At 54.4% G+C, this 53,983-nt stretch overlaps 1 protein-coding gene across 4 annotated transcripts; it reads right to left on the bottom strand.

Moving 5' to 3' along the window:
- Positions 1-25,853: 25,853 nt before the first annotated feature.
- Sema4a (semaphorin 4A) lies at positions 25,854-53,047 on the bottom strand. Of its 4 annotated transcripts, none has more exons than XM_048356535.1 (15): positions 53,005-53,047; positions 46,490-46,657; positions 44,747-44,907; positions 43,105-43,167; positions 42,763-42,861; positions 42,444-42,549; positions 41,527-41,643; positions 41,102-41,226; positions 40,778-40,950; positions 39,182-39,332; positions 32,553-32,733; positions 28,396-28,514; positions 28,094-28,251; positions 27,428-27,528; positions 25,854-27,181 (listed from the first exon to the last, which is right to left on the bottom strand). In XM_048356535.1, the coding sequence occupies exons 2-15, from the start codon at positions 46,626-46,628 to the stop codon at positions 26,592-26,594; spliced, it is 2,283 nt and encodes a 760-aa protein (XP_048212492.1). In that variant the 5' UTR covers positions 46,629-46,657; positions 53,005-53,047; the 3' UTR covers positions 25,854-26,591. The 4 variants fall into 4 exon arrangements, with proteins under 4 accessions (XP_048212492.1, XP_048212490.1, XP_048212491.1 ...); XM_048356533.1 differs by lacking the exon at positions 53,005-53,047 and adding an exon at positions 51,046-51,147; XM_048356534.1 differs by lacking the exon at positions 53,005-53,047 and adding an exon at positions 50,930-51,008.
- Between the last annotated feature and the right edge of the window lie 936 nt (positions 53,048-53,983).

Raw genomic sequence — 53,983 nt, forward strand, 5'->3', positions numbered from 1 at the left:
CTGTGCGTGGCACCAATGGAATGACGCTCCCACAAAGAAGTTATGGGTTCAGAGGGGGACAGCTACACCTAGTCTAGCTGACTCCTGCAAGCAACCATCACATTGGGCTTGTGGGAAGTGACAGTTCCCGGGGGCTCAGGACCCGTAGGTAGCCTGGGGTCGGACAGGTTGGAAAGCACGGGACCTTGTCCTGCCTAGTCTCCTCAGCTATTCCACAGGAGAAGGAATCAGGGTGTGCACAGGGAAGGCTTTTAGGGGTGTGTGTGTGTCTGTGGACACAGCAGGCCAGGGCCCGAGAGCCCACTTCAGCTCTTGTCCTTCCCACGGCCCCACTCTAGGTAGAGGCCCTTGATCTCATGGTCTTCGGGGAGCCAGTGGCTGGCCAGGAGGAAGCAGCGCTCCTCGGTGAAGCCTGGGCCACTGGGTGAAATGGGCATTGGCTGTGCCGGGGTGGGGGCTGACAGCAAGAGAGGAAACAAGCATCTCCCATGGAAAGGACCAGAGCAAAGAGACACAGAAAGGCACAGCCCTAGAGTGGAGACGGTGTGGGTGGGAGAGATATTTGCACGGCTACTGTCACACTGCGGCATTATTCCTCGGCCCTGCTCACCCCACACGCGCCCACTGCCATCTCCTATTTCTTTCCATCTTCGTGGCATCGTTTTCCATCAACTTGGGGGAATTCTGTCCCATAGGCGGGGAATGAAAAGGCTCCGGTCTGTGTTTCTCGGCGTTGGGGAGGCTAGTTGAGGGCCGTGTGTACAGTGGGGTGAGTTTCAGGACAGCAGACACCCTGTCCAGCTTGGTGGGGCTCTGCTAATGGGAGAAAAGGCCCGAAGAGCCAACGAACCTCCTGAGGTTTCCCTAGGGAGGACTCTCTTCGACAGCGTGGGGCTTCAACGCCCACGGATGCCTGAAGGGCCTCACCAGTCGCCCTCACAGCACAGGAGCCTGAGATGTGAGCACTGTGGATGGAAGCCAGCAGCCCCAGAAGAAGAGATTCGGGACGGAAAGGCTCCACGCTCCACTCAGTAGCAAAAGCCAGACTGGAGATACGGCTCACGTGGTAGAGCAGAGGGCCAGCAAGAGCTCCAGAGGCCCAAGTTGCGGTCCTGGCACAGGCACGGGGGACAGAAGAACACACAAGCAAAGCCCCAGCACGGCAAGGGCAGAGCCTCGCGTGCGTGCGCGCGCTTGGGATGTGCCCTGGTGCAGGCCCCTCAGCAGTCCCACACTGTAACATCAGAGAGCGGCTGGCTCGGTCCTGGGGCCCCAGGCCCGGCTTCCCTCTCCTGCGCCCCTCTCCTAGCAGCTCCTGTCCCCTGACTTCCCGGCCCTCAGGTCGGCTGCACCCTCCTGACAGGTTTGCGTGTGGCCGCTGCCCGAGTGTACCCTCCGATCTTTCCCTAGATCCGTGGAAGTGCTGGCGAGGAAGGATAGGTTCGCGAGTGGCTCTTCCCGTGCCCAGAACCTGCACGGATTCTGGGTGTGGGAAGAATCCTGTTGTCTGTCCAGATCAGTCTGACCCACCTCCTGTCACGTCACCTAGTTCACTTGCTGACAGCTCTGCTCTTTGCAGTGGAGCAGGCTAAAGTGCTTGCGTCAGTGTGGTTTCCTCGTTTTTTCCCCATGCAGGACTGTGCCAACACCAATGGCCTTATTCGCCACGCACGCGTGTCCAGGGGCTTCCCGTGTGGAGGAGCTGGCACCTGGGCTCGGGTGCCTCGGGTGAGCCACACCCTTCCTCTTGGGACCGTCGGGGCCCACTCCCTGGCTGGCCTTTCTTCTCAGGGCCCTTGGATGGCAAGCCTCCACCAGCAATGCAGAAGGCACGCAGGGCTTCTAGAGCAACGGCTCCCTGTCCGCTTCACATGCCGGACCTTTTGGTTCTTTGGCTTTTGTTTGCTCAACCAGGGATTCCCAAGGGAATGACTAGGATTACAAACATGGTTGTGCCCCGGCTTCGTGGCGCTGTGTATCACAACAGCCAAGGGGTGAAAACCCCCAAAACCTCTCGTGAGACATGAAACATGGCTGATGACTGGATGGTTTGCTGGATGACTGGAGAGATGAATGGATGGAAGGAAGGATGAATGGATGGATGGAGGGATAGAAAGATGGAGGATGGATGGAAGGAAGGATGGACGGATGGATGGAAAGCCAGCAGGATTGAGGGCTGGTTAGACAGCTGGCTGACTAGAGAATGGCTGCAGCAAGGGAGATTGGTTGGGGGGGGGGGGAACCAGGCAGGACAGAGTGATTGACGGGTAGGACGATGGATGGACTTGTGGACGAATGATGGGCGGCAGGAGGTGGGTGGCCACGCCAGGCTAGCCACATGGGACAAAGGCACAGGGAGAGTCCCTTATGAGGGCTGGGGACGAGTAGGGCTGGGTGCCGGAGTTGTCTGGGAAGGCAGGGGGCAAGTGGGTTGCATGAGTGGGTGCGGTGAGGGAATTGCCATTGTGGGGGGGGGGGTCACCTCGGTCTGGAAGAGAAAGGTTTGGAAATCTAGTGGCAGTGTCACCTCCTCCAGCCAGGGAGGTCAAGGGTTCCTCTGAAATGGCACGAGGAGCTCAGCTCCCCAGGCCCAGTAGATTGACCTGGCACAGGTAGGCTGGAACCCTCAGCCAATGCCTGCGGAGGGGGCTGGAGCCTGACAGGTGGACTGGCGACCCTGTGCCCTGAGGCAACAGCTGGAGCTGGGATGCGGCCCCTGAGCCCTCTGGCAAGAGTCGAGGAGAGGCGGCCAAGAGCGGACCAAGGCCCGGTGGCAGGGACGGGGAGAAGTTGGGAAGGGGCAGCGGAGCTCTTCCTCCAAAGCAGCCCCGTGGGCCACTCTGGAAGTCGCGTTCGTCTCCGTGGCACACGCGGCAAGCGCTGTCCGTCGAGGGGCATTTGGCCCTTTCCCCGCAGGGCTTGCTTTCAGGAGCCGGCTGGCAGGGAATGCGTGCTCGGGAAGCCAAATCCGGAGCGTCGGTTGGTTTGGTGCACAAGTCTCTGTTGAGGCCCCGTGCGCGGTGGGTCGAGGCGGGGCGGACGAAGGAGGCGAAGGTGAGGCAGGCGTGCGGCGGCCAGGGGGCTTGGTGGCCGTCCCCGGCCGGCCCAGGGCGCCCTGGCTGGCAAGTCAGGGAGGTGAGGACGGCAAATGGCGAGCCGGCCCGGCGGGGATGGGGACGGGGTGGAGGTGGAAGTGGAGGTGGAGGTGGTGGGTTGGAGGATGGAGGGCGGCTGTCCCCGAGCTTGGTTGGGCCCGGGAGCCCGGGGGTCCGGGAGCTGCGCACGGCCGGGCCGGGGTGCAGGGCAGGGCAGGGCAGGGCAGAGGACGCGGGAGCCAGGAGGCGGCAGGCGGCGGCGGGCAGCAGGTCGGCGCGGTGCGCGGGCTGTGCCGAGAGGGGGCGGTGCTGCGCCGGCCGTGCTTGCCGAGCGCTGGGGAGGGCGCCCCGCTGGCCGGGCGTCCCGGAGGCCGGCAGGTCCCTTGAGGCGGCGGGCGGTCGGGCGGCGTTCGGTGGTGCGGCAGGCGGCTGTGTGTTTGCGTGTGAGCGTGTGTGGTGAGGGAGAGTGCGTGTGTGTCGCTGGGTGCGGTGGCGTGTGTGTGCGGGGCGGGGCGTGTGCGGAGGCCGGGGCGTCGGAGGGGTGTCGGGTGTCGCGTGCGAGTGTGGTGTGAGCGTGTGGCGCCTCCTGGCGGCGTCGTTCGGCTGGGCGCGTGCGTGGCGCAGGCGCAGTGGGAGGCGCAGGCGGGGCGGGGGAGGGAGGGCAGGCGGACGTCAGGCGGGCCTAGTGCGCGTCAGCAGCCTCAAAGATGCGTTTGGCGGCCGCGGCTGTCGCCGGCCGTGGTGGCGCACGCCGGTAATCAACGAGGAGGATGAGGCAGGAGGATCATGAGTTCGAGACCAGCCTGGGCTACACCTTTTGACAACGCGCACCCTCACACCCCTTGCTTCCCCTTTGCTCTCCCTGGCTCCTCCTCTTACAACTCCCCCACTTCCTTCACCACAAACACAAATCACAACTCACAACACACACACACATACACACACAAACACACACACACCACCGCGCCCGCTCACACCCATTGCTTACCCTTTGCTCTCCCTACGTCCTCCTCTTACAACTCCCCTACCTCCTTCACCACAAACACAAATCACAACTCACAACACACACACACAGCATCGCAATCATTAACTCCCTCTCTTTCTCATTTGCTGCACATTACACTTTACCATCACCATTCATTACTCCAGGCAAAACACAAGTCCACACCACCAGCCTGGGGACACTTACACACCACACTTTTCCTCTGCATTTGCACTCACACAACTCTGCTTACACTGCTCTTGCTCTGGCCTGCTGCTACTCTCAACTACGCCCCTACACACATTATTTCTGTCTGTCTGTCTGTCTGTCTGTCTGTCTGTCTGTCTCTCTGTCTGCCTGCTGCCTGCTGCCTGCCTGCCTGCCTGCCTTTGGATCCAGCTTGGACTTTGATAGTTCATTCTTCTCTTGGTAGGTTAGTTTTCCTTCAGGTCGAGGCAGTGTCCCTCTGGTGCCCAGCCTGCCCGAGTCTGCCATGTGCCCTGGATTTGGGGTACTCCCTTGTCCACTCCAGATCCCATGGCGGCTGGTTGTCCTGGTTTCCCAATCGGCCAGTGGCCCCCCGCCTTGTTCAGAGCAGACACCAGGACTCCTGGGAAGGCCTGCGCCACCCTCTGGGGCAAACCTAGGCTCACCCCAAAGGCGTAACACGCCGCTGCATTGGTGTGGCTCTTGGAAGTCGTCCGTCGGGGGGGCTGGCCAGCACTTGTGCCTTGGCTGCTGTGGACTCTGCAGGCATCCCGAGGGCTCGGCCCATCCGGGATGCCACTTGGGCCTCGTTGGCCTTGGCACGCTTCAAACCTCGCCTCCCCTTACCACTGACGCCTAGCCCCGAATCCTCTCCCAATTTCCGGCCATCTTTCCTCAGCTCCCTTGCCTGCCACCCCCTGGCTCCCCCCACCTCCGGATCCCCATGGCCGGTGGGTGACCCTCTCACTTTCCCCACCTGGTCCTCAAGAGACAGACAGCATCACAGCCCATTCGCCTCCACGCCCTCCCTTAGCTGCCTTGGCTTCTAGGGTCAGGCGGCCCCCAGAATCCCGGCTGGCACAAAGAACTCTGGGACATCCATGGGCTCAGGCCCTCAGATCACAGGCCAGAAATGCAAGTGGGGGGCTTTGCTTCCAACTGTTTGTCTCGCCTCATCGGAATCGGCTGCCAGCCTCTTGGTGATTGACTGGTGCTCAGGGACACGGAACGTAACCCGGCTGCTGGCATTCAGCTGGGGTGCACCGCGCCTACAGGCTAAGGAGCCGCCCAATCCAGGAGGAGGCACTCAGCACAGGTGCCACTGAATCCAAGGCGATTTGGTTTGAGGTGCTAGTATCTGCCCGTCTGTCCTGTCTGTCTGTCTGTCTGTCTGTCTGTCTTCCCATGAGAATGTATGCTCCCTACACGTGAGAGGGCATCAATTTTCATTCACTGTGGTGGATGTGTCCTCGGTACCTAGCAGGCCCCCGGGAGGAGCTCAGCAAATGTCTGTTGAGTGGATGAATGGCTTTCCCCGTGGAGAGAGGGGCTGCCATCCTCCAGGCACAAGAAGTCGGTGACCGGGCCACAAGGGTCACACCGGGTGACAAGGGTGACACGGACCTCTTCCCAGGCTGCTAGGTGTGCCTGGGTCCTCGCACAAGGAGCCACACAGAGCAGGATTTGCCACGTCCATGGGAACCTCGGGGTTAAGGCCCGGGCCAATCTCTGGTAGCGACCCGGTGGACTAGTTGGTGGCGTGTGTGTGAGCACACGCGCGTGTGTTCGTGGCACCAATGGAATGACGCTCCCACAAAGAAGTTATGGGTTCAGAGGGGGACAGCTACACCTAGTCTAGCTGACTCCTGCAAGCAACCATCACATTGGGCTTGTGGGAAGTGACAGTTCCCGGGGGCTCAGGACCCGTAGGTAGCCTGGGGTCGGACAGGTTGGAAAGCACGGGACCTTGTCCTGCCTAGTCTCCTCAGCTATTCCACAGGAGAAGGAATCAGGGTGTGCACAGGGAAGGCTTTTAGGGGTGTGTGTGTGTGTGTGGACACAGCAGGCCAGGGCCCGAGAGCCCACTTCAGCTCTTGTCCTTCCCACGGCCCCACTCTAGGTAGAGGCCCTTGATCTCATGGTCTTCGGGGAGCCAGTGGCTGGCCAGGAGGAAGCAGCGCTCCTCGGTGAAGCCTGGGCCACTGGGTGAAATGGGCATTGGCTGTGCCGGGGTGGGGGCTGACAGCAAGAGAGGAAACAAGCATCTCCCATGGAAAGGACCAGAGCAAAGAGACACAGAAAGGCACAGCCCTAGAGTGGAGACGGTGTGGGTGGGAGAGATATTTGCACGGCTACTGTCACACTGCGGCATTATTCCTCGGCCCTGCTCACCCCACACGCGCCCACTGCCATCTCCTATTTCTTTCCATCTTCGTGGCATCGTTTTCCATCAACTTGGGGGAATTCTGTCCCATAGGCGGGGAATGAAAAGGCTCCGGTCTGTGTTTCTCGGCGTTGGGGAGGCTAGTTGAGGGCCGTGTGTACAGTGGGGTGAGTTTCAGGACAGCAGACACCCTGTCCAGCTTGGTGGGGCTCTGCTAATGGGAGAAAAGGCCCGAAGAGCCAACGAACCTCCTGAGGTTTCCCTAGGGAGGACTCTCTTCGACAGCGTGGGGCTTCAACGCCCACGGATGCCTGAAGGGCCTCACCAGTCGCCCTCACAGCACAGGAGCCTGAGATGTGAGCACTGTGGATGGAAGCCAGCAGCCCCAGAAGAAGAGATTCGGGACGGAAAGGCTCCACGCTCCACTCAGTAGCAAAAGCCAGACTGGAGATACGGCTCACGTGGTAGAGCAGAGGGCCAGCAAGAGCTCCAGAGGCCCAAGTTGCGGTCCTGGCACAGGCACGGGGGACAGAAGAACACACAAGCAAAGCCCCAGCACGGCAAGGGCAGAGCCTCGCGTGCGTGCGCGCGCTTGGGATGTGCCCTGGTGCAGGCCCCTCAGCAGTCCCACACTGTAACATCAGAGAGCGGCTGGCTCGGTCCTGGGGCCCCAGGCCCGGCTTCCCTCTCCTGCGCCCCTCTCCTAGCAGCTCCTGTCCCCTGACTTCCCGGCCCTCAGGTCGGCTGCACCCTCCTGACAGGTTTGCGTGTGGCCGCTGCCCGAGTGTACCCTCCGATCTTTCCCTAGATCCGTGGAAGTGCTGGCGAGGAAGGATAGGTTCGCGAGTGGCTCTTCCCGTGCCCAGAACCTGCACGGATTCTGGGTGTGGGAAGAATCCTGTTGTCTGTCCAGATCAGTCTGACCCACCTCCTGTCACGTCACCTAGTTCACTTGCTGACAGCTCTGCTCTTTGCAGTGGAGCAGGCTAAAGTGCTTGCGTCAGTGTGGTTTCCTCGTTTTTTCCCCATGCAGGACTGTGCCAACACCAATGGCCTTATTCGCCACGCACGCGTGTCCAGGGGCTTCCCGTGTGGAGGAGCTGGCACCTGGGCTCGGGTGCCTCGGGTGAGCCACACCCTTCCTCTTGGGACCGTCGGGGCCCACTCCCTGGCTGGCCTTTCTTCTCAGGGCCCTTGGATGGCAAGCCTCCACCAGCAATGCAGAAGGCACGCAGGGCTTCTAGAGCAACGGCTCCCTGTCCGCTTCACATGCCGGACCTTTTGGTTCTTTGGCTTTTGTTTGCTCAACCAGGGATTCCCAAGGGAATGACTAGGATTACAAACATGGTTGTGCCCCGGCTTCGTGGCGCTGTGTATCACAACAGCCAAGGGGTGAAAACCCCCAAAACCTCTCGTGAGACATGAAACATGGCTGATGACTGGATGGTTTGCTGGATGACTGGAGAGATGAATGGATGGAAGGAAGGATGAATGGATGGATGGAGGGATAGAAAGATGGAGGATGGATGGAAGGAAGGATGGACGGATGGATGGAAAGCCAGCAGGATTGAGGGCTGGTTAGACAGCTGGCTGACTAGAGAATGGCTGCAGCAAGGGAGATTGGTTGGGGGGGGGGGAACCAGGCAGGACAGAGTGATTGACGGGTAGGACGATGGATGGACTTGTGGACGAATGATGGGCGGCAGGAGGTGGGTGGCCACGCCAGGCTAGCCACATGGGACAAAGGCACAGGGAGAGTCCCTTATGAGGGCTGGGGACGAGTAGGGCTGGGTGCCGGAGTTGTCTGGGAAGGCAGGGGGCAAGTGGGTTGCATGAGTGGGTGCGGTGAGGGAATTGCCATTGTGGGGGGGGGGGTCACCTCGGTCTGGAAGAGAAAGGTTTGGAAATCTAGTGGCAGTGTCACCTCCTCCAGCCAGGGAGGTCAAGGGTTCCTCTGAAATGGCACGAGGAGCTCAGCTCCCCAGGCCCAGTAGATTGACCTGGCACAGGTAGGCTGGAACCCTCAGCCAATGCCTGCGGAGGGGGCTGGAGCCTGACAGGTGGACTGGCGACCCTGTGCCCTGAGGCAACAGCTGGAGCTGGGATGCGGCCCCTGAGCCCTCTGGCAAGAGTCGAGGAGAGGCGGCCAAGAGCGGACCAAGGCCCGGTGGCAGGGACGGGGAGAAGTTGGGAAGGGGCAGCGGAGCTCTTCCTCCAAAGCAGCCCCGTGGGCCACTCTGGAAGTCGCGTTCGTCTCCGTGGCACACGCGGCAAGCGCTGTCCGTCGAGGGGCATTTGGCCCTTTCCCCGCAGGGCTTGCTTTCAGGAGCCGGCTGGCAGGGAATGCGTGCTCGGGAAGCCAAATCCGGAGCGTCGGTTGGTTTGGTGCACAAGTCTCTGTTGAGGCCCCGTGCGCGGTGGGTCGAGGCGGGGCGGACGAAGGAGGCGAAGGTGAGGCAGGCGTGCGGCGGCCAGGGGGCTTGGTGGCCGTCCCCGGCCGGCCCAGGGCGCCCTGGCTGGCAAGTCAGGGAGGTGAGGACGGCAAATGGCGAGCCGGCCCGGCGGGGATGGGGACGGGGTGGAGGTGGAAGTGGAGGTGGAGGTGGTGGGTTGGAGGATGGAGGGCGGCTGTCCCCGAGCTTGGTTGGGCCCGGGAGCCCGGGGGTCCGGGAGCTGCGCACGGCCGGGCCGGGGTGCAGGGCAGGGCAGGGCAGGGCAGGGCAGAGGACGCGGGAGCCAGGAGGCGGCAGGCGGCGGCGGGCAGCAGGTCGGCGCGGTGCGCGGGCTGTGCCGAGAGGGGGCGGTGCTGCGCCGGCCGTGCTTGCCGAGCGCTGGGGAGGGCGCCCCGCTGGCCGGGCGTCCCGGAGGCCGGCAGGTCCCTTGAGGCGGCGGGCGGTCGGGCGGCGTTCGGTGGTGCGGCAGGCGGCTGTGTGTTTGCGTGTGAGCGTGTGTGGTGAGGGAGAGTGCGTGTGTGTCGCTGGGTGCGGTGGCGTGTGTGTCGCTGGGTGCGGTGGCGTGTGTGTGCGGAGGCCGGGGCGTCGGAGGGGTGTCGGGTGTCGCGTGCGAGTGTGGTGTGAGCGTGTGGCGCCTCCTGGCGGCGTCGTTCGGCTGGGCGCGTGCGTGGCGCAGGCGCAGTGGGAGGCGCAGGCGGGGCTGGGGGAGGGAGGGCAGGCGGACGTCAGGCGGGCCTAGTGCGCGTCAGCAGCCTCAAAGATGCGTTTGGCGGCCGCGGCTGTCGCCGGCCGTGGTGGCGCACGCCGGTAATCAACGAGGAGGATGAGGCAGGAGGATCATGAGTTCGAGACCAGCCTGGGCTACACCTTTTGACAACGCGCACCCTCACACCCCTTGCTTCCCCTTTGCTCTCCCTGGCTCCTCCTCTTACAACTCCCCCACTTCCTTCACCACAAACACAAATCACAACTCACAACACACACACACATACACACACAAACACACACACACCACCGCGCCCGCTCACACCCATTGCTTACCCTTTGCTCTCCCTACGTCCTCCTCTTACAACTCCCCTACCTCCTTCACCACAAACACAAATCACAACTCACAACACACACACACAGCATCGCAATCATTAACTCCCTCTCTTTCTCATTTGCTGCACATTACACTTTACCATCACCATTCATTACTCCAGGCAAAACACAAGTCCACACCACCAGCCTGGGGACACTTACACGCCACACTTTTCCTCTGCATTTGCACTCACACAACTCTGCTTACACTGCTCTTGCTCTGGCCTGCTGCTACTCTCAACTACGCCCCTACACACATTATTTCTGTCTGTCTGTCTGTCTGTCTGTCTGTCTGTCTCTCTCTGTCTGCCTGCTGCCTGCTGCCTGCCTGCCTGCCTGCCTTTGGATCCAGCTTGGACTTTGATAGTTCATTCTTCTCTTGGTAGGTTAGTTTTCCTTCAGGTCGAGGCAGTGTCCCTCTGGTGCCCAGCCTGCCCGAGTCTGCCATGTGCCCTGGATTTGGGGTACTCCCTTGTCCACTCCAGATCCCATGGCGGCTGGTTGTCCTGGTTTCCCAATCGGCCAGTGGCCCCCCGCCTTGTTCAGAGCAGACACCAGGACTCCTGGGAAGGCCTGCGCCACCCTCTGGGGCAAACCTAGGCTCACCCCAAAGGCGTAACACGCCGCTGCATTGGTGTGGCTCTTGGAAGTCGTCCGTCGGGGGGGCTGGCCAGCACTTGTGCCTTGGCTGCTGTGGACTCTGCAGGCATCCCGAGGGCTCGGCCCATCCGGGATGCCACTTGGGCCTCGTTGGCCTTGGCACGCTTCAAACCTCGCCTCCCCTTACCACTGACGCCTAGCCCCGAATCCTCTCCCAATTTCCGGCCATCTTTCCTCAGCTCCCTTGCCTGCCACCCCCTGGCTCCCCCCACCTCCGGATCCCCATGGCCGGTGGGTGACCCTCTCACTTTCCCCACCTGGTCCTCAAGAGACAGACAGCATCACAGCCCATTCGCCTCCACGCCCTCCCTTAGCTGCCTTGGCTTCTAGGGTCAGGCGGCCCCCAGAATCCCGGCTGGCACAAAGAACTCTGGGACATCCATGGGCTCAGGCCCTCAGATCACAGGCCAGAAATGCAAGTGGGGGGCTTTGCTTCCAACTGTTTGTCTCGCCTCATCGGAATCGGCTGCCAGCCTCTTGGTGATTGACTGGTGCTCAGGGACACGGAACGTAACCCGGCTGCTGGCATTCAGCTGGGGTGCACCGCGCCTACAGGCTAAGGAGCCGCCCAATCCAGGAGGAGGCACTCAGCACAGGTGCCACTGAATCCAAGGCGATTTGGTTTGAGGTGCTAGTATCTGCCCGTCTGTCCTGTCTGTCTGTCTGTCTGTCTGTCCTTCCCATGAGAATGTATGCTCCCTACACGTGAGAGGGCATCAATTTTCATTCACTGTGGTGGATGTGTCCTCGGTACCTAGCAGGCCCCCGGGAGGAGCTCAGCAAATGTCTGTTGAGTGGATGAATGGCTTTCCCCGTGGAGAGAGGGGCTGCCATCCTCCAGGCACAAGAAGTCGGTGACCGGGCCACAAGGGTCACACCGGGTGACAAGGGTGACACGGACCTCTTCCCAGGCTGCTAGGTGTGCCTGGGTCCTCGCACAAGGAGCCACACAGAGCAGGATTTGCCACGTCCATGGGAACCTCGGGGTTAAGGCCCGGGCCAATCTCTGGTAGCGACCCGGTGGACTAGTTGGTGGCGTGTGTGTGAGCACACGCGCGTGTGTTCGTGGCACCAATGGAATGACGCTCCCACAAAGAAGTTATGGGTTCAGAGGGGGACAGCTACACCTAGTCTAGCTGACTCCTGCAAGCAACCATCACATTGGGCTTGTGGGAAGTGACAGTTCCCGGGGGCTCAGGACCCGTAGGTAGCCTGGGGTCGGACAGGTTGGAAAGCACGGGACCTTGTCCTGCCTAGTCTCCTCAGCTATTCCACAGGAGAAGGAATCAGGGTGTGCACAGGGAAGGCTTTTAGGGGTGTGTGTGTGTGTGTGTGACACAGCAGGCCAGGGCCCGAGAGCCCACTTCAGCTCTTGTCCTTCCCACGGCCCCACTCTAGGTAGAGGCCCTTGATCTCATGGTCTTCGGGGAGCCAGTGGCTGGCCAGGAGGAAGCAGCGCTCCTCGGTGAAGCCTGGGCCACTGGGTGAAATGGGCATTGGCTGTGCCGGGGTGGGGGCTGACAGCAAGAGAGGAAACAAGCATCTCCCATGGAAAGGACCAGAGCAAAGAGACACAGAAAGGCACAGCCCTAGAGTGGAGAGGGTGTGGGTGGGAGAGATATTTGCACGGCTACTGTCACACTGCGGCATTATTCCTCGGCCCTGCTCACCCCACACGCGCCCACTGCCATCTCCTATTTCTTTCCATCTTCGTGGCATCGTTTTCCATCAACTTGGGGGATTCTGTCCCATAGGCGGGGAATGAAAAGGCTCCGGTCTGTGTTTCTCGGCGTTGGGGAGGCTAGTTGAGGGCCGTGTGTACAGTGGGGTGAGTTTCAGGACAGCAGACACCCTGTCCAGCTTGGTGGGGCTCTGCTAATGGGAGAAAAGGCCCGAAGAGCCAACGAACCTCCTGAGGTTTCCCTAGGGAGGACTCTCTTCGACAGCGTGGGGCTTCAACGCCCACGGATGCCTGAAGGGCCTCACCAGTCGCCCTCACAGCACAGGAGCCTGAGATGTGAGCACTGTGGATGGAAGCCAGCAGCCCCAGAAGAAGAGATTCGGGACGGAAAGGCTCCACGCTCCACTCAGTAGCAAAAGCCAGACTGGAGATACGGCTCACGTGGTAGAGCAGAGGGCCAGCAAGAGCTCCAGAGGCCCAAGTTGCGGTCCTGGCACAGGCACGGGGGACAGAAGAACACACAAGCAAAGCCCCAGCACGGCAAGGGCAGAGCCTCGCGTGCGTGCGCGCGCTTGGGATGTGCCCTGGTGCAGGCCCCTCAGCAGTCCCACACTGTAACATCAGAGAGCGGCTGGCTCGGTCCTGGGGCCCCAGGCCCGGCTTCCCTCTCCTGCGCCCCTCTCCTAGCAGCTCCTGTCCCCTGACTTCCCGGCCCTCAGGTCGGCTGCACCCTCCTGACAGGTTTGCGTGTGGCCGCTGCCCGAGTGTACCCTCCGATCTTTCCCTAGATCCGTGGAAGTGCTGGCGAGGAAGGATAGGTTCGCGAGTGGCTCTTCCCGTGCCCAGAACCTGCACGGATTCTGGGTGTGGGAAGAATCCTGTTGTCTGTCCAGATCAGTCTGACCCACCTCCTGTCACGTCACCTAGTTCACTTGCTGACAGCTCTGCTCTTTGCAGTGGAGCAGGCTAAAGTGCTTGCGTCAGTGTGGTTTCCTCGTTTTTTCCCCATGCAGGACTGTGCCAACACCAATGGCCTTATTCGCCACGCACGCGTGTCCAGGGGCTTCCCGTGTGGAGGAGCTGGCACCTGGGCTCGGGTGCCTGGGTGAGCCACACCCTTCCTCTTGGGACCGTCGGGGCCCACTCCCTGGCTGGCCTTTCTTCTCAGGGCCCTTGGATGGCAAGCCTCCACCAGCAATGCAGAAGGCACGCAGGGCTTCTAGAGCAACGGCTCCCTGTCCGCTTCACATGCCGGACCTTTTGGTTCTTTGGCTTTTGTTTGCTCAACCAGGGATTCCCAAGGGAATGACTAGGATTACAAACATGGTTGTGCCCCGGCTTCGTGGCGCTGTGTATCACAACAGCCAAGGGGTGAAAACCCCCAAAACCTCTCGTGAGACATGAAACATGGCTGATGACTGGATGGTTTGCTGGATGACTGGAGAGATGAATGGATGGAAGGAAGGATGAATGGATGGATGGAGGGATAGAAAGATGGAGGATGGATGGAAGGAAGGATGGACGGATGGATGGAAAGCCAGCAGGATTGAGGGCTGGTTAGACAGCTGGCTGACTAGAGAATGGCTGCAGCAAGGGAGATTGGTTGGGGGGGGGGAACCAGGCAGGACAGAGTGATTGACGGGTAGGACGATGGATGGACTTGTGGACGAATGATGGGCGGCAGGAGGTGGGTGGCCACGCCAGGCTAGCCACATGGGACAAAGGCACAGGGAGAGTCCCTTATGAGGGCTGGGGACGAGTAGGGCTGGGTGCCGGAGTTGTCTGGGAAGGCAGGGGGCAAGTGGGTTGCATGAGTGGGTGCGGTGAGGGAATTGCCATTGTGGGGGGGGGGGTCACCTCGGTCTGGAAGAGAAAGGTTTGGAAATCTAGTGGCAGTGTCACCTCCTCCAGCCAGGGAGGTCAAGGGTTCCTCTGAAATGGCACGAGGAGCTCAGCTCCCCAGGCCCAGTAGATTGACCTGGCACAGGTAGGCTGGAACCCTCAGCCAATGCCTGCGGAGGGGGCTGGAGCCTGACAGGTGGACTGGCGACCCTGTGCCCTGAGGCAACAGCTGGAGCTGGGATGCGGCCCCTGAGCCCTCTGGCAAGAGTCGAGGAGAGGCGGCCAAGAGCGGACCAAGGCCCGGTGGCAGGGACGGGGAGAAGTTGGGAAGGGGCAGCGGAGCTCTTCCTCCAAAGCAGCCCCGTGGGCCACTCTGGAAGTCGCGTTCGTCTCCGTGGCACACGCGGCAAGCGCTGTCCGTCGAGGGGCATTTGGCCCTTTCCCCGCAGGGCTTGCTTTCAGGAGAATGCGTGCTCGGGAAGCCAAATCCGGAGCGTCGGTTGGTTTGGTGCACAAGTCTCTGTTGAGGCCCCGTGCGCGGTGGGTCGAGGCGGGGCGGACGAAGGAGGCGAAGGTGAGGCAGGCGTGCGGCGGCCAGGGGGCTTGGTGGCCGTCCCCGGCCGGCCCAGGGCGCCCTGGCTGGCAAGTCAGGGAGGTGAGGACGGCAAATGGCGAGCCGGCCCGGCGGGGATGGGGACGGGGTGGAGGTGGAAGTGGAGGTGGAGGTGGTGGGTTGGAGGATGGAGGGCGGCTGTCCCCGAGCTTGGTTGGGCCCGGGAGCCCGGGGGTCCGGGAGCTGCGCACGGCCGGGCCGGGGTGCAGGGCAGGGCAGGGCAGGGCAGGGCAGAGGACGCGGGAGCCAGGAGGCGGCAGGCGGCGGCGGGCAGCAGGTCGGCGCGGTGCGCGGGCTGTGCCGAGAGGGGGCGGTGCTGCGCCGGCCGTGCTTGCCGAGCGCTGGGGAGGGCGCCCCGCTGGCCGGGCGTCCCGGAGGCCGGCAGGTCCCTTGAGGCGGCGGGCGGTCGGGCGGCGTTCGGTGGTGCGGCAGGCGGCTGTGTGTTTGCGTGTGAGCGTGTGTGGTGAGGGAGAGTGCGTGTGTGTCGCTGGGTGCGGTGGCGTGTGTGTGCGGGGCGGGGCGTGTGCGGAGGCCGGGGCGTCGGAGGGGTGTCGGGTGTCGCGTGCGAGTGTGGTGTGAGCGTGTGGCGCCTCCTGGCGGCGTCGTTCGGCTGGGCGCGTGCGTGGCGCAGGCGCAGTGGGAGGCGCAGGCGGGGCTGGGGGAGGGAGGGCAGGCGGACGTCAGGCGGGCCTAGTGCGCGTCAGCAGCCTCAAAGATGCGTTTGGCGGCCGCGGCTGTCGCCGGCCGTGGTGGCGCACGCCGGTAATCAACGAGGAGGATGAGGCAGGAGGATCATGAGTTCGAGACCAGCCTGGGCTACACCTTTTGACAACGCGCACCCTCACACCCCTTGCTTCCCCTTTGCTCTCCCTGGCTCCTCCTCTTACAACTCCCCCACTTCCTTCACCACAAACACAAATCACAACTCACAACACACACACACATACACACACAAACACACACACACCACCGCGCCCGCTCACACCCATTGCTTACCCTTTGCTCTCCCTACGTCCTCCTCTTACAACTCCCCTACCTCCTTCACCACAAACACAAATCACAACTCACAACACACACACACAGCATCGCAATCATTAACTCCCTCTCTTTCTCATTTGCTGCACATTACACTTTACCATCACCATTCATTACTCCAGGCAAAACACAAGTCCACACCACCAGCCTGGGGACACTTACACGCCACACTTTTCCTCTGCATTTGCACTCACACAACTCTGCTTACACTGCTCTTGCTCTGGCCTGCTGCTACTCTCAACTACGCCCCTACACACATTATTTCTGTCTGTCTGTCTGTCTGTCTGTCTGTCTCTCTCTGTCTGCCTGCTGCCTGCTGCCTGCCTGCCTGCCTGCCTTTGGATCCAGCTTGGACTTTGATAGTTCATTCTTCTCTTGGTAGGTTAGTTTTCCTTCAGGTCGAGGCAGTGTCCCTCTGGTGCCCAGCCTGCCCGAGTCTGCCATGTGCCCTGGATTTGGGGTACTCCCTTGTCCACTCCAGATCCCATGGCGGCTGGTTGTCCTGGTTTCCCAATCGGCCAGTGGCCCCCCGCCTTGTTCAGAGCAGACACCAGGACTCCTGGGAAGGCCTGCGCCACCCTCTGGGGCAAACCTAGGCTCACCCCAACGGCGTAACACACCGCTGCATTGGTGTGGCTCTTGGAAGTCGTCCGTCGGGGGGGCTGGCCAGCACTTGTGCCTTGGCTGCTGTGGACTCTGCAGGCATCCCGAGGGCTCGGCCCATCCGGGATGCCACTTGGGCCTCGTTGGCCTTGGCACGCTTCAAACCTCGCCTCCCCTTACCACTGACGCCTAGCCCTGAATCCTCTCCCAATTTCCGGCCATCTTTCCTCAGCTCCCTTGCCTGCCACCCCCTGGCTCCCCCCACCTCCGGATCCCCATGGCCGGTGGGTGACCCTCTCACTTTCCCCACCTGGTCCTCAAGAGACAGACAGCATCACAGCCCATTCGCCTCCACGCCCTCCCTTAGCTGCCTTGGCTTCTAGGGTCAGGCGGCCCCCAGAATCCCGGCTGGCACAAAGAACTCTGGGACATCCATGGGCTCAGGCCCTCAGATCACAGGCCAGAAATGCAAGTGGGGGGCTTTGCTTCCAACTGTTTGTCTCGCCTCATCGGAATCGGCTGCCAGCCTCTTGGTGATTGACTGGTGCTCAGGGACACGGAACGTAACCCGGCTGCTGGCATTCAGCTGGGGTGCACCGCGCCTACAGGCTAAGGAGCCGCCCAATCCAGGAGGAGGCACTCAGCACAGGTGCCACTGAATCCAAGGCGATTTGGTTTGAGGTGCTAGTATCTGCCCGTCTGTCTGTCTGACCGTCTGTCTGTCTGTCTGTCTGTCTGTGTGTCCTTCCCATGAGAATGTATGCTCCCTACACGTGAGAGGGCATCAATTTTCATTCACTGTGGTGGATGTGTCCTCGGTACCTAGCAGGCCCCCGGGAGGAGCTCAGCAAATGTCTGTTGAGTGGATGAATGGCTTTCCCCGTGGAGAGAGGGGCTGCCATCCTCCAGGCACAAGAAGTCGGTGACCGGGCCACAAGGGTCACACCGGGTGACAAGGGTGACACGGACCTCTTCCCAGGCTGCTAGGTGTGCCTGGGTCCTCGCACAAGGAGCCACACAGAGCAGGATTTGCCACGTCCATGGGAACCTCGGGGTTAAGGCCCGGGCCAATCTCTGGTAGCGACCCGGTGGACTAGTTGGTGGCGTGTGTGTGAGCACACGCGCGTGTGTTCGTGGCACCAATGGAATGACGCTCCCACAAAGAAGTTATGGGTTCAGAGGGGGACAGCTACACCTAGTCTAGCTGACTCCTGCAAGCAACCATCACATTGGGCTTGTGGGAAGTGACAGTTCCCGGGGGCTCAGGACCCGTAGGTAGCCTGGGGTCGGACAGGTTGGAAAGCACGGGACCTTGTCCTGCCTAGTCTCCTCAGCTATTCCACAGGAGAAGGAATCAGGGTGTGCACAGGGAAGGCTTTTAGGGGTGTGTGTGTGTGTGTGTGTGGACACAGCAGGCCAGGGCCCGAGAGCCCACTTCAGCTCTTGTCCTTCCCACGGCCCCACTCTAGGTAGAGGCCCTTGATCTCATGGTCTTCGGGGAGCCAGTGGCTGGCCAGGAGGAAGCAGCGCTCCTCGGTGAAGCCTGGGCCACTGGGTGAAATGGGCATTGGCTGTGCCGGGGTGGGGGCTGACAGCAAGAGAGGAAACAAGCATCTCCCATGGAAAGGACCAGAGCAAAGAGACACAGAAAGGCACAGCCCTAGAGTGGAGACGGTGTGGGTGGGAGAGATATTTGCACGGCTACTGTCACACTGCGGCATTATTCCTCGGCCCTGCTCACCCCACACGCGCCCACTGCCATCTCCTATTTCTTTCCATCTTCGTGGCATCGTTTTCCATCAACTTGGGGGAATTCTGTCCCATAGGCGGGGAATGAAAAGGCTCCGGTCTGTGTTTCTCGGCGTTGGGGAGGCTAGTTGAGGGCCGTGTGTACAGTGGGGTGAGTTTCAGGACAGCAGACTACCTGTCCAGCTTGGTGGGGCTCTGCTAATGGGAGAAAAGGCCCGAAGAGCCAACGAACCTCCTGAGGTTTCCCTAGGGAGGACTCTCTTCGACAGCGTGGGGCTTCAACGCCCACGGATGCCTGAAGGGCCTCACCAGTCGCCCTCACAGCACAGGAGCCTGAGATGTGAGCACTGTGGATGGAAGCCAGCAGCCCCAGAAGAAGAGATTCGGGACGGAAAGGCTCCACGCTCCACTCAGTAGCAAAAGCCAGACTGGAGATACGGCTCACGTGGTAGAGCAGAGGGCCAGCAAGAGCTCCAGAGCCCAAGTTGCGGTCCTGGCACAGGCACGGGGGACAGAAGAACACACAAGCAAAGCCCCAGCACGGCAAGGGCAGAGCCTCGCGTGCGTGCGCGCGCTGGGGATGTGCCCTGGTGCAGGCCCCTCAGCAGTCCCACACTGTAACATCAGAGAGCGGCTGGCTCGGTCCTGGGGCCCCAGGCCCGGCTTCCCTCTCCTGCGCCCCTCTCCTAGCAGCTCCTGTCCCCTGACTTCCCGGCCCTCAGGTCGGCTGCACCCTCCTGACAGGTTTGCGTGTGGCCGCTGCCCGAGTGTACCCTCCGATCTTTCCCTAGATCCGTGGAAGTGCTGGCGAGGAAGGATAGGTTCGCGAGTGGCTCTTCCCGTGCCCAGAACCTGCACGGATTCTGGGTGTGGGAAGAATCCTGTTGTCTGTCCAGATCAGTCTGACCCACCTCCTGTCACGTCACCTAGTTCACTTGCTGACAGCTCTGCTCTTTGCAGTGGAGCAGGCTAAAGTGCTTGCGTCAGTGTGGGTTCCTCGTTTTTTCCCCATGCAGGACTGTGCCAACACCAATGGCCTTATTCGCCACGCACGCGTGTCCAGGGGCTTCCCGTGTGGAGGAGCTGGCACCTGGGCTCGGGTGCCTCGGTGAGCCACACCCTTCCTCTTGGGACCGTCGGGGCCCACTCCCTGGCTGGCCTTTCTTCTCAGGGCCCTTGGATGGCAAGCCTCCACCAGCAATGCAGAAGGCACGCAGGGCTTCTAGAGCAACGGCTCCCTGTCCGCTTCACATGCCGGACCTTTTGCTTCTTTGGCTTTTGTTTGCTCAACCAGGGATTCCCAAGGGAATGACTAGGATTACAAACATGGTTGTGCCCCGGCTTCGTGGCGCTGTGTATCACAACAGCCAAGGGGTGAAAACCCCCAAAACCTCTCGTGAGACATGAAACATGGCTGATGACTGGATGGTTTGCTGGATGACTGGAGAGATGAATGGATGGAAGGAAGGATGAATGGATGGATGGAGGGATAGAAAGATGGAGGATGGATGGAAGGAAGGATGGACGGATGGATGGAAAGCCAGCAGGATTGAGGGCTGGTTAGACAGCTGGCTGACTAGAGAATGGCTGCAGCAAGGGAGATTGGTGGTGGGCGGGGGGGGGGGGGGGAACCAGGCAGGACAGAGTGATTGACGGGTAGGACGATGGATGGACTTGTGGAGGAATGATGGGCGGCAGGAGGTGGGTGGCCACGCCAGGCTAGCCACATGGGACAAAGGCACAGGGAGAGCCCTTATGAGGGCTGGGGACGAGTAGGGCTGGGTGCCGGAGTTGTCTGGGAAGGCAGGGGGCAAGTGGGTTGCATGAGTGGGTGCGGTGAGGGAATTGCCATTGTGGGGGGGGGTCACCTCGGTCTGGAAGAGAAAGGTTTGGAAATCTAGTGGCAGTGTCACCTCCTCCAGCCAGGGAGGTCAAGGGTTCCTCTGAAATGGCACGAGGAGCTCAGCTCCCCAGGCCCAGTAGATTGACCTGGCACAGGTAGGCTGGAACCCTCAGCCAATGCCTGCGGAGGGGGCTGGAGCCTGACAGGTGGACTGGCGGCCCTGTGCCCTGAGGCAACAGCTGGAGCTGGGATGCGGCCCCTGAGCCCTCTGGCAAGAGTCGAGGAGAGGCGGCCAAGAGCGGACCAAGGCCCGGTGGCAGGGACGGGGAGAAGTTGGGAAGGGGCAGCGGAGCTCTTCCTCCAAAGCAGCCCCGTGGGCCACTCTGGAAGTCGCGTTCGTCTCCGTGGCACACGCGGCAAGCGCTGTCCGTCGAGGGGCATTTGGCCCTTTCCCCGCAGGGCTTGCTTTCAGGGAATGCGTGCTCGGGAAGCCAAATCCGGAGCGTCGGTTGGTTTGGTGCACAAGTCTCTGTTGAGGCCCCGTGCGCGGTGGGTCGAGGCGGGGCGGACGAAGGAGGCGAAGGTGAGGCAGGCGTGCGGCGGCCAGGGGGCTTGGTGGCCGTCCCCGGCCGGCCCAGGGCGCCCTGGCTGGCAAGTCAGGGAGGTGAGGACGGCAAATGGCGAGCCGGCCCGGCGGGGATGGGGACGGGGTGGAGGTGGAAGTGGAGGTGGAGGTGGTGGGTTGGAGGATGGAGGGCGGCTGTCCCCGAGCTTGGTTGGGCCCGGGAGCCCGGGGGTCCGGGAGCTGCGCACGGCCGGGCCGGGGTGCAGGGCAGGGCAGGGCAGGGCAGGGCAGAGGACGCGGGAGCCAGGAGGCGGCAGGCGGCGGCGGGCAGCAGGTCGGCGCGGTGCGCGGGCTGTGCCGAGAGGGGGCGGTGCTGCGCCGGCCGTGCTTGCCGAGCGCTGGGGAGGGCGCCCCGCTGGCCGGGCGTCCCGGAGGCCGGCAGGTCCCTTGAGGCGGCGGGCGGTCGGGCGGCGTTCGGTGGTGCGGCAGGCGGCTGTGTGTTTGCGTGTGAGCGTGTGTGGTGAGGGAGAGTGCGTGTGTGTCGCTGGGTGCGGTGGCGTGTGTGTGCGGGGCGGGGCGTGTGCGGAGGCCGGGGCGTCGGAGGGGTGTCGGGTGTCGCGTGCGAGTGTGGTGTGAGCGTGTGGCGCCTCCTGGCGGCGTCGTTCGGCTGGGCGCGTGCGTGGCGCAGGCGCAGTGGGAGGCGCAGGCGGGGCTGGGGGAGGGAGGGCAGGCGGACGTCAGGCGGGCCTAGTGCGCGTCAGCAGCCTCAAAGATGCGTTTGGCGGCCGCGGCTGTCGCCGGCCGTGGTGGCGCACGCCGGTAATCAACGAGGAGGATGAGGCAGGAGGATCATGAGTTCGAGACCAGCCTGGGCTACACCTTTTGACAACGCGCACCCTCACACCCCTTGCTTCCCCTTTGCTCTCCCTGCCTCCTCCTCTTACAACTCCCCCACTTCCTTCACCACAAACACAAATCACAACTCACAACACACACACACATACACACACAAACACACACACACCACCGCGCACGCTCACACCCATTGCTTACCCTTTGCTCTCCCTACGTCCTCCTCTTACAACTCCCCTACCTTCTTCACCACAAACACAAATCACAACTCACAACACACACACACAGCATCGCAATCATTAACTCCCTCTCTTTCTCATTTGCTGCACATTACACTTTACCATCACCATTCATTACTCCAGGCAAAACACAAGTCCACACCACCAGCCTGGGGACACTTACACACCACACTTTTCCTCTGCATTTGCACTCACACAACTCTGCTTACACTGCTCTTGCTCTGGCCTGCTGCTACTCTCAACTACGCCCCTACACACATTATTTCTGTCTGTCTGTCTGTCTGTCTGTCTGTCTCTGTCTGCCTGCTGCCTGCCTGCCTGCCTGCCTTTGGATCCAGCTTGGACTTTGATAGTTCATTCTTCTCTTGGTAGGTTAGTTTTCCTTCAGGTCGAGGCAGTGTCCCTCTGGTGCCCAGCCTGCCCGAGTCTGCCATGTGCCCTGGATTTGGGGTACTCCCTTGTCCACTCCAGATCCCATGGCGGCTGGTTGTCCTGGTTTCCCAATCGGCCAGTGGCCCCCCGCCTTGTTCAGAGCAGACACCAGGACTCCTGGGAAGGCCTGCGCCACCCTCTGGGGCAAACCTAGGCTCACCCCAACGGCGTAACACGCCGCTGCATTGGTGTGGCTCTTGGAAGTCGTCCGTCGGGAGGGCTGGCCAGCACTTGTGCCTTGGCTGCTGTGGACTCTGCAGGCATCCCGAGGGCTCGGCCCATCCGGGATGCCACTTGGGCCTCGTTGGCCTTGGCACGCTTCAAACCTCGCCTCCCCTTACCACTGACGCCTAGCCCCGAATCCTCTCCCAATTTCCGGCCATCTTTCCTCAGCTCCCTTGCCTGCCACCCCCTGGCTCCCCCCACCTCCGGATCCCCATGGCCGGTGGGTGACCCTCTCACTTTCCCCACCTGGTCCTCAAGAGACAGACAGCATCACAGCCCATTCGCCTCCACGCCCTCCCTTAGCTGCCTTGGCTTCTAGGGTCAGGCGGCCCCCAGAATCCCGGCTGGCACAAAGAACTCTGGGACATCCATGGGCTCAGGCCCTCAGATCACAGGCCAGAAATGCAAGTGGGGGGCTTTGCTTCCAACTGTTTGTCTCGCCTCATCGGAATCGGCTGCCAGCCTCTTGGTGATTGACTGGTGCTCAGGGACACGGAACGTAACCCGGCTGCTGGCATTCAGCTGGGGTGCACCGCGCCTACAGGCTAAGGAGCCGCCCAATCCAGGAGGAGGCACTCAACACAGGTGCCACTGAATCCAAGGTGATTTGGTTTGAGGTGCTAGTATCTGCCCGTCTGCCTGTCTGACTGTCTGTGTGTCCTTCCCATGAGAATGTATGCTCCCTACACGTGAGAGGGCATCAATTTTCATTCACTGTGGTGGATGTGTCCTCGGTACCTAGCAGGCCCCCGGGAGAAGCTCAGCAAATGTCTGTTGAGTGGATGAATGGCTTTCCCCGTGGAGAGAGGGGCTGCCATCCTCCAGGCACAAGAAGTCGGTGACCGGGCCACAAGGGTCACACCGGGTGACAAGGGTGACACGGACCTCTTCCCAGGCTGCTAGGTGTGCCTGGGTCCTCGCACAAGGAGCCACAGAGAGCAGGATTTGCCATGTCCATGGGATCCTTGGGGTTAGGGACTGGGCCAGTCTCTCGTAGGGAACCCGTGGACCAGTTTACAGTGGGGGGTGCGTGGGAAGTGTGTGTACCTGGGACGGATGGACTGACCCTCCCTTCCGACGGTATGGCTTAGCGAGTTCAGAGGTGGACAGCTTCACCTAGTCTAGCTGACTCCTGCAAGCAAACATCACAATGGGCTTGTGGGAAGTGACAGTTCCCGGGGGCTCAGGACCCATAGGTAGCCTGGGGTCGGACAGGTTGGAAAGCACGGGACCTTGTCCTGCCTAGTCTCCTCAGCTATTCCACCGGAGAAAGAATCGGGACATGCACAGTGAGTGCCCTTGATGTGCTTGTGTGTGTGTGTGTGTGTGTGTGTGTGTGTATAGGAGTAGCACACCAGTGCCCCAAGAGCCCCACTCCACCTCCAGTGGCCTTCCAGTGGCCCCACTCTAGATAGAGGCCCTTGATCTAATTAATGGCCATCAGGGAGCCACTGACAAGTCAGGAGGAAGCAGAGTGCTTTGGTAAAGACTGGGTTCTGGGTGAAAAGTACATTTGCTGGACTGAGATCAGGGCAGACAGTGAGGAGACAAGCAGGGAAACCTAGCAACTCCCATAATATTCAATGTAACTACCATTATATTCAATGTAATAAAATTTGAGAATCCAAGTTCACAGATACATGTTACTCTATGTTAGCAATCAGGAGTTATTCCCCAGGTGTACTATAATGCTACAATTAACCACAATTTCTACCTTTAAACATTAAAGGATTTTAGCTAAGTGGATATATCTAATTTTTGCTACTCAAGAGGCTGAGATCTGAATGTAATGCTGTCAATAATCTCCCAGTTTTGAAAACTCTTATTTAAAAAAGAACTTAATGAGAGTGAATGTTGGGAATACATTACAGACCTATATTCATTGCAGTATTATTCACTACCAAGCTATAAGCAACCCAAGTACCCATGTATAATGGTGGGCTAAGCCTTTTTTATTTAGCTAGGTGTTTTGATTTGTTTATGTAATGTTATCACTCTGTATGTAGAGATAAGGGCATCTCAATTTTCAGGACCATGAAAGCTACTTGTTGATGGTATTTCATAAACCATATATAAATACAACAGAGTATTTGAGTGAGAGATTTCAAGAGAAAGATTGAGAGACCCAAAAAAGACTAAGAGACAGAAAGAAAAAGAAGAAATGCATTAAGATACATAACGTGTGGAATAACATTCAACTTTTTTTAAAAAGCAATTGTGTCAAGTGCTAAAGGCTCACATCTGTAATCCTAGCTACTCAGAAGGCTGAAATCTGAGGATCTAGGTTCAAAGCTATCCTGGGCCAAAAAGTTCCTGAGACTTTTATCACCATTTAACCACCAGAAAACTGGAAGTAGCACTGTGGTTCATAGAGCACTAGCCTTGAGCAAAAGAGCTCAAGGACAGTGTTCAGGTCCTGAGTTCAAGCCTCACAACTGACCAGGAAAAAAACAAAAGCAGTTTTCTGGGGGATGGCTCAAGTGGTAGAGGGCTTGCTTAGAAAGATCAAGGGCCCTGATTTCCATCTCCAACAACGTAAAAACTCAAACCCTATGAAGATCTTGTTCCATGATATAACCTGGATGTATCTGGAGGACATATTGCTAAGTGACAGTGTGTCAAAAAAGACCAAATATGGGGCTGGGAATGTGGCTTGCCTGCCTAGCATGCATGAGGCTTTGGGTTGGATTCTATGGTATCAAATAAATAAAAGACCGAATCACCTGATTCTATCTGTATGAGATTTCTACTCACAAAAGTAAGTAAAAAGGTAGTTGTGAAGGATTGGAGAGGAGGATGAGACCTTAATTGAGTACAGAATTTAGTTTTGCATGATGAGAACATTCTAGAAAGGGCTGGCCAGCATCACAAGTTTGAGCTAACCCTCCCCCCTAGCCAGGCTTGTTTTATTTTTTTGGTACAGGGCACACATGTAGGTGGAATGTAGGATGTGGGGGCCATGCCGGCTCAGATAACTTACAGAACACATTCCTAACATGGTAGGGAAGGTCCTCCTAGGATGGAGGATGACCAAATGACTTCCTGATGTGACAGAGAGTGGAGAGGTGGTGTGGAGGTGTGGACAGTCTTGTTTGTCAGAATACAGAGAGGGATATGGCCAGGATGGGGGTGGCTGCACAGTCTTCCTATAAATTTGTCTACCGAGTGTTAAAGCCAACTGCTGTGGGTGGGGGGCTGAGACGGAGTCACGAGAAGTGTGGGAGAGTTAGGGACAGCCACAGTAGCAGCTGTGGCCAGGGAGTCACTGGCAGATGAGGTGTAGCCTGTCTGGCAGACACAGAAGCGTGTGGTCCATATGGCTGTAGGGCTGGTGCAGGGGCAGAGTTGGCGGTGATCCCCAGCTTTCCTCGGAGCCCAGGGAAGGGCTCTGGGGTGAGGCTGGCAGGGTAGCTGAGGTAGGAAGGAGTTGGCCACATCCCCACCCCAGAGACCTGGTCCTCCTCCCAGCTCCATGCACATGCTGACTACCATGTCCAAGAACAGCTCTTCCAACAAAAACTGCACGCGTTATAAGCTTTATCTTTTTAATAAAAAATAAATTGTCTGTGACAAGCTGTTTTTCTGAATCCCAAAACAAAGGGAAGGGGAAATGAAAGAGTTCCAGGGGCCTGCCAGGGTAAAGGAGTGAACAAGGCTCAGATTACCCCTGCTGCTGGGGGCAGGGCAGAAAGAGTAACAATCTACTCAAACCGGAATGAGAAGGAAGGCGGTCAGACTTCAGGAAAGACTTCCTTAGTGTCACCGGCACATGGTTGACAAGAGGAACATGAGGGAGCAGCTTCCTTCAGGACGCTAGGGGCCCCCAGGAGCAGGGTGAGTTGGCATCCAAGGCTGCTTTCCGAGCGCAGTCTTCAGGAGTGATGTCTTAGCTTATGGTGTTGGGATGTTTTATGTCCGATACCATAAGGCTCTGGAACTGTGTGTTTCCAATAGGGTCTCAGTGATGGCCAGAAGATCCTCTCCAGCTCCTCCTGTCATAATTCAGGGTCAGGTGTAGGGCAGCTGGGGTTACAGAACCTCCCATGTGCTTGGCACAAGGAAAACTGACACGGGGAATGCAGGCTGCCATGAATAGCCCTCCTGGACATTATCAGTGGCACAGAGTGGCAGAAATGGCTTCTGCCATGGGAGGAAGGTGGTCTCTGTGCCATTCCCACCTTTGTCTGGGCAGTGTTGCTCAAGGTGCCTCTCCCGGAGCCAGCATGGCCAGGTGCCTTGCCCTCCTCAGTAGCCTAGCCTATGTCCAGAATTTAGGCCACTTCAGTGCCTAGGTGGTTGTTGTCAACGTCCACGTCACTAGCAGAGGTCCTGTGCTCTTTGGGAGGCTGTTGGTGCTGCTCCCTGCTCAATGGGGCCTTTTCCCCAGGGGGCAGACTCCCACAGCCCTGGACCTTGCCTCGGGCCCGGAGGGCTCCTAGTGGAGAGGCTAGGAGGATGATGAGGGCTCCAGAAAGCACTAAGGCAAGGAGGACGGTGACGACAAGAAAGTGAGGCCAGTAGGATCGCTGGGCAGCTATGGCAGCCCCACCAACTCTGGTTAATGGGACCTCCACACGTTCTCGGGGAATGCCAGCCAGTTCAGGATCCATGGCCAGGGGCTGGTCCTGGCTGTCCACCCAGTAGGAAACCACAGGGTATGAAAAGCCGTTCTCAGTGGCCACACACTGGTAGAGGCCTCCAACTCCATCATGAGGCAACAGCAACAGGGAGCCATTGTAGACGGCAGAGGAGGTTTCCGGGATCGCCGCCTTGCCGTGACTCCAGCGGTAAGAGGCCAGCGCTGACATGTGGGGGCAGGGGAGTTCCAAGATGGAGTTGGGGACAACCAAGACTTCTTTAACTGGAAGACCAGGAAAGGGGAAAATAGTTAAGAGAAGAAGAGAAAAGGAAGACTCCAACCTCAGTGCTCGCTCTTCCTAACTAACCTCTAGTCCTTTTACCTCCAACTCTTCCACGTTAAGCCAAATACCAGCATGAAGTGGCCCTGGCTCAGAACTAAGACCCAGATCTATTCTGGGTAGACAGGTGCATGAGCAGACCATACACACTTCTAGAGCCTTTGTGCCTCCCCTGGTCCCACACTTACTGAGTTGAGGGCGGCTCTGAGGCCGGTGGCTCCTACCCATGGGGCCAGGCGCACAGGCCCACTCCGGATTCCCTCGCTCCATGTCCTGCTTCCAGATCCTCCTGAGAAAGCAAGGCAAGCAAAGGTCAAAGGTCCTTCCTTCAAACAAGCACGGGAAGAACAAGAGAAAGGGAGGGAAGTAAAGAGGGAAAGTTGGGAGGCGGGGGAAAGACAAGATAGAAAAAGAGAAGAGGGACTGGAAACTCAGAAAGGCTGGAGAAGCTTCAAAACTGCCTAGTAAGGGCTGGGGATATGGCCTAGTGGCAAGAGTGCCTGCCTCATATACATAAGGCCCTGGGTTCGATTCCCCAGCACCATATATACAGAAAATGGCCAGAAGTGGCACTGTGGCTCAAGTGGCAGAGTGCTAGCCTTGAGCAAAAAGAAGCCAGGGACAGTGCTCAGGCCCTGAGTCCAAGCCTCAGAACTGGCCAAAAAAAAAAAAAAAAAACACCAAAAAACAAAACTGCCTAGTAAAACTCCATCTCAGGAGGAACCCACCACTGGAGAGTGGACCCTTGGCGAGAATGTGCTAGAGTTTGCTGGAGAGGGAAGAACGGTGACAGGAACTGAGTAAGAAGGATCATGGTGGGCCATGTTCAGCCACCATCCAGAACTGGTACTCACAGGTTAGGGTTAGACAAAAGGCGGCAGGTTCTTGACTCAAGGTCCCAGGCACAGTGCGGGTCTCGGGCAAGGACACAGTCCACACAGCTTTCATAGACACTACAGTTGGCTCGGGGAACCTTCCAGACCCCTCCTGAGAAACCTGCAAATATTGCACCCTGGAAGAGAAATGCAGAGTGGTAGGAAGCCCCAGACATACCTCATAAAGTCTTAGCACCCAGCACAGGCCCTGGAGCCAGCCCAACCCAGCCTTCAAGGCCCGGCCCATCAAAAGGTCATTTCATGCTCAGGTCCCTTCTCACCTGGGCGGGAGCCAACTGCAGGTTGTGAACAGGTTCAGGGTCAGGGAATATCTGGATTTCTTCCACCAGATAAGCACTGCGGGATCCACTCATCACAGCTTTGTGCAAGGAGCCGGTGGCTGAAGAGAGACAGAGAGACCTGAGATCTTGCCCCTCACTCTCCAACCCTTCTCTGCCCTCAAATGGCCTCCCCAGAAGCGAGCATGTGCACTGGGTATGTGTGCACTGCTCAGCCAGACCACAAACTTAGCCCCACCTCGGGGAAGAGACGGGGGCCTCTTGTGAACTATGGCTTAGAATCTCTCTGCTTCTCCTCTCTCTGGAATTGCCTGACAAAACTCCATCCCTGGAGAAACCCAAGTACCTCCTTTTTCTACAGATGTGGGGCAGGAATCAACTGAGCACTTATGCAGAAAGACACATCACCTGCTTCCCTCAGTTCCATCCAAAGTCACTGTTCAAAAGCACCTTGAGAAGGTCTATCCTAACCAACCTTTTAAAAGTTGCCATCTAGCTAGGCATGATTGTACACATCTGTAACTCCAGCACCCAAGAGGCTGAAACAGGAGTTTTCAAGTTTAAGGCCAAACTAGACTAAACATAAAGACCCTATCTCTAAAAAATTTATAGTTGTTTTTTTGTTATGTTTTGGGTACCAATGCTGGAGCTTGAACTCAGGGTCTGGGTGCTGTCTCTGAGTTTTGTCACTCAAGGCTAGTGCTCTACCACTTGAGCCACAGCTCCACTTCTGGCTTTTTTGGTGGTTAATTGGAGATAATTGTCTCACAGACTTTCCTGCCAGGCTGGCTTTGATATCAGATCTCAGCCTCCTGAGTAGCTAGGATTCCAGGCATGAGTCATGATTTTTTTTAACAAAAGCCTAGTGGCAAGAGAGCTTGCCTCGTATACATGAGGCCCTGGGTTCGATTCCCCAGCACCACATATACAGAAAACGACTGTGGCTCAAGTGGCAGAGTGCTAGCCTTGAGCAAAAGGAAGCCAGGAACAGTGCTCAGGCCCTGAGTTCAAGGCCCAGGACTGGCAAAAAAAAAAAAAAAGAAAAATAACAAAAGTGGAGCTATGGCTTAAGTGGTAGATCTTTATCTTTGAGCAAACCCCCTTCCCCCTCCAAAAAACCCCCAGAAAACTCAGAGTGCCCAGACCCTAAGTTCAAGCCCCAGAACTAGCACAAAGAAATAGATAAATAAATAGAGTTTAGAACTGGATCACTTGCCCCTTTCTTCTCTCCTCCCAGTTTGAAATGCTTTCATCTCTTAATAGTCAGCATTCTCTTAGATCTGCAGCAGAGTTCAACATACTAAAGCCTCAATACAATCTTCTTTGAGTTTTAGCCTTTTTCCAGAAAATGAGCTTAGCCTACCTACTAAGCCCCACTGCTTCCTCTCACTATCAGTGCCCCTTCCCTAGGCAAACAGAGAATACTAGCCTCTGTGACACTTTGTCAACTTGGTACTTGTCACAGTTTCACAGAAAGTCTGGAGTGTCAGGTTTTAGGAATATTAACCATGATTGTGGGAGGCCTCTCAATACCAAAAAAAAAAAAAAAGTAATCAAGTGCCAATGGCATATGTCTGTTATTCTAGATACTTAAGATGCTGGATCCAGAGGCTCACACTTTAAAACCAGCTGGGGCAGCAAGTCAGTGAGATGACATTCCAAAATAACCAGCAAAAAACTGGGCTTGAGGTGTGGTTCAGGTGGGAGAATGACAGTTCAGTAGACAAGCCAAACAAGGCCAAGACTCTGAATTCAAACTCCAATACTGGGAGAAAAAAAATTTTAAAGAGGCAATCTCCCTATGATTCTACTTGTTTTTCTCATCTTATGACTAACTGCTATGTGATTTATTTATTGGCGTTGTTTATTGTCTATTTCCTCCCACTCTACAAGGCCAGAGATTTTTGTTTGTGTTCTTCCTGCTATATACCCAACAGAGACACAGCTGACACAAAGGATCCAGTATGCCTCTCAGCACAGCCTAGAAGAATGAACCTAAAAGATTTCTACCATTAAAGCTCAAGGTTACCACCTCAGCCAGGTCTTCAACTGCGTGGCAGTTGTCACAGTCTCCACCCACCCATTCTCCTCCCCTCTTTCTATACTGGCTGGATCTACCCCTCTCTCCTCAAACCCACTCCCACACCTAGCTCATGACCTTGTGTCCTACTTCACAGGAGACATAAAAGCCTTCAGATACAAGTTCCCCCAGTTTCTTGTGTGCCCTACCTTTACTCCCCAGCCCAGCAGGCTCAAGTAGCTCCCCACCACTGTGTGTTGGATCCAGACTCCTCCGTGCACAACTTCCTCTGCCAATTATCCCATCTCCTACCTACTTCATCACTATTTCCCTGTTTATCAAATCCTTTTAGACTTCCTCATCTATTAAAAAAAAAAAAAAGCCAGGTGCCTGTGGCTCATGTCTGTAATCCTAGCTAGGAGGCTGAGATCTGAGGATCCTGGTTCAAAGCCAGCCCAGGCAGGAAAGTCCCCAAGAGACTCTTATTGCCAACTAACCACCCCAAGAAACGGAAGTGCCCTGTGGCTCAAGTGGTAGAATGCTAGCCTTAACACAAAGAGGCTCGGGGACAATGTCCAGTCTCTGAGGTCAAGCTCTAAACCAAAAAGAAAAAAAGCTGAGTGCAGTGGCTCACATCTGTCATCCCAGCTACAACAGAGGTATGAATAAGAGGATCCAAATCCAAGCTGGCCCTAGAAAAAGCAAGGTTTTAGAAAACAACATAAAAAAGATTACAGTTGTAGCTCTTTCTAGGCACAGTGCTGCCTAGTAAGCACAAGGCTCTGTCTGAATTCAAACAACAGTACAGTACTGCCTCCTCAAAAAAAAAAAAAAAAAAAAGGCCTGAGGACTAGAAATGTGACTTAGTGGTAGAGTGCTTGCCTAGCATGTATGAGGCCCTGGCTTCAATTCCTCAGTACCACAGAAACAGAATACCCCAGAAGCGGCACTGTGGCTCAAAGTGGTAGAGTTCTAGCCTTGAGCAAAAGAAGCTTAGGGACAGTGCCCAGGCCTGGAGTTCGAGCCCCAGGAATTTGGGGTGGGGGGAGGGGAAAAGGGGGGAGGCCTGAGCTAGTAGTGTGAGCTACCCAGCATTGAGAACTCATAAGGCTAAGGCAGGATTGTTTATTTATTTATTTATTTATTTTTACCAGTCCTGGGGCTTGGACTCAGGGCCTAAGCACTGTCCCTGGCTTCTTTTTGCTCAAGGCTAGCACTCTACCACTTGAGCCACAGCGCCACCTCTGGCCGTTTTCTGTATATGTGGTGCTGAGGAATCGGACCCAGGGCTTCATGTATTTGAGGCAAACACTCCTGCCACTAGGCCATATCCCCAGCCAGGGTTGTCTAAGTTTTGAGGCCAGCCTGGGTTACATAGTGAGACACTGTCTTGAAACAAGTAAGAACAAAATTCACACAGGAAACCTGGCTGGACCCCACATCCTCTTCCAGTCACCTTCCCTTCACAGCCCCACTTCCTGGAAGAGTGACCTCCACAACACTCCCTGTTTCCAGCTTCCTTCTTCCTATTCACTCTTCACCCCTCAACACAGGCAGTACCGTCCATCTATTTTTTTTTTGGGGGGGGGAGGTTGATTGTTTGAGCCATACTGGAGGCTGAACTTAAGAGTTTTGTACTTGAGCTTTACCATTTAAACTACAACACCGGCCCCTCTTGGTTTGGTTATTTAGTGATACATTTTTCAATTTATGCCCAAGCCAGCCTGGACCTTGATCCTCCTATTTAAGCTTCCTGCTGTAGCTAGAGGGGATAATAGGCATATACCACTGCACCCACTTTTTATTGGTTGAGGTAGAGTCTCACAAACTTTTTGCCCTGCCAGATCTTCTGATCTCTGCCTCCTGGGTAGTTAGGATTGTAGGCATTAGCCACTGAGCCTAGTGACAAGCAGTTCTTACTAAGACCACTCAAGACCTCCCTGTCTAGCCCTCTCAATAAACAAAAACAAAGCTCAGAAAGACTATGGACTCCTGTATTCTCTAGAGCCACACAGGGCCCAAGACATATTAACTCTTGGTTGAGCAAGCAAATAAACTCAGTTTCCTTTCTCAGTTTGAGTGCATCCCTCCAGGGGCTGTCCTGGAATCCCATACTCACAGGTGCCCAGGTACAGGACCAGATGGCTCTGTCCATCAAGGCCCTGGGCTGTCTCCACCGCAAGCCGTGTGTACTCTACCCCAGACTTCACCAGCAGGGGTGCCCCCACCACCTGCTCATCCATCAGGAAATGGTCCTTCATGAAGGTCAAGGCTTTATCAGAGGAAGGGCCCACGGAGCACTAGGTGAGGAAGGAAGTAGATCAGGTTGGCTCACCCCTTCCTGAGGATCACATGGCCCACTGCCCTCCCTCCCCCTCTGCTGTTCTCTTCTGCACTCCTCCCTCAACTCAGAACAGTGGCTAAAGCTCACACTCTGCACCTAGCTTTGAGCTCCAGCCTTGGCACGCTTGAGGTTCCTCAGTACAATCTCACAGGCTCACCATAAAGGCAGAGTGCACAAATACACTCAGTGAACATCAACTGTTATCAATGGCCAGAAGCAGGATGAAGGCTCCTTGAAGACAAACCATGTTTTCTCCTGTCTGCAGTTCCAATCGTAGCCCAGGACCTGAGCTCAGTGAGTGTTAGCTGAGTCCATGACTGAAGGAGGATATCATAGAAAGATGGTGTGGCACGGAGCGCCTCTCATCATGATTGTGCACGAATGTGCTGCATGACTCTGGGAGACTCCCGTCCCCATTCTCAGCCCCCCTGTCTCACTCATAAGTGAGGGGGTTGGACCGGCTGTTCTTGAAAGGCCCTGCCAACATCAGCATGCCGTGGCTCTGAGGGAGCTGTATCCTGGTCTTTGGTCAGAATCCTTGTCCTTCCTACCCAGAGCATCATCTTGTGACAAGGTCCAGCTCTGTCACAACTTGTCTAAGTGCTTACACAAGTTACATCACCACTCTGAGCCTCAATTTCCTCATCTGTAAAGTAAGGTAAAAACATTTACATCTCATTTTGATGCCAGCAAAAACACATGGATCTACTTTCACCTCTTCCCACAGGCATTTTTTTTAAAGGAAAGAAGCATCCATATTTTGGAAAGTGCAAAGCAATTGAATAAACAGTAAAAGACTTAGAAGAGAAAGAGAGGGAAAAAACAACAACAACTTCATGAGCCAGCCCTGGGGAAACCCAAAACCAACTGATCACAAGGCAAAATTTTCTCAAGTATATGAATTACAGCCCCAGCTTCCTGTGAAAGTGAAAAGAAGAAGCTAAGTAAGGCAGAATGTTTTATTTTATTTAGTTTTTTAAGACAGGGCCTCACTATGCATTCCCAGGCTAGCCAGGGATATTCCTGCCCCAACTTTCCAAATGCTGGGATTACAAGCACACCCCATTCTCTTTCCCTATGACTCCCAGACACCAGGGGCCAGACCATCTCTCTCTAAATAGACCAGAAGAGTCTGGGGAAATGGACTAGAGATCCAAGATGAGAGATTGACAGATACGGACATCAAAAGTCCCCATACAACAGCCCCGAGTTACCATCCTCAGTGGAACTACAACAGGAGTCCTGTCACTTGTGGACATAGTGCCTTCAAATAGCTTCACACAGCTTCCCCCACCCCCACCCCGTATACCTTTTTTATTTATTTTTTTTTTCTGGCAATGGGGTTTGAACTCAGAACCTTACACTTTCTCAGCTTGCTTGGCTTGTTTGCTTATCACTTGGGCCATACTGCTAGCCAATCATTTTGGAATCTATCAAACTTTTCTGACTGGGTTGGACTTGAACTGTGAACTCTGAGTCTTAGTCTCCTGAGTAGCTAGGATTACAGGCATGAGCCACTGGCACAAATAACTTTGCATGAGAGTGGGAAGAGGTACAGAAAGGGAAGGTGAGGTGACAAATGAAGATGCAGATTGAAGAGACATGTCTACAAGCTAAGGGGCCCCATGGATTGGAAAGAGCTACCAAAGACTAATAGAAATTTATTTCTCTCCTATTTCAAACTCATGGCCTTCAGGACACTCATAGAATAAATTTCTGTTATTTTAATTTGAAAAAACACCTATGATCCTAACTACTAAGATGGCTGAGCTCTGAGGATCAAGATTGGAAGCCAGGTCAGGCAGCAAGGTCTGTGAGACTTATCTGTAATTAGCCACAAAAACAAAAAAAGCAATAAGTGGAGATGTGGCTCAAGTGGTAGAGCATTAAACTTGGGGAAAAAAGATCAGGGACAGCACCTAGGCCCTGAGTTCAAACTCTACTACCTGCATAAAGAAAAAAAAAAAACTTGGGTAAGATAGAATCACAGAGGAAGAGAGGCTGAACAGGATACATTGTTTATACGTTTATAAATATCACAGTGAACTTTATTATATAACTGTACCCCCTCTGTACATCACCTTGTCAATAAAATTTAATTAAAAATACATAAAATCATAGTGAACCCCCCCCCCAAGTAATACATACTTTTTTTTCCTCGCTTTTTTCTTCTTTGCTTTTTGGTCCCAGACCTGTACTCAAATTTGGTACCTGATGCTTTTGCTCACTGGCTAGCACTCTACCAACTGAGCCATGCCTCCAATCCCACAACTAATATATGCTAATAAATTAATTAAACTAATAAATTATTTTTTAATGTTCAAGGAGAAGAAGAAGAACCTATTTATGGGGCTGGGAATGTGGCCTAGTGGTAAGATTTCTTGCCTTACATGCACGAAGCCCTGGATTCAGTTCCTCAGCACCACATATACAGAAAAAGCTGGAAGTGGCGCTGTGGTTTAAGTGGTATAGCATTAGCTTTAAGCAAAAAGAAGCCAGGGACAGTGCTCAGTCCCTGAATTCAAGTTCCAAGACTGGCAAAAAACAACAACAACACACATTTATTCCAAGTCAGAGCTAGGCTGTATGCTCCACTATTCTCTATTATTTTATTAACAGAGAGAATATGCTTTAATAATTCTTATAATTTTTTGCCACTATGATTATGATAACTTGCCATAACTGCCAGCAGAAACGAATACAGATAAAATGATAGAAGCTTTAAAATTTGCTCCAAAGTATTAAATGGGTGGGTAAATGAATGGAACAAATTTGATTTGGCTATACATTGAAGCAGAACAGAGGAGGTCTAATCACTATTCTATTGACTTTTTATGTCTGAAATTCTGTTTCTATAAAAGGGATGTTCACAGCTCAAAAAACCCTATAAAACATATTTTAAAAGAAATGGAAAATCTGATAGGTTTTAGATAAAGTTGAGATATTCTCTAGCGCCAGGTACAATGATACACACCTATAATCCCAGCACTTGGGATGCTATAGTAGAAGGACTATATGTTTAAGGACAGGCCTAGCATACATAGTTGAGACTATGCCTTTTAAATAAAAGATTAATTTTTTAAAGTTGAAGCCAGGAACAAGTAGTTCTTGCCTGTAATCCTAGCTATTCAGGATGCTGTAATTTGAAAATCAGAGTTCAAAGCTAACCTGGACAGGAAAGGTCATGAGATTCTTATCTCCAATTAACCACCAAAAAGATGGAATTAGAGCTGGAGCTCAAGTGGTAAAGTGCTAGCCTTGAGCAAAAGTTGCTCAGAGACAGCACCTAGACCTTAAGTTCAAGCCCCAGGACTGGCACAAGGAAAGAGGAGAAGAGGAAAGGAGACCGGGCGGGGGGCGGGAGAAACACGTCATTAGAATGTAAGCCTCATGCCCAGTGTAGTAGATAGTTGAAGCAGTTTGGCTATATATCAAGACCTTGTCTCAAAAAAAAAGAAAAACAGTAAGCTCCATTCTGGAAGGGCCAAGCAAGAGAGCTAAAATAAAAGAAAGAGGAGAAGAAGCTATGGAATGCAAGAAACACAGGATCTGTTATAGGAAAGGCCAAGGGAATCCCCAGCATGTTGAAGAAGGGAGATTCCAGAATAGCAGCTGTGTTCCAGACAACAATCTAGAGGGTTCTCCAGGAAGAAGGAACTGTTCCAATAGCCAGTGGATCCATCTTCAGGAGACAATCATTTCATTCAGGAGGAGTTTGGGGTTGGATTAGAGATAAGAGCTTAGAAAACAAAGCAAGCAAAAAAAACAATCAAGATAATTACTAACCTCAGGGAAAACAACAATTATGCAAAAAGGAAAAGTAATCATGGCTTATTACCTGGTTCAGCTGTGAATAATAAAATCATAAATATTGATCTAACCCGAATTACTATAGGATTGGAATTATAGCTCAGTGGTAGAGTGCTTGCCTGGCATGTGTGAGGCCCTGGATTCAATTCCCAGAAATGCAAGGAAAAAAAAAAAAAAAAACATTAAAAAGTCGAGTTGACCTCTCATTAGTCAGACTGGGATTAGGACTTCAGCAAGTGCTGCACATTGGTGTACTAGCTACCAATGATCCAAGTTCAAGGCTAGACTAGGCAGAAAAGTACATAAGAGCCAAGCACCTTCAGCACAGGCCTGTAATCCTAACTACTCAGAAGACTGAGATCTGAGGATCAAGGTTCAAAATGAACCCAGAGAGACAAATCTGATAGACTCTTATCTCCCAATAACCAGCAAAAAAGCCAGAAATTAAAGTATGGCTTGAGTGGTAGCATGCTAGTCTTGAGCAAAAAAAGCTAAGCAAGAACTTAAGGCCCAGAGTTCAACACCCAGAACCAGCAGCAATAGTAAAACATAGTCAGGAAGTGAGATTCTATTGGAAAAACCACCAGTGCAAAAAAGGGTTGGAGACTACAGGCATGGCTCAGCAGTCATTCATGTGCTTTGCAAACACAGGACCTTGAGTTCAAACTCCAGTACTGCCAAGAAACACTACTATAAAGCCATACTGGAAGACTGGGGCTAGGTCAGCGGCTGTTGGTTAGCCAGTTTGTTTGGAAGGGAATGATATATAAAGCCTGATTTATAGTATTTGATGATTTTCCCAGTACAAATTTCTTGCATGGATGATTTCAAGATATCAATGTGATGTCATTAAACATGAAAGATATACACAAAACCAGTTTTCACCAGTTGCTTCAGCAACTGTATATCTCTAGAAAACTGTGTATATCTCTAGCACACTGGGTGCAGCTGGTAAACTACAATTCAATTCTCACCCTCCAGAAAAAGGAACTCAGTGCACACTATCTGAAATTAACATATCAAGAACTAGCAAGAGGGCTGGGAATATGGCCTAGTGGCAAGAGTGCTTGCCTTGTATACATGAAGCCCTGAGTTCAATTCCTCAGCACCACATATATAGAAAAGGCCAGAAGTGGTGCTGTGGCTCAAGTGGTAGAGTGCTAGCCTTGAGCAAAAAGAAGCCAGGGACAGTGCTCAGGCCCTGAGTTCAAGCCCCAGGACTGGCAAAGAAGAAAAATAAAAAAGAACTAGCAAGAAAACATTGTATTTAGGGTTGGGGGTATAGCTCAATGGTACAATGTTTGTCTAGCTTGTGTGAGATGATGGGTTCCTTGCTCGGCATCATAACAAACTAACAAAAGAACAAAGAGTGTGGTATGTGAGATTTTGATGAAAATTTTTTTAAATATCAAGACTAAAAACCTTAAAGGTGGTTGGGGAAGAGAGGCTAGAAAATGGTTTATTGACCAGGTTGGTACATACCTGTAATCCCAGGACTCAAGAAGCTGAAGCAAGAAGATTGCAAGCTGAGCTATGTAGCAATACCTTGGTTCAAAAACAAGAAAAAAAAAAGAGGAGCATGGTGGCTCACTCCTGTAACCCCACTACTCAGGAAGAGGAGATTCAAAGGATCAATGTTTAAAATGGGAGCCAGTATCTCACACTTGCAATTCTAGCTGCTCGAGAGGCTGAGATCTGAGGACTGTGGTTTGAAACCAGCCCTGGCAGACAAATCTGAAAGATTCCTTTGTCTGGCAAAAGCTGGAAGTAGAGGTATAGCTTTAGTGATAAAGCACCAGCCTTGAACAAAAAGCTAAGCAGGGAGCAAGGCCCTAAATTCAAGCCCCACACGAACAAACAAACAAATAAAAATCAAGGTTTGAAGCCAGTTCTGGCAAAAAGTTCACAAGATCCCATCTCAGCCAATATATGGGTATTGGTGTGGTGGTGTATTCCTGTCATCCCACCTACTCAGGAAACAATAGGATTTCCATCCTTTAAAGTCAAATCTCAGTACTCACAAAAAGAAAAAAGTAAGAATAAGGCAATTTTTAGAACCAGTCTTATAGATCTTTTTGATTCTTCAAGTCGTGTGTGTGTGTGTGTGTGTGTGTGTGTGATTTTTAGAAAGTTACATAAGAGGTAGTAGAGCAGTATGACAGATTAAAAGCATCTTCCATTTTCACTTCATGAATGAGAAAAATCCAGTGACACAGAAGAGACTAGATTCTGAAAAGAGGAAGAAAGCCAGGAGCCACAAAGGAAGTGGCACCAAGGCCGAAAACTAAGAAAGTTACATAAGAAATGCAGGTGAAGTCATTCAAGATAATGCTTGGCAAGCATCCCAGGTTCCCTTAGTTCCTGAGTGGTAGATCTAGCTACTTAACCTTGAGAGAGAGGTAGTCTTGGCAACTTCTCTGAGGACAGAGTTGGACATCTGTGGAAGGTAGGGCAGCTGGCTAGGTGTGTGTCTGAGCAGATGGGTCAGGTGAAGTGCGAATCTTGAACAGTTACTGAGCACTTACCATGTTTTGATAGGTGCTTTTTACATTCACATTTGGCTGGGCTTTACTTAGTGGCAGGAAAGTACTTACACTGCCTGGCCGGGGATCAGTCTCTCGGCCTCTATAAGTAGTCCAGCGTGAAGTTTCCTTGTTCAGTTCCTTGTATTTTCCCTTAAAGACCCGCTCAATGTCCGTGAGAGAGAAAGCACAAACTGCAGAACTCCGAGTGCCTCCAACCTGCCTGAAGACAGCCAAAGAGGACAGTGTGGTTTTCTCTGCCATACTAGCTGACTGCCCCTCCAGCCCAGGCCCATTCCCAGTGAGAAACCCCAGGAGGGCGGCATGTGGAGAGCTAGGCTGCCTCTTCTCTCCCTGCCTGTGATGATAAGGCCTGGGAGAGCCCCATGGAATTCCCTGACTATGGCCCTTGGCCTGGCTGGAGGCCCATCTTGGGATCTGAAATATGATTATCCTTAATGAGAATTAATTGGGACACAAGCCCTGGGGTGGCTCCTGCCAGTCCTGCCTGCCTAGACTAGGCTGTACCCTTAGGAGGGGCAGTATAACCGGCTCCAGGCTGGCTCCACATGAAACCTCTTCATCTCTGGGATTCTTAGCCTTCAGAGAGCCCAGGAAAAGCTTGCCTACTCTAATTTCATCACCTCAGCCCTGGTCTGTGGAGACAGGGCTGATCTCTCTCGTTCTTTAACCAGGTTCTCAGTTCTAGATAGTAGACCCTATTTAGATCAATAACTTCGGCACCTGACACATTGTCAGATGAACTGTGGGTCCGTTCAGACCACACTGTAGCACCTTGGACACATCAGTTAAACTTTTTCAGCTTCAAAACAGTGCTTTTCTTTTTCTGAAATAATGATGGTGTTTCCCTCTTTGCCCCAGCCATTAGCTCGTTTGTGGCTGGCAACCAGGGACTGAGGATTTGCCTATGTAACATAGTGACCTTACATATTTTTCTTTTATTACCATTTCCTTCTTCTTTTTTTTTTTTCTTTCTGATCCTGGAGTTTGAACTCAGGGCCTGGGTGCTGCCCCTAAGCTTTTGTTTTTACTGCAGCGTTCTACCACTTGAGTCACCACTTCTGGCTTTCTTTGGTAGTTCCTTGTAGGTAAGAGTCTTACAGGTTTCCCTACCCAGGCTGACTTTGAACCTTGATCCTCAGATGTCATCCTCCTGAGTAGCTAGAACTTTGGACGCCTAGTCACTGTCTCTGGGCTTCTTTGGCTCAAGGCTAGCACTCTACCACTGAGACACAGTGCCACCTCCAGTTGTTGTTGTTGTTCCTGTTTATGCAGTACTGAGGACTGGAACCCAGGGCTTCATGCATGCTAGGCATGCACTCCATCACGAAGCGGTACTGAGGACTGGAACCCAGGGCTCTACCACGAAGCCACATTCCCAGCCCCTCATATACACATACATGTTTGTTTGGGGGCAGTGCTTTGAGCTCAATCCCTGGAGCCCTATTTTCCCCCCTGATGCATGAAGGGCAGAGTGAAATTCCTGGAAGGTGGGGTGCGGACCAAATACTCTCCCACGTCCAGTGCAGCGGACCTATGGGCGGGGCTCACACTAGTTGGCGCTCCCTTCCCTCCTCGGCCCGGCTGGCCCTGCTTTGTCTTCGCCTCCTCGGCCCAGCCCTCCTGTCCCCCGGCCCGGCTGCTCACCACTGGGAGGTGAAGACGGCGTAGACGCGGGGAACGGAGGGAGCTTCCGCGGGCAGCAGGACCGCGTGGCGGATGACGTTGAAGGGCAGCTGCCCCTCCTGAGCGCAGAGCAGCTGGGCCTTCAGGAAGGTGGTCCACTTCTTCTGCAGCAGCTTCTCCCCGCCCACGTCGTTCTGGGGGTTGTGGGCGGGGTCAGGGACGCCCCGCCCCCCGCGCAGCCCCACGCCCATTGGCTCTCCAGGACTCAAATCTCGCCTCTGCCACCTCCCCATTGGCTTCCCCCCCCCCCCATCCAGAGCCCCGCCTCCCTCCCAGGAGGCCCACCTTGCAGACTCGGGCGACCCGGGAGGTGTGCAGCCTCTCAAAGAAGTCGAACTCGCTAGCTGTCTCCTCGAAGAAGAAGTAGACGACCTGGGTCGAAGGGATGGCTGCCACGAAGGAGGCGTCCGCTGTGGGGGCGGGGCGGGTGGGCTTAGCGTCTGAGCATCTGGATGCCCTGAGCATCTGGATGTCCCCCTTTGTGACAACCCGAGAAATGGGCTCCTTCTGGTGCCACAGCTTGCCCAGGGTAAGGATGGGGACGTAAGGGGTGCGTGTGTGTGTGTGTGTGTGTGACTTTTATTTATGTAAAGTGAAAGCTTCTGAGGACCAGGGCTGTGCCTTCCCTTCCCGCAGCAATGCTAATAATGCTTGTAATGTGCCCTCGGCAAATTTCAGACCTAGTGGCTGAGAGTTAAAGGGGTCCTTACGGTGCAGCCAGCGCAGGAAGGTGTCAGTCTTGAGAACAGGTTGAGATCCCAGTGTGCGCATCAGGATGGGCTCACTGCCCAGGAAGTTGTTCATGGTGCCAGAATACAGCATCCCATCTAGAGGAGGAAAGGGAGCAAGAGGGGATTTAACAGATGAAGGTTGCCCTGCCCTGGTCAGACTTGCCTTTGGCTGGAGTCAGCATGTGTCAGTTCATTCATTATGCACCTTCCTGCAGAGCCAAAAAGCCTCTCTCTCTCTCTCTCTCTCTCTCTCTCTCTCTCTCTCTCTCTCACACACACACACACACACACACACACACACACACACACACCCCACTCTACTTAGGTCCCTATGTTCATAGGACATGGTCAGTGTGGTCTTCTGTGTTGGGCATTTCCCCAGCCTTTCTCTGGCTACTCCCTCACACCCCCTCCTGAGCCACTTGTCAAATAGACTCACTCATGGATGCCAGGTGACTATGTTTTCTGATCCTGCACTTCTCTTCCTGGAACACCTCCCCTGTTCTACCTACATTTCTTCCAAGTCCTGCTCAAAAGCCAAGGGCCACTTCCTCCAGGAAGCCAGGGCAGAAAGTCTGTAATGGTCCGTGTCCCGGCACAGGGCCATGATGCTTCTTTATAACCCTGTCAAGACTTAGCCCAGTGCCTGACACCACCGCGCCTTCTCTGGTGCATTGGTTAAACAAGTGAGTCAAACTCAAGTTCTTGTCTTTGCTTGTTTCCCTTTTCCAAGCCTGTATTTATCTATCTTTTACCTCCTCTGTGGCAGGGTAGCTGCTGGTTGGGGTGCCTGATTCTCCCTCTGATTTTGTGCTCTGGGGCTTTTGGCTTTACTCTTGTCTCCTGCCTTGTTAGCAATTCTATCATAAACCAATTTCAGGAAACCTGATACTCACCCACCAAGACAGCTGTGTGCTTGTGAGCAGGGTCAAAGGGGCTCTGGCCTTTCCCCTCTATGACTTTGTCCTCCAAGATGGGCAGCAGGTGGGAATCTTGAAGTCCCTAAAGGGGGGAAGAGGCTGGGGGCCCAGAATGCCAGGATCTCACATCTGGGAAATGAGAAGCATGAGGGAGGAAGGGAAAGGGATAGAGAGGGAAATTGGTGTGGGACCAGGAAGCTCATGAGGGTCCTGAGGGACCCGAGTTTTCCAGAGCTACACAAGATTGTCTGTGGGGACATTTGGGGGCATGTGAGTTGGGTGTAAGGTAACTCACAATGAAGGTACACGCAGGGCTGAAAGCGAAGGTCCCGCAGGCGTAAAGATGAGTTTCATTGAAAGAGACCAGGACACGAATGAAGTTGAAACACTGTGTCTGGGGGGAGAGAAAGAGAATTTAGACCTTAAGACCCCTGTCCAAAACTCCTCAGTCCCTAGAGGTTGCCTCCACACTTCCTGGTGCAAAGAAGGACTGGGCAACGCTGAGCTTTCTCTATACAACTTTGTACAGCATGATCCAAGAAATAAGCGTGCAAATAAGGGCCCTCCTCTGCCTGTCCCACATGTCTAGGGACATGGGTTCTAGGCTCAGAGACCCCATTTCCTCACCTCTGCTTACCTCATTGCTCTTCTTCTTTAAGGCACATTCACTCTTTTTTCTGTCACTGGCAGGCCAAGATATCTGAAGTTGAGAGGGAGAGTTGAGAGGGGGAGAGGAGGAGAAATGAGGTCTTTGGATCTTCTGTGACCTACTATCCCCTCATCAGGGCTAGCATAAAATCATCAGTAGGGTCGGGTGCTGGTGGTTCACGCCTATAACCCTAACTACTCAGAAGGCTGAGATCTGAGAATCTCTGTTTTAAGCCAGTATGGGCGCGTCAATCCTCCAGACTCTTATCTCCAATTAGCCAGCAAAAGGCCAGAAGTGGAGGTGTAGTTAAGTGGTAGAAAAAAAAAAAAAGCTTAAAGGGAGCTTGAGGTCCAGAATTCAAGCCCCAGTACTAAGACACACACACACACACACACACACACACGCACGCACGCACGCACGCACGCACATGCACGAGCAATAAATAAAAATCATGCAGGGTGCTGGTGGCTCATGCCTGTAATTCTAGCTACTCAGGAGGCTGAGATCTGAGGACTGCAGTTCAAAGCCAACTAGGCAGAAAAGTCAATGGGACTCATCTCCAATTAACCACCAGAAGTGGCCCTGTGACTCAAAGTGGTAGCACATTAGACGAGCAAAATAACTCAGGGACAGTACCAGGACCTGAGTTTTGTCAGCACATGAATGACTAAATAAATAAATAAAATCAACAGTAGGCTTGGTAGTTACTGTCATATTGGTGGGCAGTTATAATATCAATATATGCCCAGAACTATTGTACTCATCAAGATACAGATTCATGGTAGAGACAGTCTAAAGAATGATACAGACCTAAGTTCAAAGCTAGGCGCTGCCACTTACTGACTGTTCACTCTCATAGGCTGCTGATAGACACAACCAGGGTTGTATATACAATCACCTAATGCAAAGTGTGGTATACACAGCAGCTGTTGTTAAACCACACATTTCCTGGAGCTAGTGGCAAAATATCAGTTCCTGGAGCACACTTTGACAATCTTCATTTTTAACTAGCAGTAAAATAATAATAAACCTTGGAATGGGGGCTGGGAATATGGCCTAGTGGCAAGAGTGCTTGCCTCAAATACATGAAGCCCTGGGTTCAATTCCCCAGCACCACATATATAGAAAAAGGCCAGAAGGGGCGCTGTGGCTCAGGTGGCAGAGTGCTAGCCTTGAGCAAAAAGAAGCCAGGGACAGTGCTCAGGCCCTGAGTCCAAGGCCCAGGACTGCAACAAAAAATAAACCTTGGAATGGGTTAGTAATAAGGAATACCTTCCCTCTCTTCCTTCCTACTCTTCTCTAGTTCACATTGCTACATAATAGAGGGGTATTAATGCAGAAATATTAATGATTCCTACCAGTGGGTGGATACAATTAAGTTATTGATACAATTTGAGTCAATGTTTATCTCATATGTTAATAATTTTATATCAGCCATTTTAGCAAGTGTCAGTTTTCCAAACAACTTGTGATACAGTGAGGCTATAAAATATTTCCTGCTATTACATGCATAAGATGTACACAGCAAAAATTGCTGAATTACAGAAAGGCAGTTGGGCTGTTCTGGCACAGGGCAGATGCTGATCCCTTCTCATTCCCAGTTTACACCCTTAATCCCTAGCCTCCTCACCATGTTCTTCAGCCTTGGGACTCCTGGATCTTGGATATTCAAGGCCAGAATGGCCTCTCGAGCTCCCACATAGAGTGTGTTTCCATCACCACTCAGGAGCAGAGTGTCAAAATCCTGGAGACCCGCCTGATGGAAGAAGCTAAGTGCCCTGCGTCCGTCTCCTGTTGAGAGGTGGTGACAGGGAGAGAGTGAGGAGTTGTGGGCAGCGTCAGACTCCTGAGACAAAGGGAAGGGAAGGGCTGGTGGAGCTGGCTCTCCAGGCTTTGGCTGCTGGACTCCCTCTTCTCCAGCAACAGCCCCCCCATGCCCCACCCTGCTGGTAGTCACAGGAGCTTTGTGTATGAATCCCTAGTAGAGAGGAGAAGCAGCCAGAGACAGGACAAGGACAGCCTAGGGCTGGAGGATGGTGCCTGTACCCCAGACGGCCAGAAAATGCTCTGTTGGGCCTGGTGTCTACAGTAGTGTAAGACACCTGGATCTCCAATGGAGAGGGGACAGCAGGCAGAAAGACAGGAAGGTGTTCACAGCAAGGAAGGAGGATGGTGTCTAAGTAGTTAGGGGTTTTAAGGTCCTTCTTGACACTTCCATTACCATTGCTGTTTCCTTCCTTCCTCCACTACAGAAATTTTCCACCACTAAAAACACTGTGAACAGAAAGGAAGCATACTTCTCCCTTTCTGAGGTCCATGAGGGCATACCTGGGCATCACCTGCAGGGAAAGGGAATGAATTGTGGGAAGCTCACCTAGGGTTTGTCCATTACCTGGTGTGTGTGTGTGTGTGTGTGTGTGTGTGTGTGTTCCTGCCCCACACAGGAGTTCTTCAAATCCTCTCTCATCAGCACATCTGCACTTTGGCATTAGTTAGACTAACTGTTACCTCTGCAGGCTCAGGAAATCTTAGAATCAAGAGGAGGGATGGGGGAGAGAAAAGATAGGGAGGGCGCTGGAAGAACTAGCCTCCCTGGACCTGTATATACTCCACTCTGCCGGGTTACTGTCTGGTTACTCGTCCTGCTTCCTCTTTGGGACTGTGAGCTCCTTGAGGACAGGCATATCCATGTTTCTATTCTCATGGCCTACACAAATGAGGTCTCTTCATCAACTGCATCTCCTTTGCCAGGTTGTTTCAGGACAACCTGTACTGTGTCCCTACTCCTGAAGGCTCCACCTCCTTCTCTGAGTGTCCCTCCTGTAGATGTAGCAGCCACATAGCCTCAGTGAGAAGTCACCCAAACTGTGCTGCAGAGAAGAAGCAAGCCATTCTCAGTCAGCTGCTCCGTATTCTTGTACTCCTGGTGCCCATGGTACTACACATGGCTCTGTGGTTCTCTTAGGCCTGGCAAGCTTCTGGGTCACCAGGTCTAAAGATGATTTGCTAGCATGTACCTTGATTTGGGGGCACCTGGAGATGTAAACATTTTGGGGTGTTTGGGTTGTTGTTTTGTTTGGGAGTAGGTAACAGTGACTCTTGAGGGAAAGAAAAAGCACCAACTTTGGAGAGATGGAAGGAATGTTGGTCCTGGATCCTGGGCCTTTCTTCCTCTCCCTCATTCTGTGCCTCCTGATTTGCATTTCTCCTTCCTTCTGCCAGGCCCTCTGCTGCTCCCTGGCATCTCTTCCCACCTCTGTTTCTCCAAGTCCATTTTTCCCATCTCTCTCTCTCTCCTCTCTCTCTCTTCTTCCTCCACCCCCCTCCAGCGCTACATTGACATCCCCACACCTCTTGGCCCTCAAACACTTACCTGCATAGTACTTGACTCTGGGCATGGGTCCCGGCCCACTACCCATGGTGGTGGTTGGTGACAGCAGGAGCAGGAGAAGTTGGAAGAAGAAAAGTCCCCGGAAGCTGCAGGGGTCCAGGCCCGGAGCTGAGAGGGCCATGCTCAGCCAGAGGCTGTCAGCCGATGGCTCTGAGGAAACAGGCACCCGGGTACTTTCTGGGTGAGCAGTCCTTACCACATCCCCCCTGAGGACCAATTAGAGAGCCCCGGGCAGCAGAAGCAAGTGGGGGACATGGGGAGGGGCACTTCCCCATCGAGCTTAGCCCTCAGATTCTCACTTCTATCATGCTCATAGCTCAGAGCTTTGCTTATTGCCTCACTTTCCCTCTGGGGAAAGGCTGGGGTTTCCCTGTGCTGCCCATTCTGGTCCCCTCGCCAATAGCTCTGCCCTGCCATTTCTCACCTTACCATCAGGGAATTCTGTGTCTTTCTTCCATAGCCATTCATGGCTCCCAGAGCCCAGAGCCCCCACCAACAGATGCCTGACCTTGGGCAGAGGATGTCTATGGAGCAGGGCTCGTACTCCAAATAAAAATCCCTCCGATTTTCCTATCACTTTCAGATCTGCTGACACTCTTGTTGCCTCCCACTCACCCTGTCCCAGGCTGGCAGCCCCGATTTGAGCCAACTTGTTCTAACTTTCCTCTGAGCCCCAGGGGCTCAGGGGCTGCGCAGCTCCCTCAAGTCCACCTGGCCCTCGTCTTGCAGGAAGCAATGTGAATGCAGCCCACCGGCACAGGTGTCCACAGTGTCCTGGAACAGCCTGGGCTGGGCTGGAGTGGGATCGGGGGGTGTCTCCGTTTTTGCAATTCTTCTTGTCTCTCCGTTCCCACTTACTCCTGTTTTCTGCTTCCCTGGAGCTCTGAATCACACACACACACACACACACACACACACACACACACACACACACACACACACCACGACCACCAACCTCCAGCTGCCCATCTCACCTCACATACTCTTGGACCAGTCACAGTGAGAAACTCGGGTGTCCACACTCTGGGGTGGGGGGTGCCATCCAAAAGAAAGAAGGAGTGGGGGGTCCCAGGCCCCAAAGGCAGAGGGCAGAAGGCTCAACCAGGCTGAAATGGGAGCGCGGCTCTCCAGGCACCCATCATGCCAAAGCTAGCACCAGCTCTGGCCCAGGGAAACCAGAATTTCCACCTCGAGTTGTGACAGATCCTGACCGGGGCAGAAGTTGATGGATCAGGAAGGAGAGAGAAGGAAAAAAAAAAAAAAAAAAACACAAACCACCTCCCTGGCACCACAGGAGACGGGAGACACACCTCTTTCCCTCCCTCCACTTGTCTCCGTCTATCCAGAAAGTTGAAAGGGCCATTTTAGGTCACTTTAGGGATCCCCGTCTCTTGACCACATTACACCCAGTCTACCCAGGCACTCAGTGGCCTCTGTTTTTGCTCAAGGTTTCCCAACTAAGGGACATGACATTGTCTTTCATATTCCTCTTTTCACTTTACTCACATGGAAGGGTCTCACCACTCTTACCTGCTGGGAAGTCCCTGAAGTAATCTAACCTTCAAACCCCCCACTTTCAATTTTTAAAGGTACAACAATTATATTAGGCAACTGTGTGTAACTTGGCAGAGAAAAAATCCCTCCTGTAGTACAATCTCCCTCACTGTCAGCATGGGAAATGTCTCACCTGGGCTCATGCTTATGGGACACAGTTCTGAGGCACCCAGCCCCCAAGAGTGGCTGTTCATTTCTCCTTGAAAGCTCCAGGGTATGGGGGTGGGAGGAACCTCATAATGCAGGGTTAATGAGGCACCAGAGCTCCATGGCCTATAAAGTGGGTGGGTTCCTGCCCACTCACCCAGGTCAGCTGACTTCAGGTTAAAGAGCATGAATGTCTCAGGGCTAATCCCACTCCAATAAGTAACCTATCCCCATCTGAAACACACATTCCACACCATCAGGAAGTCCTCCTGCAGTGTAACTTCCAGCCCTGCTGCTACAGCACTAGCCCAAGTTACTCCTTAGAATTCCTTTTCAGCATCTTTTTGTCCCTAGCCTTCTTTAGCTGCAAACTCTACTCCATTACCTCTTAGTTCCCCACACACTGGGCTTACACAGAACCCCTCCTGACAATTGTATCTGTTGAAACTTGCATAAGATTCCCCCAAACTCTGAGGCTGGCTGCCAGGTCCCTGCCTGGCTCTCAGAATCAAGCGAAACTTCCATTCTTTTGATCCCATCTTCTTCTGTGTCTCTTCAACCTACCTACTGCAGCTCAGACCTGGGAAGCCACCACCCCAGGGCCTCTCTGCTGGAACAGATAGGCTTATCTGGGTCACTGGGAGGAGCTATGATGGGCAAAGCCAGGGGCATTTCCAGTGCCATCCTCCCTGCCCGATTCCCTATTCCCAGCTCCTCTGGAAGTGTAGACTCCATGCTTTGCCCTACTTCCTTCCCCCCAACACTTAGAAGTCTCCCAACCCCAAATCTCCTTTCTCCCCAGCCTCATCAGTCGATATGAGTTGACACTGTCTCGCTTTCATCTTCTCGACAACTTAGCAGGTAGGTCTACCACCATTCCATTTTTCCAAGAATAAAAGTGAAGCTCAGAGAGCCACATGAAATTCAGATCTTCCTGCTTCAGAAGCTAACCCCATAGCTACTTGGTCTCTCCAGAGTCCCGCTCACCTCCTGCCCCAGCATTGGAAGCGCGATTGGAAGGAGATGGTGAGTGGAAGGGTGAGAGGACAGCAATCTTTGTCTTGTCTATGCTGCTAAGAAATAACCATTCTAGAGGATTCCTGACTCCAGCCTGAAGAGAGGCCCCCAGGTGCCACCTGATGCCTCCTCGAGGGCCTCCATCTCCAGATCAAGTTCAGCAAGGAGCCAGGTGGGCAGAGGGCACTCTAAGCCCCACCCCACCCCTGGTAGCAGTGTACCCCCGCAAGCCTGAACCTCCAGAATCCACAGATACTATCAACAGAAACAGACTGAGCTTCACAGGTACAGGACCTGTACAGTCACACAGAGCCCCTTTCTCAGAAGGGCCCACACGGTGTCTAATACTGTGCTATTTTGAAAGGCTTACTAATTTTTAAATAAGAGGCCTACATGTGCCTTTTGCACTTGGCCCCACAAATGATGTATAGGTCCTGCCCACAGCGGCACAGAAGCTCAGAGCCGCTCGCCCCACACCCTCCCTCACAGCACAAATGAGGAAACCAAGGCCGGGGAGGGGTTGGGGTTGAGGTTGGCGTTGGGCAGCAGGTCAGGTGGGGTGGCCCCAAGGTCAGATGTTCTAGGACCAGGCCATCGTGGCAGTGCCAGTTTTAAAGCATCACTCCAAGCCTATTCCTTCACAAGCCCCGAAGCCCAGCCTGGTGACCCCCCCCCCCCGCCAAAAGAAAAAAACCAACATTGAGCTTAACCCAAAGGGTCCAGATCCTCAAAGACTTCTTTCTCCCCTGCCCCCCTCCCCAACCCCTAGGACCTCATGAAACAGTAGCTCCTTCCTGTGTGGCTGTATGGCAGAGTAAAGGCTAGATGTGTGGGTGGAGGTGGGAAGGATGATGGGGCGATTGCTTCCCATCCCACCCCGTGCCACCTCAGAGCTTCCACCAACCACAGGGTCTCTGCGCCCCTGTATTGCAGGGGTGCCTTACTGAGGGAAAAGCTCCCACAGCCAGGTCAGAACCTCACCAATGACCTGGCAGCTCCGGTTCCCCCAACTCCTCCTCCCCTCCTCCTCCAGCCTCAGGGGCAACCCTCAGAAGAGCTCAGTCCTGGGGACCATCTGCTTCCTGCTCCGCTTCCTTAGCCGCACAGCCCGGCTCCTCATCTAGCCATCCTCTTATGCTCACAAGCAAGTCGATGCAATTTACATAGATTGAGCGCCTCCTGGGAATACAGGCGTTAGGATGTCCCCAAGCCTCTATATGCCCAGCATCCTTCCACCTCTCCCCATCCCAGCCTGGCTCCATCCAGCCTTCTCATTGCCCACCCAGACCCACCCCTCCTAACCCTTACCCAGAGCCTTCCAGGTCCCCTCTTCCAGTCTAGCCAGCACTAGAAGCTGTGCTGAGTGTAGCACACAATGGCCCGACCCCTCTGTCTGCCCCCTCCTTAGGGCAGAGCCGGCGCCAGACAATGGCCCGCCCCCCTCCTTTCAGAACTGACTGTCAGCTCTCCGCCTGGAGAGCCCTTACCTGGGGCTCGGGGATGCCGCTGTGCTTCCCTCCTCCTGGAATGCCAGGCAGCCTTCCGGTCTCCCGGTGCCTCTCTCCCTGCCACACCCCCACCCCCATCCCCAACCCCATCCCACCTCACTGGTCCTTAGTCACCATGGCGACCGCATCTCTAAGTGGGAGGGACTAGAATCTCCCCATGTTCTTCCTCCTCCTCTCATGTCCCACTGCACCCCACCTTCTGTGGCTCCTGGATCCACATGTGTGGAGGAAGAAGGGCTCCAGATGTGGAGCGAGGCAAGGCAGGAACATGTTAGCCCCCGAGTCCAGTCCCTGCTCAACTCCCTTGCCCACCTTCCGGGCTGGCACCACTGTGTAGATACGTTCCCCAGTTGGATTTAGGGGACACATTGGGATGAGTTTCCCCACCCTCATAGTCAGTTTCTGTGGGTCTCCTCCCCCCTAGGAAACTGTATATAAGTAGAGGAAACATCTGGACACTAACATGGCCCCATGCAAATAGAATTTACTAGAAGATGCAAATGAACACAATCTATACATGCAAATAAACCAAAGGACATAGATCTCTGTTGAGAAGCTGTCTTTAGTTAATGTGTTCTCCGGACTTCTGAGGGAGGGGCTACTCTCAGGTTCCAGTTCTGCCTACTCTTCTAAGCCCCCTTCCCGAGAGGGCTTTTCAGAAACCTTCGCTGGCTAGCACCCCTTGAGACCTATTAGGAGCAAAAATTTCGTGCTGTAAGAGGAAAGCTAGCAGGCAGACTTCAAAAAGGACTTTGCAAAGGTCTAGACTAGGTAGAAAAAGAAACAAGACTGAGCTAGATTTTGTTCTCATCTGGGAAACATCAGAGGTAGGCAGAGGTTTGAGTGGTGGCTTTGAGAGCTGGGCTTGGCGTCCCCTTTAGCTGTGATCCTAAGTAACCCTATCACTAGAATGTCCTTCCGTCTCTTCAAGACCTCAACAGCTTCTGGTCAAAGGAGAAATTCAAAAAAGCCCCTTCCAGGCTGGCCTCGGTCCGTGTGTTGAAGGGTAAAGTGAGAAAAGGGTACCATGGGCTAAGAAGCAAGAGCCCTGGGTCCTATGCCTGTCTGCGTATAGACTGACTATGTGATCCCAGCCAGGCAGGGTCCTGGGCCTGTATGACTTAGGAAAGTAAAAGAATGACTTCCTAGCCTATCAAGGAACAGCTCGGCTCCTCTGTGGACTTCATTGTATTTTTAAGAAGAAGGAAGTGAATGCGCTAGAGCCGGCAGAAGGTTCCACAGGCCAACTCTGGTTCCCTTTTGAGTCTACGTTGGGGTGGTGGGTAAGCATTTCCTTCTGGGGAGGGGCAAGGAGGGCATGCCGTGTGTTGAAAACGGAAGCAGACTCAGCAGAGCTGCCATCACCCCCTCCATCCTCCCACCCCCACTTCCTTGCTGACCCTCAGCATCCTGCCTGCTTGTTCCGGCTCTTCTGCCCAGTATGGGTACATGTGGCAGCCATGGAAGAAATGATCTGAGAAGAGATGGCAGGGACTAGCGGCATCTGAACTAGTTCTGAAAGTAGAGGAGGAATGTTGAGCTGCAGGAAAACTGTACATCCCTACTACAGGTCCTTGGGTCCCTAGCCCAGTTCTTCCACTTTTAGGGGAACTCAGCCCATCACTGGAGCACAGGTGAAGAGGCGACATTTCTGAAATGTTCCAAGGATTTCAGGGAGACTCCTGGTCTGAGTTAGGGGTCTTTTCCTGGCTTTGGCACACAGGTCTGAAGCACCTCTAGGAAGGGGTTAAGTAGTCCTAATAAAAGAGCAAAGTCCAAAATGGTGGCTCTGGCTATAGTAGGAAAGTCACTGGGGTGGTCTGGACCTTCTAGCTACTCATTCTTAGGGAAGTCAAGGAGAGAGCCCTTCCCCAACCCAATCGCCATCGTCCCTGCCACAGTGTCAATTCCACTTCCTCTGCTTTGTCTCCCCACCTGTGAGAGGACAGAATGTCAGACCTATGTTTTTGAATGTGACAGGGGTGAGGGAGGGCTGAGGAAGCTAGCAAATGTCAGTCCCAGGGGAAAATGAGGTAAGGGAGAAGGTAAGGAGACCCAGGCATCCTGCCCCCTCAGGATTTGCCCCCCTCCAGGTCCAGCCCCCCCCCAGCTACCCCTCCCCCACAGTGAGGCCAGAGGGCCACCCCCTACCATTATTCTTTGAAGCTGGCATACAGACACTCCATGTCTATGGCCCCAGAATTGGGCAACACCCTTCCAAACCCCACCCCAGGGACCATGGTCCCCTTCCCCACAACTTTCAAACCTTACCCCTGGGCCCAGCAGTGGAGACCCTAACCCAGGCGTTCAAGACTTCCAGCAGAGTCTGTACTGGGCAGGGGTGGAGCTGGAGCTGAGTTGGGCATGGGAGGGGTGGGGGTGCCTGCCAGCCCCCTCCACTGTCCCAGTTCCCAGGCGGCTCTTAAAGAGACCAAGAAGAATTAGTCCGGGCAGCTTAAGGGGTGAGGGTAGAGGAAAGGAGGTGGTGGAGAGAGAACTGGATTTGCCAGGGATGGGGAGCAGCACAGGGGGGGGGGGTGGAATGGAGCCTCCACTTCCCCTGGAAGCCCCCAGCCTGTGCTGCCTGGTGTATGTCTCACCCATGACACGACAATGCCAGCCACGCAGCCCTGACCACCACCTCTCACATCCTTGGGTCCCTGCCCACTTCCTCCCCCTCCCCCCTATTCGTGCCACCTCAGTCTCCGGTGAAGCATGCCAGCTGGCACGGCCTGGTACGAGACACAATCGACCCAAGAAGTAGAAGGGCCTGAGGCCCTGGGGAGGAGGCCCAGCCCCTCAGAGTCAATGAGGAGGGCTGGGAGCAAGAGGCACCTTCCTTCAGGGGCCTCCCAAGTCTTTTCCTTTGCCCCTCCTCCGCCAGGGGGTAGAATCCAGGGGGTATGTCGCTCTGGAGAGGCTGAGAGGTAGAAGTCACTGGTTCACTTCCTGCTTCTTTCTTGTGGGCTATTGGACCACATGGAAAAGAAAATGACCTGGAAAGTTACAAGTGGTGGAGTGGGCTTAGAGCAGCTGAGGCACTCAGACAAGAAGAGAGGCAAAGAAGTGAAAGCAGGGTGGTGGTAGATGCCTGCAATCCCAGCTACTCAAAAGTCAGAAGAGGAAGCTCATTTTAACTCAGACCAGGGCAAAAGGTAAAAAAAAAAAGGAAAAGAAACACAACGTAACAAAAAAAAAAAAAAAAACACTAAAGCAAAAATGACTGGGGTGTTACTCAATTGTAAGAGCA

The sequence above is a fragment of the Perognathus longimembris genome, chromosome 11 (assembly GCF_023159225.1).
Source record: "Perognathus longimembris pacificus isolate PPM17 chromosome 11, ASM2315922v1, whole genome shotgun sequence".
NCBI lineage: Eukaryota > Metazoa > Chordata > Mammalia > Rodentia > Heteromyidae > Perognathus > Perognathus longimembris.

Bases quoted from the DNA above. Each gene is read 5' to 3' on its own strand.
- Sema4a (XM_048356535.1), bottom strand. From the start codon at position 46,628: ATGGCCCTCTCAGCTCCGGGCCTGGACCCCTGCAGCTTCCGGGGACTT. The intron at 41,644-42,443 runs GTGAGTATCAGG...TTCCTCCTCTAG, and splicing joins GCACACAGCTGTCTTGGTGG to ATGGGATGCTGTATTCTGGC. The intron at 32,734-39,181 runs GTAAGTACTTTC...TTCCTCACCTAG, and splicing joins CTGATCCCCGGCCAGGCAGT to TGCTCCGTGGGCCCTTCCTC.